The sequence below is a fragment of the Myxine glutinosa genome, chromosome 5, assembly GCF_964187855.1.
Source record: "Myxine glutinosa chromosome 5, kmMyxGlut1.1, whole genome shotgun sequence".
Classification (NCBI taxonomy): domain Eukaryota; kingdom Metazoa; phylum Chordata; class Myxini; order Myxiniformes; family Myxinidae; genus Myxine; species Myxine glutinosa.
Genome location: NC_136265.1, coordinates 31,211,463 through 31,283,551, shown reverse-complemented (window position 1 = coordinate 31,283,551; position 72,089 = coordinate 31,211,463). Strand labels below are relative to the sequence as shown.

General features: G+C 45.7%; 1 protein-coding gene across 1 annotated transcript; it reads left to right on the top strand.

Annotated features, from left to right (window-relative positions):
- The first annotated feature begins 13,131 nt into the window (after positions 1-13,131).
- LOC137428670 (uncharacterized) lies at positions 13,132-43,934 on the top strand. The gene is made up of 6 exons (XM_078777051.1): positions 13,132-13,220; positions 13,367-13,423; positions 13,535-13,591; positions 13,747-13,854; positions 27,814-28,401; positions 43,810-43,934. The coding sequence occupies exons 4-6, from the start codon at positions 13,797-13,799 to the stop codon at positions 43,932-43,934; spliced, it is 771 nt and encodes a 256-aa protein (XP_078633177.1). The 5' UTR covers positions 13,132-13,220; positions 13,367-13,423; positions 13,535-13,591; positions 13,747-13,796.
- The last annotated feature ends 28,155 nt before the right edge of the window (positions 43,935-72,089 follow it).

The following is a 72,089-nucleotide window of genomic DNA, read 5'->3' as shown; positions in this document are numbered from 1 at the left end:
TCTGACAAATCTCACACTCTCACTTTGTCTCTCCGAAAAGACCGTCTGGACAACCCTCCCAGAAAATCCTCTTGAAGAAGTTCTGTCACTCAAGCTTTTGGGTGTCACTATCTGCCATGATATTTCCTGGGAAAACCACATTTCCAAGCTGGCCTCTGTAGAAGCAGCTTGATGGAAGGATTAAGAGGCTTCACTTTGTTTAAAGATTTATTCAGTTATTGCAGAGAGAATCCAACTCAGATACACAGTACATTTACAAAAACAATACAACGTGTCGACTTGAAGGAAGTTTCTCTGCTCTAGCCTTGCGCAGCGTCTCCTTATATGAAACGAAGTCTCCTTTCATCTTCCCAGGGAGGAGCCTGAGGTCATTACGGGATTTGCCAGAGGTCAGATTTTGTGGCGCCTAGCCATCTGTTTTCTATCATAAACTTACCAACGTGGTTTGTAGAAGATTGTTATCCCAGAAGGAAAGGCAAAAGGTCAATGTTCAGGTCGAGGGGGGCAACATTCTCTGAGGCTTCAATCTCAGATAATGAGTTCTTGTACTGAAAGCAAGAGCTGAATCAGCACTCCCGTCCCAGCACACATCCACAGAGGCGAAAAAAGGTCATCCCACAAACGGCAGTCATTGTTATGGTCCATATGCACTTTCTTTAATATCTTATGCTAAAACTAAATGCTTTAAAAAACAATTTAGCTCTCAAATGAATGAATGGAGTTTGGGCAATGCAATTTGAATGCCTGTGATAACTCGCCTACTCCTGGCCTATAGAGATCTTTAAAATTCTACACCTCCAAAGCCAGTCGCCGACTGGGCATCCTCCATAGCGCGGTCATTTTTGGGCACTTCTGAGCTCCTCACCACATACAAGGCTTTCATCCTCAGCTCAATGGAATACTGCTCTTCCCTCTGGGCTGGTGCTCCTGCCTCACACCTAGCTCAGCTTCACGCAGTTGAAACCAAAGCATTCAGAATCATTGGAATCTCCCACGATGAAGCTGATTCTGAGGGCCTTTCTCTCTCTCTCAACACAGGCAGGGGGGTGGTCTTTCTGTCTTCTACCGACTCCTCTCCGGCCTTGCCCCCCCCCTGTTCTGTCTGTGCTCTGTCCCCCAAATATTCCTGCAGGATGCACAAGACCTGACAGCAACCCTCTCTGGTGAAACTGCCCAAATCAAGACTCTGCTCACCTTCACTCCTTCATTCCACTTTTCTCCCACCTCTGGAACAAACTCCCACACTCTCTTCAATCCCTCTCCTCCCTCCAGGTCTTTAAAACAGCTGTTCAACACCATCTCTTATCGTCCCCCGTCCAAAACAATTGATATTTTCTACCCCCGTTAAAACACCCCAAATCCGCCTCTTTAAATCCCCAACTTCTTTCCAGAAATTCCTATAAGCGTTAATTTGTTTTCCACCGTGTACCCCTCCCTCCTCACCCAGCCCTCCCCCTTCCACAGATCTAGCGACGTCCCTGTCCTCTTCTGTTGTTGTGCTTGTGTGCTTCCATCTCTCCCCCTCTTGTCTCCCGCTCCCTTCATTGCATGTTTTATGTGTCTGTGCATCTTTTAATGTTCAATGTGTTAGCTCTTACACGAGCCTCGATTCTGTATCCCCCCCAAAAAAAGTGTGGCCACGCCCCAAAGGACGATTGGTTGGGACGATTCGACGGCACTCTGTGATTGGAGCGCAGGTGATGTCAGAGAGAACGTTCGAGACAGTCGGAGCAAAAAGGGAAAGCACCGCCATTTTCTCTCTCTCCTGGTCCGGGCTCTGGGTACGAGCAGTCGCAATCTCTCTCTCTCTCTCTCTCTCTCTCTCTCCCTCTCTCTCTCTCTCTCTGTTCCTCGCACGGTAAAAGGTGGTCGCATTCGCATTCAATCTCTCTGTTCCGGGCGTTGGTGAAGACGGACGCATATCTCTCTCTCTCTCTCTCTCTCTCTCTCTCTCTCTCTCTCTTGGTGTTGGCTCATGACTGCTGCACTTCGTGTCGTGCACACCTGGGAAGTTCGGGACAGTCTTACCGCAGGGTTTACCGCAGGGACGCGGGACCTGTGACGGCCCCAAATTATCGTGGAGACCCGGGCTGAGTACCAGCCAACGCACCACACCACATTTATTTTTACTTTCGATTTCCCCTTTTGTTGTAATTGTGTCTGATTGGAGGATCCTCATTTAAGAATTAGATTTTACCGCACATTCCTTTTGTTATCCTGGCATTTATTTTCATTAAACCCATTACTTATTGCATTTCTTTGTCGTGTCTGTCTTGTGCGTTTCTATGTCTGTGGGGATTCGATCCCCCCCCCCGCCCCCCGCCTCCATGTCGCGTCCATCCATGCAAATAAGACCAGGGAACTCCGATTCCCTCGCGTGCTGAAGAGATAACACCGCCATAGTTTTGGGTAAATGCCTCGGAGTTAAAGCTCGTTTTGGTCATCTGTCACCCTGAGGTCTTCACTACAGGGTAGACATTAACAAAGTTAATGTTATTACAAAGCAAAATAAATACTAATAACATCCTACCCCCACCCCCAATGGGTGTTTCCTCCTTAAACAAACGCTGTGTTAATGTTTATAAATAGCTTATTATGACGTTTGGTGGGAGCACCGGCCCCTAGCAGAAGTTAAAATATTACAAACCACAAACATGTTTGAGGTGGGGCATGGACTTTCTTTTCCTAGGAGGGGGGGGGGGGGGGGCGGAGAGTAGGGTCCTAGAACCAACAAAAACCCACCTACTCATGGGGACAGCTCGAATTGTGTGGTGTTGTGTGTGAAATGGTTTGAGTCCAGAGTGTAGAGAGGAAAAGAAGGGATATTCCATAGCTTCTAGGAAATGCCAAACAATGGAAAAGAAGGGACATTCAAAAAAAAAATCCGTGTGCATGCTGGACTACCCGTGTGTTCTTAGGAAGAAGCAAGTAATGCTCTAGAATAGTTCATATAAAGGGGTGCCTTACATCCAGCATGCACACGAGATTTTTTGAATGTCCCTTGTTTTCTGCAGTTTGCCACATGACACATACCATATAAGGGAGCCTTTTCTTTGTCCCTGGCACATTTTTCCCAAGAATTACGAAAGTTTTTCTCTGTCCAAACTTTTTGGGGATCGCCTCCATGAGCCAAGCAAAATAGGAGCGTGGATTTTAAAGCTCACCTGGATCAGGAGCAACAGTCACTCAAATCCCCCACAGACCTCCTCAGACCCTGATATTTTTAATGCAATGAACAAACTTTGGTACATCATGGGCGATGAAGGTTGTAATACAAGTTTCATTGAAATTGGGTGTGCAGTTTCGGAGAAGAGAGCAAATACCTATTTGGGGGGGGAGGGGGGGTGGGGTGGGTCAACCCCTCTCCCCCTCCCCCAATCCCTCCGCCCCTCTCTCTCTCCTGCAAACCCCTTCATGGCGCTAAGATTTTGATGCGGTTAATACGCCTTCGTTAGAAGTGTCAATACATGTCAAACTACAAGTCACTGCACATACTGCACAATCATGTGTTCGCCAGACAACGAGAACAGAGAACGTGTAGGAGTTGCGGATGACGCGAGGGCGAGACACTTTCAGCTTGTTCAAAGCTCCTTTATTCCAACAGAACTAACTCGCGACCGGAACTCATGCATCTTTTACAACACAAAAACACTCTTAAGGGGGCGTGGCTCCAACAACCGAGCGCACGCCACGCCCATACCATCAATAGCCCCTCTGGTCCTGTAGTCGAGTAGGAAGACTAGGTCCCCCTGCACCCCCCGGAGATATACTTCTAATCAGTGTTTCTAGATTGGAAAAAATGTGTAGAAAATGACTAGCTATGGCCCCAAGCTGAAAAAATGTCCCACATACAATTTTTATGCAAATTACTGCTGCCATTATCAAAAAAACGATTTTTGACATATCTCAGCCAATATTGCAGATAATTGAAAAATGAAGGTGTCTAGACCCATGTTTTGAAGGGCATAGATCATGATAGAACTATTCATAACATGATTACATGTGTACATGATTACATGTCTCTCCGTTACACTTGTGAAACAGCTTGAGGTTGTTGGTCTTCACAGAGTGGAGGAGCATGAAGACAAGATGGCAGTGGGTAATGAACGACATCCAGAAGGCAGCTGTCTTCCCCAGGTGGCCCTTGCGCACCTTTTCCTCAAAGGCATGGTACTTTTTGATGAGGAGTAGAGTTGAGGGGTCTTTGAGGGCTTCATCGAGGTGCTCTCGGTTGCAAGACTGGGTCATTCTGAGAAGCACAGCAGGGTCAGAGATCATGATGTTCTCCTCCTCAGTGAATCTCTCCATCAACAGCCTCTCCATTGCCTCACACACTGTTTTGAGGCAAAAGAGGGACTTTGCGTAGGCCTTTCCACTGAGAACACCTTTGAGAGATCCACTTGTTACTAGTTGTGCCTCAAAGAGAATCTCTGCATATCCAGAACCACGCATCTTGTGTCCAGTGAGCATCCCGATGTAGTTCATGGATGTGTGGAAGGGTCCAATCGTTACTACATGACTAGCAAATTCATTTGGCCAGCGCCAGATGATGGGAAGGGCTTTCATGCAGACACCCAGATCAAATGTATTCAGGACCCATCTCTGACCCACCTCAGCAGTTGCTGCCTCGGAACGCTTCAGTAGCTCACGAACAACTGCGTTGTCTGTGATCGGTTGGTGGATAGGCGTGCAGTAGTCGACTGTTGATTTGCTGGGTGGGGGAGAACCAGTTGCAGAGGTGAAACCCCCTAGCCCAGGCACAGGCTGCAGGCCACAGCTTCCGATGTATCTGATGAAGAGCCAGATGTAGTACTCTTGCATCGTAGTGGCATAGACTGTGTCATTCTCTGCTGGCGGTGTGAATGATGAGCCTTCAGGGAACTTCGGGCCAACGCGAGTAAAGTGCAAGGGTGGGAGAGTTTTTGGTGTGTCGACCTTCAGGCTACGCTGTTGTGACCTATTGATGGTAGGTAGCATTCGGTCCTTGCTGCTCTCGAACCCGGGCTTGACCTCCTGCACCATGATTCCTCCAGCACTGTTTACAATGTTGCTGCCGTGCACACTGGTAGTGGTTTTATTCAAGTTGTCCCACTCACAGTGGAATACAAGGTTGCCCTCTCCTGTCACAATTTGTGGTGTACGATAAGTTGAGACTTCATCCAGGACCTTGGCGAGAGCAGTTTCCAACTCCAAGGCGAAATCGTAGCTCTCAGAGTGTCCAAGCCTGTGTAGTATTGTGGTGAGCTGTTTGCTTCGGAACAGGTGCCTTACAGTCACACAGAGGAGAATGTGCTTTGGTAACTTCCATTTTCCATCTGACACTGCACGGCACAGATCTTGTCCAATGGAGAAGACCAGACGCTTCACCTTTTCTGTCTCGATGCCCTCCTTGCCAGTCATTAGCACGCTGAGAAAGCGGACAAGGTCTGGAGGTAGGATGTCTTCAGGATTGAGCTCCATGTCTTCAGCTGTTGGTGGCCATGGTTGGTCTTTACACTCTCTGAAAGCCTGTAGAATACCCTGGCGAAGTTGGAGGGCAACATTTTGGTTCTTGTTTGTGCTTCCGAGTGTGAATGCTCGTGCGAGAGCATTGGAAACTGTTATGTTTGAGCTGTGCACAAGCCAGAAAGAAATGACATCACATTTGTCATGATCAACCTTCGTGAAGTGGATATGCTCCTTGATTGGGTCATTCTGTAGGCGTTTCAGTAGTTTCTCTGACCGATAATTTGAGTTCTCATATCCATTCAGTTTCAGTTCCTCGACATAGAGCAAGCGCAAGGAAGAAAGCTGTAGAACTTTATTCTGCTGGATGACCTGGGTTTGAATGTGTTCCAGTACTGAGTTGAATGCCTTTTCATGGGCGGCTGACATGCAAGCCTGCTCCTTTGGTGCTTCGGCTCTGTGAATCGCACGCTCATAGTTGTAGAATGCTGTGCGGAAAGCTTTAAAACATGACGGATGGTGTTTGGCCTCACATGCAAAGAGGTCTTTGTTTTTCACCTTTCGATGGAGTCGATAGAGACCCATTTTCTCAGCCCGTGTTTCGATTTGCTCCCATGCATTTTCTTTGTTTTTAAAGGATGGGAAGGTTGTAGGCCTCTCAGTATTGCGATGAGCATCTTTGGTCTCAACTTTCTCACAAAATATACACTCTGGCGGGAAGATGGGTTCAGCAGAACCTCCTGGTTTACGAGGAGAGTGATGCCATGATGAGGTTGATGGCCCTGGTTCTGTATCATCTCCCAGACGATGAAAGTGGCGGACAAAGTGCTTATAACACTTGCTGTGATATCCTACTCTTTCTAGGTCATCAGGAAGAGTTGCCGGGATCTGATCACATACTGATTGCATACGACATGGGGAGTCATGCGGTTGGTTGAGACGTCTATCCCGGATCTTTTGAAGCAGTTGCAGTTTTTCTGAAGCAGATCCTTTAATTTTACGGAGGGGCGTGAAATCCCCATGATCAGACATGGATGGTACATGAAGGATGCATGTAGGAGGAGAGCTTTGGGCTGCAGGTTCTACACTCCGTTTTCTTTTGGGCATGCTTGCTGTCGATGTCTACCATCACTGTTAAATGACAAATAAGAAATCACGAATGATGTTAAAAGTGCCTGTGAAAGGAGGCTCTGAGTTTTCAGTGAGGTAACAGAGGTTCTGAGTCATGTTCTACACTAGGGTACTTTTTAGCTGACTAAACCATGTTTAGTGGCATCAAAAGTGCTAATAGCTAAAACATCTAAATTCTTCCACACTAACGTTAGCTATCTAGGCCAATGAAACATTGTGCTAAGTTACTGTAGCTAGCTCAGCTGTCGTGCCTCTTTCTGGTTCAATTCATATACAGAAGTCAACAGATATGTCTCATGTTTGGCATTAACAAAAGTTTAAGTTACACCGACATTAGGAACATACTGTACATAGATGAGGCTAGCTTTAACGTTAGCTAACATGGTGCTAGCTGGCTCAGCTGTTATTCTGCCTGTTTATGATTTCATGCAGAAACTGAAGTCAAGAGTGTGAGTAACATTATAGTTAGCATCTTACCTGGCTAGATTGGAGGATGAATACCAAGAACAACACACAGATGGAATGGAAGACTGAACTTTCAACTGAGGTATTCAATAACATCAACGTTACCAATTGATACGAGCGCGCGACATTACCAATTGATACGAGCGCGCGAGCGCGCATGTTACATGGATGGAAATGTAAAATGGCAGCTATAGCAGCACTAATTTGGATCTCTAGTCTGTCATTTCTGCACTGTGATTGGATAACATAAAAAAATATGTTTGGGAGTTAACAGCAGGAGTTGGTAGATTTTACGTGGGCTGGGTGAGAAACCTTTAAATAAGCAAGTGAAAATCTCTCGCAATACAAAGTCAATGGTGGGAAGAAAAGTTGAGTGGTACCAATGTTACTGCCAATGTCCCGCCCCTATGCAAGACTCAGGAGCATCTTGTTGACATTTAACCTTGAAAATACCTGGGTTTAGACCCCTTATGTACCATGTTAAGTTATCTGCAGTATTAACGTATCCTTATCATTTGTAAAACTGATTATTTTGTAATTACAGCATTAATATGCATACTAGTATACCATAGACACATGTAATCATGTTATGAATAGTTCTATCATGATCTATGCCCTTCAAAACATGGGTCTAGACACCTTCATTTTTCAATTATCTGCAATATTGGCTGAGATATGTCAAAAATCGTTTTTTTGATAATGGCAGCAGTAATTTGCATAAAAATGGTATGTGGGACATTTTTTCAGCTTGGGGCCATAGCTAGTCATTTTCTACACATTTTTTCCAATCTAGAAACACTGATTAGAAGTATATCTCCGGGGGGTGCAGGGGGACCTAGTCTTCCTACTAGACTACTGTGCCTGTGGATTATGTCCCAATGGGGTAACCCCCACAAACATATACTTATTACGTACGTACGAGAGTTGTTTTCAGGAAAAGAGGAGGAAGAAGTATCGCAAGGGGCACTGGAGGGAAATTAATTCATGAGAAATAATGGAGGGAGAAGGGAAAATGATTTCTACTCTCGAGAAGAAGGGAAGAGCAGTCATAATATTGTGGCGGACACGAAAGCTCACTGGCGTGAGGGCATCATTCCACGTACCAAGTGGGTGGCGGCCACGCCCGAGGGGTAGACGTGGCCGTGGGATATACACCGGGCGCGCAGCCCGGAGCGCTCCAGTGCGGATGAGTGAGCAATGAATAAAGACCTCGATGATAACCAAAGCGTTGTGGCCTACCTTTGTTCAACGTGTGTGCTCCCGCACCACATTGGTGACCTCCGACTGGTTCAACCGTAGTTTAACCCCCGAACGCGCAATGGCCATCAACGCGATCAAGCTGCTGGAGTTCTGGGAAGCGCAGGCCGACACCTGGTTTCTTCAAGCCGAGGCCCAATTCCAGCTCCGGGGCGTCACGGCGGACAACACGAGGTACGCCTACGTGGTCACTGCCGATTGGCTCCGGCACGGCCACGTGCGTCGTGTCCTTCCTCCGGCACCCGCCGGACGAGGGCAAGTACGCGGCGTTCAAGCAGCTGCTCCTCGATACGTTTGGCCTCCCAGAGGCTGACCGCGCCGACCGTCTTTTGCACCTTCCCGCCCTCGGCGACACACGCCCGTCCGCCCGCATGGATTACATGCTAGCCCTGCTCGGCGACGGCCGCGCGGATTTCCTGTTCCGTGCTCTCTTCCTCCGCGTGCTGCCTGTACAGGTGCGGCTCGCGTTGGCCGGGTCGACCATTACGGAACCGCGGGCCCTGGCCAGGGAGGCGGACAAGTACTTCGCAGCCCACGACGCGCGGCCGGCATATAGCACGGCCATCGTGGGTCCCGGCGCCACGCACGTCGTGGGTGGTTCGGGTCCTTCCGAGCACGGCGTAGGTTTGGCGGATCGCCGCGTGGCATGGCGTTCGGATCCTCCCGAATACGGCGTAGGTTTGGTGGATCGCCGCGTGGCATGGCGTTCGGTTCCTTCCGAGCGCGGCGTAGGTTTGGCGGATCCGTGCGTGGCCGCCGCCACGCCCCGCCCACCACCGTCGTCGCAACCGGTGCGGTGACCACCACCGGGCCAGACCTGGTGCCATTTCCATGCCAGGTTCGGCCACAAGGCCAGGTCCTGTCGCCCGCCTTGTACTTTTGGCAGGTCGGGAAACGACCAGGCAGGCGCTCGCTTCCTGCCATGAGCGTCGGCCATACTGGCAGCCTGTTGTTCATCACGGACACCTTATCCGGGCGCCGTTACCTGTGCGACACGGGAGCGCAGGTGAGTGTCATTCCCGCCGGTACGTCCGACAAGCAGTCCGCGGGCCGGGGCCCGCACTGCTTGCCGCAAACGGTACGTCCATTCGCACGTACGGAAAACGCTGCCTTTCTCTGCGGTTCGGAGGGCAGGTTTTCCGATGGTCGTTCGTCACTGCCGGCGTGCCTATGGCATTGCTCGGCGCGGACTTCCTGTGTGCCAATGGTCTACTGGTGGACGTCAAGCACAGAAGGCTTGTCCAGGCTGAGACGTTCAGCTCGCTTGCGCGCTGCCCGCCTCGTTGAGCAGCTCCCGGAGTGGCTCATCGAGCGGCTCGCCGAGCGGCTTGCTGAGCGGTTCGGTTCCGGCCAGGTTCATCTGTACGCTTCAGGCAGCGAACGAATTCACCTGCCTCCTCGCGGGTTTCCCGGCCCTCACGCGGCCCACCTTCTCGGCGGGGGCCATCAAGCACGGGGTGGAACACCACATCCCCACCGCCGGGCCACCGGTCTACGCCCGGGCACGCCGCCTCGAGGCAACGAAGCTCGCCGTAGCTAAAGCGGAGTTCGCTACGCTGGAGCGGCTCGGCATCATGCGGCGCTCCGAGAGTGCTTGGGCGTCGCCGCTTCACATCGTGCCAAAGCCCGGCGGGGGATGGCGACCATGCGGGAACTACCGGCGCCTCAACGACGCCACCACCCCCGACCGCTACCCCGTCCCCCACATCCAGGACTTCTCCGCCCGGTTGGCGGGCATGTCCTTCTTTTCGAAGGTGGACCTCATACGCGGCTACCATCAGGTCCCTGTCAGGCTGGAGGACATCCCGAAGACGGCGGTCATCACGCCATTCGGCCTTTTCGAATTTCTTCGGATGCCTTTCGGTTTGAAGAATGCGGCTCAGGCGTTCCAGCGCCTAATGGACAGCGTCTTGCGCGACTTGGATTTCGTCTACGTGTACCTGGACGACATCCTCGTCGCCAGCGCGTCCCGCGAAGAGCACCTACACCATCTCCGCACGCTCTTCGAACGTCTGGGCCAGCATGGCCTCATCGTGAACCCCGCCAAGTGCCGGTTCGGCGTCGCCGACATCGACTTTTTGGGGCACCGCGTCACCAGGCACGGGGCCATCCCCCTACCGGCCAAGGTGGAGGCGGTGAAGGGGTTTCCACGCCCCCGCACGATCAAGGGGCTCCAGGAGTTCCTGGGCATGGTAAACTTTTACCATCGGTTCCTGCCCCGCATCGCCCAGCTCCTGCGCCCCTTGCACGAGGCCCTCCGGGGCAAGCCGGGCAAAGGTGACGTTACCTGGACCGAGCAGATGGACGCGGCGTTCGCGGGCGCGAAGCTCGCCTTGGCTAATGCCACCATGCTCGTGCACCCGGCGCCCGATGCACCGATCGCCCTCACCACCGACGCCTCGGACTACGCGGTGGGCGCGGTGCACGAGCAATGGGTGCGTGGTGCCTGGCAACCATTGGCGTTCTTCAGCCGGCAGCTTCGCCCGCCCGAACGCCGCTATAGTACCTTCGACCGCGAGTTGCTCGGACTTCCCCTTCGTCGACCACAAGCCACTGGTTTTTGCGATGGGCAAGGTCGCCGAGCCGTGGTCGGCCCGGCAGCAGCGTCACCTCTCGGCCGTGTCCGAGTACACGACGGACATCCGGCACGTCGCGGGGAAGGACAACCCGGTGGCGGATTGCCTTTCCCGGTCCGTCGCCCACGCAGTCCACCTTGGCATCGACTATGCCCGGATGGCGGCGGATCAGGCCGCCGACCCCGGCGTCCAGGCCTTGCGGACCGCCGTCATGGGCCTCCGCGTCACCGAGGTGCCGTTCGACGGCGTGGCCCTCTTGTGCGACGTCTCCCTCGGGCGGCCTCGCCCCATCGTGCCCGCGGGCTGGCAGCGCCAGGTTTTTGACGCCATCCACGGCCTGTCCCACCCGGGCAAGAAGGCCTCCCAGAGGTTGGTCGCCGACAAGTTTGTCTGGCATGGCCTCCGGAAGGCCGTCCGCGGCTGGACCAGGACGTGCCTCGCGTGCCAGTGCGCGAAGGTGCACCGGCACACCCAGGCCCCATTGGCCCCGTCTACGGTGCCGGCACGTAGGTTCGACCACGTGCACGGGGACCTGGTGGGACCTGTGCCCCCCTCGCGGGGCTTCATCCACATCCTCACCATGGTGGACCGCACCACCCGGTGGCCGGAGGCCGTGCCTTTGGCGGCGACGACGGCGGCGGACATCGCACAGGCGTTCATCGCCACCTGGGTCGCCCAGTTCGGCACCCCCTCGGACATCTCGTCCGACCGCGGCCCCCAGTTCACCTCGGAGCTCTGGGGGGCGGTCGCGCGGTGGCTCGGGGTCCAGCTGCACCGAACCACGGCCTACCATCACCAGGCCAATGGCCTGTGTGAGCGGTTCCACTGCTCGTTGAAGGCCGCGCTCCGGGCCACCCTCCGCGACGGCGGCTGGGTCGACAGGCTCCCCTGGGTCCTGCTGGGCCTCCGGACGGCGCCCAACGACGACCTGCGCGCATCCGCGGCGGAGTTGGTCTTCGGACAGCCGTTGCGGGTGTCGGGCGAGTTCCTCTCCGACCCCACGGCACCATGGCCCGCGGCGCAGGAGCGCTCCGCGCTGCAGAAGACCGCCCGGAGGTTCGCCCCGGTGCCGACGGCGCACCACGGGCACCCGCCTATGCACGTCGCCCCGGAGCTTCGCACCGCGGAGTACGTCTTCGTCCGGCACGACGCCCACCGGACACCACTGGGGCCCCCGTACGATGGGCCTTTCCGCGTGCTGGAGACCGGGGTGAAACATTTCACCTTGGACATCGGCGGCGCTCCCGACCGCGTCTCGGTGGATCGCCTCAAGCCGGCCCACCTCGACGTGGACCACCCACCGCCGGTGGCTCGGCCCCCGCGTCGGGGCCGCCCCCCTGCGGGCGGACCCCCGGCACCGCCAATGCCCGCCGGCATGCCGCCCCCCGGTCCTGCACCCATCCCGGGTGCAACCGGAGGCATCCCTGCACCCCGGACGCCGCCAGTCGCCAGAGGGCGCTTCGGCCGGGTCATCCGGTTGCCCCGCAAACTGGCCCTCCAGGTGCGCGGGAATTCTAGGGGGGGCGCGTGTGGCAGACACGAAAGCTCACTGGCGTGAGGGCATCATTCCACGTACCAAGTGGGTGGCGGCCACGCCCGAGGGGTAGGCGTGGCCGCGGGATATGCACCGGGCGCGCAGCCCGGAGCGCTCCAGTGCGGATGAGTGAGCAATGAATAAAGAGCTCGATGATAACCAAAGCGTTGTGGCCTACCTTTGTTCATCGTGTGTGCTCCCGCACCACAATATCCCAAATTTGCGTACATAATAATTAAATGTCCCCAACGAATCTGCTGTGATGGTGTTTTGGTTTCTTTGTTGGTGCCATTTAATTATCTATTACACTTATGAATTTCCTTTATCAACTGTTTTGTCCACAAAGAAATAAATGAGATGTCGGTGCAGGATCTCATTGTCGGTGTATATTTAAGCTGGGCTTGTACATCCTCCCGCCTTCCTTTTCACCTCTTGCTCTGTGAAAGTAAAACAAGAATTGTTGATATCGGATGTGTTCATTTTGGGAATAACATGTGTGTAACAATAACAACAATAGTTCACCTGAATTATTTTCATATCCACTGGTAATTTAATTTATTTTTGTGGTTGTGAAGAGAAGAGACGAAGATCAACCGACGTCCGACGGGATCAGTTGTGTAACCCTGTGGTGATTGATGGTCATGGATCGAGATCCCCCGATCTGCACCCACGATCCCAACTCCTCGGACTCCAAGTCGGTCTCTGATGGAGGGAACACGGGGGGTCCTGGAGGGGTCCATGGATCTGCGGGTTCAGGATCCTCGACGTTCAGAAGCTTCGTGATGGAGGGGACGGGACGGACCAGGAACCAGGTACGGGGTTCTCTCATGATGGAGAAACCACGTGGATAAATATGGAGGAGAGAAAATAAAGGAAGAGTTTAAAACTACAGTAGTTTGTCTTAAATTAACAACTCCGAGGTTGATGTTTGTTTAAAACAGGTTTTGTTTCTCTGCAGATCCTATAGTGGTGGTGAAGGTGGAACCTGAACCTGCAGGTGGTTTCCCCTCATCAGGTAAGAATACATAATAACATTGTACAAGTTGAAGATGACGATACTGGATGATGGGAATGGCGGGATCGGGTGTGTTGAGTTTGGTTTCAGACTCGATTTATCTTGTTGTAGATTTAAATGAGGAGGTGAAGGTGAAACTTGAACTTGGGGAGAATTGTTCTTCACAAGGCGAGTCCATAACGACATTTAAACATTTATTCGTCGAATTTAAACTACGTTTTCAATTTATTATTTTATCAATGAGAAAACTATTTGAATTCCCACAAGATGTACTCGGTATTTAAAATCCTCCACGGCCGTGACGTCATTCCATTTCCCCTCAGATGAAACGGGTCGAGTGATACCCCGAGGGTTCCATGGTAACGTTCCACAGATGTTGAACATCACTCATGTGAAGGAAGAACCGTGTGAAGATTCCTTCATAACAGAAGGTGAGAAATTAATGAAACTCTCACTCATTCCCGAGTGTTTTTAACCAAATGAATGTTTTATAACACACGCTCCGCGTTCCTCACCACACTTCGTTTCAGAGGGATAGGCATCTTTGATGATTTTGGTGTCTTTTGGGTCTTCATGGTGTTTTGAGTCTTCAGGACCATTTGGGTCTTCAGGGTCTTTTGTTGTGCACCACACCTTTCCTATTCCATCTCCAGGCGCTGTATGACGTCATCGCCGGGCACCGAGCTTAGTTTTTGCTCGGTTTATTTGTTTTCTTGCTTGTTTGTTACTTGCGAAAATCGTAGATGTTTCAAGTATGTTGGTCGGTTTTGTGCGTTATGCTCTGTCTGTCGCCGACAGGTCACAATTTTTAACCGATCTCATAAACTTCACCAAAAGGTAGAGTTCGTCATATGCAAGAAGCATTTTGCTTTTGGTGTCAAAAGGTCAACATAGGTCAAAGGTCACCAACTTTGTGAAATTTCTAAAGATCCTCAATTTTCATCCAATTTACTTGAAATTTGAAGAGGATTTGCATATCTGGTCAGTAAATCTTGGATTAAACGCAAATAATTTAAAAAGTATTTATCGGAAACCGCTGAATGGAAAAATTTGAAACTGAAACTTGCATATCAAATTAAAAATGGAATTTTTTTTGGAAAAAAAACAAACAAACATCGTCATGTACTCCCAATGGGGAACAAAAGCATGATAATGATGACATCATAGGTGAAGTGGTATTCCAGCCAAAAATGTTTTCATCGAATTCCTCATCCTTAAAATCTGAAATTGCATGCACATGATCGATGGCCCATTTGTATTGAAATATTAAATTTACAAGTGTGACTCGTCTTGCTCCGCGTTCCTCACCACACTTCGTTTCCGAGGGATAGGCAGCTCTGATGATTTTGGTGTCTTTTGGGTCTTCATGGTCTTTTGGGTCTTCATGGTGTTTTGAGTCTTCAGGACCATTTGGGTCTTCAGGGTATTTTGGATCCTCTGGGCCTTTAAGGGTATTTGGGTTTTTTGGGTCTTCAGGGACTTTTTTTTTTCTTCTTTTTTTTTTGTATACTGAATCGAGGCTCGTGAAAGAGCTAACATTTATTTCACAAACAAATCAACCAGACAAACAAAATATATAAAAAGAGGGAGCGGAAGACAAAATGGGGAGAAAAGGGGAAGCACACAAACACAACATTTGAGAGCAGGGAGATGTGTGGGAGGGAGAGGGCTTGGGGGGAGGAGGCGTGGGAAGGGGGGGGGGGGTGAGGGGGTGGGGGGTGGGAGAAGTAGAATCCCTTTATACAGAGAGTTACGACATGACGATCTGGAAAAATACGGTCACGTGACTCAGGGAGCCATTTTGGGGCCAAATTCGCGTTCGCTTAACTTCTCGCGCTCGCGTGTTATGCAAGTACAAGTTATGCAAGTTATGTTATGCAAGTAAGTGTTATGCAAGTACGTGCTAAGACTTTAGGGTCTTAAGGGTCTTTTGGTTCCTCTGGGTCTTTAAGGGTCTTTGGGGTGTTTTGGGTCTTCAGGGTATTTAAGGGTCTTTTGGGTCGAAAGGGTCTTTGGGGTCTTCAGGGTGTTTTGGGTCTTTGGGGTGTTTTGGGTCTTTGGGGTATTTTGGGTCTTTGGGGTATTTTGGGTCTTCGGGGTCTTTTTGGGTCTTCCGGGTATTTTGGTCTTTGGGGTGTTTTGGGTCTTTTGGGTCTTTGGGGTGTTTTGGGTCTTTGGGTTATTTTGGGTCTAATAGGATCTTTGTGGTCTTCGGGCTCTTCGGGGTGTTTTGGGTCTTTTTGGTGTTTTGGGTCTTCGGGTGTTTTGGGTCTTCGGGTTATTTTGGGTCTTCGGGGTGTTTTGGGTCTTCGGAGTGTTTTGGGTCTTCGGGTTGTTTTGGGTCTTCGGGTGTTTTGGGTCTTCAGGGTGTTTTGGGTCTTCGGGGGGTGTTTTGGGTCTTCGGGGTGTTTTGGGTCTTCGGGGTGTTTTGGGTCTTCGGGGTGTTTTGGGTCTTCGGGGTGTTTTGGTCCTACAGGGTGTTTTGGGTCTTTGGGGTCTTCAGGGGGTTTTTGGGGTCTTTTGGATCTTCAGGGGTCTTGGTGGTCTTAAGGGTATTGGGGGACTTAAAGGGTCGTCAAAGGTCTGAGGGGGCTCAGCAGTCTAAACGTAATTAAGAGTTCATGGACTGTTTTGTGTGGGTTTTTTTATTAGAAGAAGAAGACGTTTTGGTGGCATATAAACATACATAACCATTTACGTTTGCTCTATTATCATAAGATGACATCATAGGTCACATGGCTTGGCAGTCATATTGGTTTTAACCTAAAACCTTAAAAAATAATCTTCTCCCAAACCACCAAATTGATTACTCAAAACCTTATGTGCGCCATTGACTAGGCATGGCGTTTAAAAGATGATCACAAAAACCTCATTGGTCACATGTGTGGTCGCCATATTGGATTGAAGGGAAATATTAAATCACTAGCCGAAACCCGTGGAACATCCACGGAAGGGAGGATGTGGTGTATGGATAGAGTGTACCATTATGGATGGCATAGGGGATTTGCTTGTCCGAGTAAGATTTAGGAAGAAAGATGAGAATGAAGAGTGCGTATATGAACAACGATCGCCGAGACCGGCACAAATGCATGCTCTGGATTGTCCACTCAGTGGACGGCTTGCTTTCGCCTTCGCCCAGCAGACGCCAATACGATGGCGTCATAAGATGGCGTCGTATCGGCAGTTAACCGGATGCTTTTGGCCCCCAACGTCGGCTAATTCAGATTTTTCGAGTATGGCTGTATGTGATAAACAAAGAGCGCGGTTTGTAGATCGTAAATCCATTAGTGCCGTGGGCATCGGGTCACTGCGTGTGGCGTAAAAGGGATAACAAAGTCGAGTCCTTACGCTATTATTATGTAGATTATTTCTTTGAAACCGCTTGCCCTATTGATGCGAAATTTTCCAAATATCATCGAGCACCATTATTGCATATAGTTTGAAAATGATGATGTTGTCGGTCACATGGTTTGGCAGCCATTTTGGATAGAAAAACGAACCTCATCCGATCAACATGAAACTTCACAAACGTGATCTCCGACCCATACTACATTTATGAAGGTCATATGTCATGTGGTATGGCAGCCATATTAGCTTGAAAGCCGATATTTAAAAAATCCCTTCTCTGAAACCGCTTCACCTATCAATGTGAAACCTGTCATGGCTGGTGAAAATGTGACATTTGAAAACAGCTGAAGGGATTTCAATTGAAATTGCTTATTTTTAGGGCAGTAAACGAGGGCATCTACCTGTTGTGGGGACTATGCAGAGGCATATTGGCGACACAGTCGCATTGCTCTAGTTATTTTTGAATTAATCAAGAATTTGATTCCTTAATTATTATCGATTTATTAATCACTTATTTAGTTACTTTCTCATCAGGGCAATATCTCAGGCACCTTTTGAGCTAGGAAGATGATATTTGGACATGACAATAATCAAGTGATTTGGCTGTAAAGGGTAGTTTTTGATTTCCTGATTAATCGAATAATTATTGAATTATTCAATCATCACTCCTTCATTCCTCTTTTCTCCCACCTCTGGAACAAACTCCCTCACTCTCTTCAATCCCACTCCTCCCTCCAGGTCTTTAAAACGGCTGTTCACCACCATCTCTTATCTTCCCCAATCCAAAACCTTGATCTTTTCTACCCCTGCTAATTTCACCCCAAATCCACTTTTTTGAGGTGACTTTTGTCTTCTTTCCTGGAAGTCCTTGGTGTCCTTGCGTTTTATACCTATCCTGCCTCCCCCTAGGCCCTCTCCCTCCCACACATCTCCCGATGTCCCTGCTCTCAAATGTTGTGTTTGTGTGCTTCCTCCCCTTCTCTCCCCATCTTGTCAACTGCTCCCCTTTTTATATACTTTGTTTGCTTGTTTGTTTGATTTGTTTGTTTGATAAATGTTAGCTCTTTCACGAGCCTCGACTCTGTATACAAAAAAAACAAAAAAAACTGCTTCATTAATTTTCAAAAAGTTACAGGTTTGGATGAAACGGTGGTGTTTTTTGTTTATTTGTTTGTTTTGTATGCAAGATCGAGGCTTGTGTAAGAGATAACATTGATCAATAAAAAAGACAAACTGACACATAAAAGATATGATAAAGAGAGCGGGAGACAAGATGGAGAGCAGGGAGATCTGTGGGAGAGAGAGGGCTTGGGGGGAGGAGGCATGGGAATGGGGGAGGGGGAGGTGGGAGAGGTAAAAAAAAAAACACATGGACACTGCGAGGACTTCAAAGAAAGAAGTCGGTATTTCAAAAAAGTGGATCTGGGACGAATTAACAGGGGTAGAAAAGATCAAGGTTTTGGATGGGGGAAGATAAGAGATGGTGGTGAACAGCTGTTTTAAAGACCTGGAGGGAGGAGTGGGATTGAAGAGAGTGGGGGAGTTTATTCCAGAGGCGGGAGAAAAGAGGAATGAAAGAGTGAAGGTGAGCAGAGACTCTTGATTTTGGCAGTTTAACCATAAGAGGGTTGCTGGCAGATCTTGTACGACCTGCAGGAATATTTGGGGGACAGAGCACAGAGAGAGCTGGGGGAGCAAGGCCGGAGAGGAGTCGGTAGAAGACAGAAAGACCACCAACCTGCCTGCGATGAGTGAGTGAAAGGCCCTCGGAGTTAGCTTCATCGCGGGAGATTCCAATGATTCTGAAAGCTTTGGTTTCAACAGCGTTAAGGCGAGCTAGGTGTGAGGCAGGAGCACCGACCCAGAGGGGAGTACAGTATTCCATTGAGCTGTGGATGAAAGCCTTGTATGTGGTGAGGAGCTCAGGTGTGCCAAGGAAGGACTTCGCACGACGCAGGATGCCCAGTCGGCGACTGGCTTTGGAGGCCAGCTTGGAAATGTGGTTTTCCCAGGAAAGAGAATGGCAGGTAGTGAGACCCAAAAGCTTGAGCGACAGAACTTCTTGGAGAGGATTGTTGAGAAAGTAGATGTGAGGGTTTTCCAGTCGGTCTTTTCGGAGAGACATCGTGAGAGTGTGAGATTTGTCAATATTGAAAGACATGTTCCACTGGTTTGACCAGACTGTGATTTTGTCCAGGTCTGCAGAGAGTGAGGAGGCTGCAGACTGCTGATCTGAGGGATGATGTATGGAGCGGCAGAGAGTGGAGTAATCAGCAAAGAGATAGACAGGATTTTCCAGAGAATCGGAGAGATCATTGATGAAGACCAAAAAAAGCACAGGGCCCAGAACACTGCCTTGTGGAACTCCAGCCTGAACAGGAAGGGGAGATGAGAGAAATCCATTCAGGGTCACACGTTGACTACGTCCAGAGAGGAAGTCCGCAAGCCATGCGTGGAGATTTCCATGGATACCATTGGAGGAGAGTTTGGTGAGCAGAGCTGGGTGCCGGACCATATCAAAGGCACGTGATATGTCAAGGGAGACAGCTCTGATTTCCGGTTTTGCATTGAGGACCTCCATCCATTGTTGAGACAGCAGAAGCAGCATGTCCAGGGTAGAATGACCTGGTCTGAATCCAAATTGATGATCGAAGATCAAGCCATTGGAGAAGAGGAAGGATTTGATATCCGATGCAATGATGGATTCCATGACTTTGCTGATAATTGAGAGCAGGCTGATGGGTCTGTAGTTGCAAGGGTCTGTTTTTGCACCTTTTTGTGTAAAGCGGTAATGTTTGCTGATTTCCAAGATGATGGCAGATGACCTTGAGCAAAAGAGAGGGTGAAGAGAACAGAGAGAGGGTGAGATAGAGCGGCAGAGCAGGATTTTAGGACCCGTGGGCTGCCGGCTGCCGTATTAGGACCCGGCAGAGCCGTCTGGTCCAGTTGCAGAATCAGAGTCGAGGTTTGACAAAGACTTCTCCACCTTGTCAGGAGAGAAGGACACAGAGTCCATGAGCAGTTGGGTTCGACTGAGTAATGTGGGAACAGAGAGAGATGGGTTTGGGACACAAGATTTTGAGGCAAACACAGAGTTGAGGCCTTCGGCTTTGTCACGTGCGGTGTCAACTGTGTAGCCATTTGGGGTAAGGGGGAGGATGGAGGGGGAACAAACCCCAGAAACGGATTTGACCAGACGCCACCAGGATTTGGAGGAAGGAGACAGGTTTGAGAGTTAATTCTTGAGTGTGGAGAGATAGTGCTTCCTGGCTCTCCTGATGGGAGACACACACTTGTTCCGAGCTTGGTGGAAGGAACTGAGATTGCCTTCAGTTGGATTAGCCTTCCACGAGGCAAAGGCAAGTTGTTTCAGGGCAACTGCCTCGCCACAAGATTCAGTGTACCATGGACGGGAAGAGGGGTAAGACAACTGAAGACGAGATGGGATAAATCTGTGCATGAGAGAGAGCAGTTTGCTTTGGAAAAATTCCCAGGAAGAATTGATGGCAGAGGCAGTAGAGATGGGAGACCAGTCCAGATGATTGATGACTGCTTGAAGACCGTGCCAGTCGGCCTGAGTGAAATGCCAGACTCGTCAATGTTGAGGACGCTCTCTGAGAATGACCAGAGAGATGTCCACTTTAACAAGCACATGATCAGAAGAACCGAGTGGAGCAGAAGAATAGCAGCAGATATTTGCAGGGAAATCAACCAGACAAACAAAACATACAAAAAGAGGGAGCGGAAGACAAGATGGGGAGAGGAGGGGAAGCACACAAACACAACACCTGAGAGCAGGGAGAAGTGCGGGAGGGAGAGGGCCTGGGGGGAGGCAGGATAGGTATAAAACGCAAGGATACCAAGGACTTCCAGGAAAGAAGACAAAAGTCACCTCAAAAAAGTGGATTTGGGGTGAAATTAGCGGGGGTAGAAAATATCAAGGTTTTGGATGGGGGAAGATAAGAGATGGTGGTGAACAGCTGTTTTAAAGACCTGGAGGGTGGAGTGGGATTGAAGAGAGTGCAGGAGTTTGTTCCAGAGGCGGGAGAAAAGCGGAATTGAAGGAGTGAAGGTGAGCAGAAAGTCTTAATTTTGGCAGTTTAACCATTTTGGCATTTAAACAACTTACAATCAAACAAAAACAAAAAACAATCTTATACAGTATTCACAAAATACCGATGGGGAGAGGAAGCCTAGAGGGACATAGACGAGTCACCTGAACAGGGCAAAAGGTGGAAGGCAAGGCGATAATGGGGGCGGGGCGAGACAGCACACGTGGACAGAAGCACACGAAACAGCACACGTGGAGACAAGGCAATAAATGTTTTTTTTTTTTTTTTTTTTTTTTTTCAGGGGGGGGGCGGATTTAAAACGTTAGACAAAGAGTAGATGTTCGGGGAAGTTTTGGGGAGAAGGGAAAAATCTAAGAACCAAGCAAAAACAGCGAAGTGAGGAACTTAAGTTAACAAACTTCGACGAGGAAAGCCTCAGGCTACAAGGCTACAAGGCCGCGCACGCGGAGTGAACAGAAAACAATTAATTAATGACGAGTTACAGGAAATTCAAACCAAAACTAACTCGAAACAAACAATAACGCATCGACGATAAAATAACGAGTGGAAATTTGACAAACACACGAATGGAAAAATAACTTCACTTTTGATGCCCTGAGAGAACAAAAGTCGCCACCTCGATCGAGAAACCGGAAGCGGAAAGCCAATTATTTGGCTTTAACTTGATTAATTAATTCTTTATTGATTATTAATTATTTAACTTTAACTTTTGATTTGATTTGATTGAGTTGATTAATTGTTTAACTTTTTTCCGATTAATTAATTTTCAAAAACTTACGGATTCAGATGAAGCAGTGGTGGTTTCGGTATGCTATTTGTCAATTGATCAAGAAATTAATTATTTTATGATTACTATTGATTTATTTTAATTATGCAATTAATCAATCAATTATTGTACACCACTCCCTCCCAATTCCGTGTCAATATGCTGCAATGCGGCATACCGTGCTCAGAAGGCCTACTTTTTGCCGACTTTTCTTTCCTATTTTGGATTATTGTCCTCTTTTGATCCGTTGTTGCATGAATGTCAATTTAATAATCCCGAACCGCTCTTTCATTCAACCTCAAATATATTCTTGAATATTAATCAATTTTCAGTAAAGATTGGATAAATAAATAAAAAACCATTCAGATATGAATGGATGTTTGTTTCTTTGTTTTGTTATTAACTTACTTCCTTAAATATATATAAAAATAACCACCTTTAGAGGCCATTTTTCCCCGCAAAGCGGGGGTTGGCCTTTTTCGGGAACCGTGGTTGTTGTTGTTTTTTTGGTCCCCTTTTTGAAGCAATGTTTTACGGCCGGATGCCCTTCCTGACGTGAACCCTTTTTGCCGCCTTTTAACGACAAACAGGGAATAACCAGTGAACTGGTACTCAATTAGCCGACCTCGGAAGGATGACAGGCTGAGTCAACCCCCCTGGCGTTAATTCAGCGATCGACCGGGATTCGAACCCAGGATGCTTGGTTTATCCTAAGCTGGCACCCTAGCCGCTAGCCCAACACCAGGGCTAAATTACTTCCTTATTTAATGAAAAAACAAAAGGTAGTTTAGACTTTAGATGACACAAACATGATAATGTTCTGAAATGAAGGAGAGATGCCTTCTCATCAACAAAGATGATTGAAGTTTTTAATTTATTTGTTCAGCCTGTCTCTCAACAGGCCTCAGTGAATCGTTTCCTGCAGCATTGGCATAAAAGAACAGCAATAAGCACTCTTTGTGAACATTGAAGAAAGATGCACTTCTCTCAATCATCTTTGATCAAATAATTTTGATTTTATCGACCTCGTGGGAAAAACTTTTGGGTGATTCTTTACCTTAAAACCCCAATACAGGAAAAGAAAATCTAAAATTAAACATGAATGGATAAATCGAAGAATCTAGCGACTGCTTCTAACACAAGAAATGTAACAGTATCTATCACTTAATATGCCAATATTCTTTTTGAAGATGTCTGTTTTAACTTTTCGATTGTTACCCCATGATTGCAAAGTGAAAAAAGTGGGGGATAAGCAACTGGTTCACTTCTGTATGTCTACAAACGTCAGTTTGGATGAATTGATCGGTGTCGTGTGATTCGGACAAATTGATTTGATTATGGTGAAGATTTGAATCCAGCCGGATACGTGAAGGTATTAAATTTTTAAGTGATTATTCATCATTGAAAGATGCTGCCAAAAACTATATATAGCACAATATTTAAATAAATAGCACCGCAATGCGGGCGTAACCCCTCGGCCAATGCATGCTGGAAGCTAATTTCAAGATGGCTGCCATGGCGGCCACATTGAAAATCGCAGCGCGCCCATTTTCGAAGGGAACCTTCCTCGACTCAACCCCAACAAACACTGCAAAAATGGATTTAATCGGACAAGCCGTTCTGCTCAAAATTGACGGAAACCAATTTCAAGATGGCTGCCGTGGCGGCCATATTGAAAATCCCAGCGCGCCCATTTTCGAAAAGCAGCTTCCTCTACTCAACCCCAACACACACTGCAAACATGGATTTAATCGGACAAGCCGTTCTGCTCAAAATTGACGGAAACCAATTTCAAGATGGCTACCGTGGCGGCCATATTGAAAATCGCAGTATGCCCATTTTCGAAAGGAACCTCCCTCTACTCAACCCCAACACACACTGCAAAAATAAATTTAATCGCACAAGCCATTCTGCTCGAAATTGACAGAAACCAATTTCAAGATGGCTGCCGTGGCGGCCATATTGAAAATCCCAGGGCGCCCATTTTCGAAAGGAACCTTTCTCTACTCAACCCCAACACACACTGCCAAAATAGATTTAATCGGACAAGCCGTTCTCCTTGAAATTGATGGAAACCAAAAGTTGACGGACGCCCAGGCGACGCCTGTGACGACAATACCCCTTCGCCCAATTTCGGCTGAGGAGTGAAAAGTTGTGAATGAGTTATGACAAAACTAGGTGAATGAGCTGGTTAGGTGACAAGAAAAAGCCAATTTATGGCCATTACACGCAAACTCATTTCTCTCAAAATGAATGGGTTTCTCTCATCTCCCCTTCCTGTTCAGGCTGGAGTTCCCCAAGATAGTGTTCTGGGCCCTGTGCTTTTTCTGGTCTTCATCAATGATCTCTCCGACTCTCTGGAAAACCCTCTCTATCTCTTTGCTGATGACTCCACTCTCTGCCGCTCCATTCCTCATCCACCAGATTGGCAGTCTGCAGCATCTTCACTCTCTGCAGACCTGGACAAAATCACAGACTGGTCAAACTCGTGGAACATGTCTTTCAATCCTGACAAATCTCACACTCTCACGATATCTCTCCGAAAAGACCGTCTGGACAACCCTCCCATCTACTTTCTGAACAATCCTCTCCAAGAAGTTCTGTCACTCAAGCTCTTGGGTCTCACAATCTGCCATGATCTTTCCTGGGAAAACCACATTTCCAAGCTGGCCTCCAAAGCCAGTCGCCGACTGGGCATCCTTCATCGTGTGAAGTCCTTCCTTGGCACACCTGAGCTCCTCACCACATACAAGGCTTTCATCCGCAGCTCAATGGAATACTGTTCTCCCCTCTGGGCTGGTGCTCCTGCCTCACACCTACCTCGTCTTAACGCTGTTGAAACCAAAGCTTTCAGAATCAGTGAAATCTCCTACGATGAAGCTAACTCCGAGGGCCTTTCACTCACTCACTCACCACAGGCAGGTAGGTGGTCTTTCTGTCTTCTACAGACTCCTATCTGGCATAGCTCCCCCAGGTCTATCTGTGCTCTGTCCCCCAAATATTCCTACAGGTCACACAAGATCTGCCAGTAACCCTCTTCTGGTGAAATTGCCAAAATCAAGACTCTCTGTTCACCTGCACTCTTTCATTCCTCTTTTCTCCTGCCTCTGGAACAAACTCCCTCACTCTCTTCAATCCCACTCCTCCCTTCAGGTCTTTAAAACAGCTGTTCACCACCATCTCTTGTCTTCCCCCATCCAAAACCTCGATCTCTTCGACACCTGTTAATTCACCCAAGATCCACTTTTTTTTGAAATCCCGACTTCTTTCCTTCCTGGAAGTTCTAGCGGTGTCCATGTGTTTTATACCTTTCCCACCCCTCCCCACCCCTCCCCTGCCTTCTCATGCCTCCTCCCCCCAAGCCCTCTCCCTCCCATGGATCTTCCGTTGTCCCTGTTCTCTGCTGTTGTACTTGTGTGCTTCCCTCTCTCTCCCCATCTTGTCTCCCGCTCCCTTTATTGTATGTTTTTGTGTCCGGTTTTCCTTTTTTTGTGATTTATGTTAGCTCTTACACGAGCCTCGATCTTGTATACACACACACACACACACACACACACACACACACACACACACACACACACACACACACACACACACACACACACACACAAAAAAACTTATCCCAGCATGCAACATATATTTTTGCTCTTATTGGTATGAAAGATGCTTTTTATTTCTTCAACAAAGCTCAATTTTCATGAGGTAATCCAAAACTTTTCAAACCGGAATACCTTCCCCTTTCCATGAAATACCACTTGAAAACACAACACGGTGAAGCGATAAAACCGTAAAACAAAAAAAACTTGCTTCTGTAGCCTTAAAATCACAGAGTTGTTTCACACAGAAAGTCAAGTACAGTGTACAAATGCTAGACACGAGATAAATTATGATTACAACTCTTGTTACAGTATTTATATCGTGCAAATCTTCTAATTTTCGAGATATGAAGTCATCCTTTTCATGGAACACATGAAACCAAATATAGTCTGCTAAAGCTTCATATTGTTATGAATTTGGGTAGTGATATGTATTTCTGTGTTGTTATGTAGCCTGGTGTTGGCTAAGCGGTTAGGGTGCCGGCTTGGGATCCTTGGATCCTGTTTTCGAATCCGGGTCAATCGCTGAATTAACGCCAGGGGGGTTGACTCAGCCTGTCATCCTTCCGAGGTCGGCAAATTGAGTACCAGCTTGCTGGGATGAATGATCACGGTGTGTACCCCAATTTAGAATAGGTACACCGTATCCCTGCGCATCGTAAGAGCATGACCAAGGGTTGGCGTCAGGAAGGGCATCCGGCCATAAAAACATTGCCTCGAACAGGGAACCATGATTGTCATGGGGCCCGCAAGGCTAACCCCCGCTCTAGCGGGGAAAATGGCCTTAAAACGATCATTCATTCATTCATATGTAGAGCAGAGTAGAACTGAGTAGGTAACATGCTTCGAGATGTCGCGGTAAGGAACACTTCCTGTAATAAGTCGTGTGTAGGCGTTTTGTCGGCTAAGATGTATAATTGTGAATCTATCAGGAGATTCGAGTGATAGGTAGTGTAGGGATTAAGAATAAGCCCCTGTGTGTCCTCACCTGGTTAGCCAAACCTCTGTCCTTTCGTACGAATCCCTTCGTACAACACTAAAGAACGCCCTCCCCCCTGACATGACCTAGGAAGAAATCAGGCCAGAACACCGCCACATGGCCGCCACCATTTACTCCTCCGACAGGCCTATCCACCTCGCATAGCAACGTGTGCTATAACACAAGGAACAGAGAAGGAGAGTGAGAGTGGCGTAGTGGGCATACACCAGGCAAGCCGGCGAGTCGGGGGAGGCTCTGATTGGTTGGCAGTGCGCCAATGCTGACGTCACCGGCCGGGGATATTAACGAGGGCGGAGTGCCATTTTCGGACAGTGGAGAGTTGAGCAGTTCGAGTTCAGAACGAGAGGTGCGCACGAGGAGAGTTGGCAGATCCCGAGTGCAGAGAGAGAGAGCCCGAGTTGCGTTGGCAGTTCGCAGTGCGCAGTTCGCAGAGTTGGCAGTTGTGCCATAGGGAGTTGCTGAACGCCAGTTGCCGAACGCCATTGGGCAGTCGAGTCGATATGAGGAGTTGTCTTCAGCAGCCCAGTCGAGTCGTTCAGAGATCCCGACCCTGTGTTGGGCTGAGGTGTAGCCAGATTGGAGCTCGCTGTCCTGCTGTCGACCTCGTGGTGATCGGTGCTTGGTGCGTGGTGCTCGGGGCTTTGGAACTTGGAGCGAGGCGTGCCGCGGTACGAAAGGAGCCGCATGTTGGACGGCGGCCAAAGCCAACGACGAGACCAGATAAGGCCGAGCTCCGCATTCACAATAACATAACGAACGTCTTTATTTTGGTATTCATATCCCCTCGTCTTGTCTCTGATATCTGTGTGTGTGGGATCCCAAATTAGGCACTAGATTACCGGCCCGTGCTTTTCCTGTCCTTGCTTTTCCTGAATAAACCCTTGTATTATTTTTATATATATTCCTGAACGCAGTTTTCCAGGTGGTTGATTTTAACAGTTAAGGCTGCGGTGGCTCTCGCCGCTTCCCTTCATCCCGTGCGCTTGGGGTAGCTTTTGGTTTTGGAATCCGCCATTGAGTTTTCACCTCGGGAGTAAAGCCTTCGTGATCGGCATCCGCAACTCTGGTGTTAATCAGAGTTGCGCGACAATATTATTGAATAATGGTGCCTGTATTTTCTGGAGGTTCAGTTTTGCAGACCATATACTGAGGCTTAGAGTCAAGAATGTCAGCTGGTACTGGCAACCTCCACAGACCATTATGCACTGATTCCATCACAGTAACTTCTGTGTCATCACCAATAATTTGGGTCACTTCCCCTGGAAAACTCTTGCCATCATATTTAGCACAATCACCCAATCCCTTACCTCAGTACTGATAGACTGTGGGTAAGCTGGCACATTGGATGCAGTTGTATCACTGGCACAAGCAGCTGCAATAGAGATATTGGATTGGAATATTCAATTCTTATTGAAAGTTCAACATGTTCAATATCACTGTTGGTCTTCCATAGCTTTAAGTGACGGCCATCATCACATTCATTGACATGCATTTTGCTTATCACATGCCCTTCCTTTGCACCATCCCATGCAAAAAATATTTTGAAGATGGGATAATTTTTGAAAACATAAACGTGTTTTTGTCTTCTCTTTTTTCTTATGTTGCAGAGACATCTGTGGAGCATCCTGTAAATTTGAGTTCAAGTCCTGCTGGGTCGTTTTCATGCAATGCAGTATTGAAAAGAAACATGGATAAGACGAGGAGAACCTCATTTGCTGTGAAGAAATGTGAAATTAATCACATTGGTGATAATGTACAGCAAGATGCTGTTTTTGAAAAAGCCTTCCCAATTTCTGCATCCACCTTAGGGACGTCTGAGAACATTCAAACTGACAAAAAGCTGTACAAGTGTTCACTTTGTGAAAAATCCTTTGGAACTTCTTCTTTTCTAAAGGTACATGAGATGATTCACGTGGGAAATAAGCCACACAGATGTTCTTTCTGCAATAGAACATTTCAAACTTCTACTCTGCAAAGCAAACATGAGATCATTCATAATGGTGAAAATCCACACAAGTGTACCATTTGTGGTGAAGCTTTCACTACTTCATTTGCATTAAAGAGGCATGGAATTATTCACTCGAAAGAAATGGCGCATGAATGTTCTGTTTGTCAAAAATCTTTTCTGTCCCCATCACACTTGAAGAAGCATGGGTTGACTCACATGGTGGAAAAGCCACACAAATGTTCTGTTTGTAAAAAATCCTTCTTATACAGATCTAAACTGAAGACACATTATTTGATTCACAGTGGAGAAAAGCCACACAAATGTTCTGTTTGTGAAAAATCCTTCATATACAGATCTCAACTGAAGAGGCATTATTTGATTCACAGTGGAGAAAAGCCACACAAATGTTCTGTTTGTAAAAAATCCTTCATATGCAGATCTAAACTGAAGACACATTATTTGATTCACAGTGGGGAAAAGCCACACAAATGTTCTGTTTGTGAAAAATCCTTCATATACAGATCTAAACTGAAGACACATTATTTGATTCACAGTGGAGAAAAGCCACACAAATGTTCTGTTTGTAAAAAATCCTTCATGTTGTCATATGACCTGAAGAGGCATGGGTTGACTCACAAGGCAGAAAATCCACACAAATGTTTTGTTTGTAAAAAATCATTCATATCGTCATATCACCTAAAGAGACATGATTTGATTCACAGGAAAGAAAAGCCACACAAATGTTCTGTTTATGAAAAATCCTTCATGTGCAGATCTAAACTGGAGAGACATTATTTGATTCACAGTGGGGAAAAGCCGCACAAATGCTCCATTTGTGAGAAATCCTTCAGAACTTCATCCTCCCTTAATACACACGAGAAGATTCACAGGGGAGAAAAGCCACACAAATGTTCTGTTTGTCAAAAATCCTTCATGAACAGATCTAAACTGAAGAAACATGCTTTCATTCACAGAGGAGAAAAGCCACACAAATGTTCTGTTTGTCAAAAGTCCTTTTTATTCCCATGCCAGCTCAAGACACATGAGATGAAACATTGGGTGGAAAAGCCACACAAATGTTCCATTTGTGAGAAATCATTCACATCCTCTTCCTACCTCAAGATACATGAGTTGATTCACAGTGGGGAAAAGCCGCACAAATGTTCTGTTTGTCAAAAATCCTTCCTACTCAGATCTAAACTGAAAATACATAATTTCATTCACAGTGGAGAAATGCCATACAAATGCTCTGTTTGTCAAAAGTCCTTTTTATTCCCATGCCACCTCAAGATACATGAGATGAACCACAGTGGAGAAAAGCCCCACAAATGCTCCATTTGTGAGAAATCCTTTACATCTTCTTCCTACCTCAACATACACGAGATGATTCACAGGGGAGAAAAGCCACACAAATGTCATGTTTGTCAAAAATCCTTTATATCCTCATCCAATCTAAACAGACATGATTTCATTCACAGTGGGGAAAAGCCACACAAATGTTCCTTTTGTCAAAAATCCTTTATAAGGAGATCCGACCTAAAGCGGCATGTTTTCATTCACAAAGTAGAAAAGCCGCACAAATGTACTTTTTGTCACAAATCCTTCATACGCAGATCCGAACTAAAGCGGCATGTTTTCATTCACAAAGTAGAAACGCCGCACAAATGTTCTTTTTGTCTAAAATCCTTCATATGGAAATCTCAACTCAAGAACCATCAGTTCATTCACAGGGGAGAATAGCCACACAAATGTTATTTTTGTGAAAAATTATTTGTAAGCAGATCCGAGCTAAATAAACATAGTTTTGTTCACAAAGTAGAAAAGCCACACAATTGTTATTTTTGTCAAAAATCCTTTATATGCAGATATAAATTCAAGAGCCATGATTTGATTCACAGGGGAGAAAAGCCGCACAAATGTTCTGTTTGTGAAAAATCCTTTATATTTACATCCGCACTGAAGACACATTATTTTGTTCACAGTGGGGAAAAGCCCAACAAATGTTCTTTTTGTGAAAAATCTTTGTATTCCCATCCCACCTCAAGCAACATGACATTATTCACATTGGGGAAACACAAACCAAACTCGATCCTTGAAAATTAACATATAGTGCTCATGCATGACAAGATGATCCTATCAATTGTGGACATTCCAGGCAGAGCATTGTCAGGACGTAGTGCTCAAACACACAAAAAAGGAAAAGATGGCACTGTTGATTGAGGGTTCGGTTCCCAATGACTTTGGACCAAATACCTCATAGACCAAGAAAATACTCAAATATCAGGATCTGAAAAATGAGGCCAAGAGGATTTGGAAATTGAAGAAAGCTGAAATTGTACCAGTGATAGTTGGAGCAACAGAGATGATCAAGAAACCCCTTACTGAGTATTTAAAAAGCATTCCGGGGAATATCATGACAAACGAGATACAAGTGGAGACTGTCAGAGGTTTAGTGAGGATTCTAAAATGAGCCCTTGGAACAAAGCTATGAGAATGAAGTTTCACAATCTGGTTCATGAATATTGATCCTTTACCGAACTAGAAAGGCACTCTTTGACATCACCACATATGTCTCCGCCCACATTATTACATCATTATAATACTTGTATCAAGTTTGCTTTAAATCCATTCAGCTGTTCTCAAGTTATTACATTTTTACTTGGCATGCCCTCAGACCTTTGACCTCTTGACCCCAAGATCTACTCAATTAATCTTTACATGATTATACATATCTGTACCAAGTTTGAATTAGTTCCCTTTTGCCATCTCAACTTAAAGACCTATTACAGACTTTGACCTCTTGACCCCAAAATGTAGTCAGTTAATCTTTACATCATTGTACACATGTGTACCAAGTTTTAATTTAAACCCTTTCAGCTGTTCACAAATATCACATTTTTACCTGACATGACCTTTGACCTCTTGACCCCAAAATCTAATCATTTCATCTTAACATCATTATCAATATCTGTGCCAAATTTGAATTGGATCCCTTTTGCCGTTCTCAAGTTATAGACCTATTACAGACTTTGACCATTGACCTCTTGACCCCAAAGTCTAATGAGTTAATATTTACATTATTATACATACCTGTACCAAGATTGAACGACATCTCTTCAGCCGTACTCAAGTTATAGACCTATTATGACATTGACCTTTGAACTTTGCTCCAAAAACCTCATCACTTAATCTTTACATTGTTATACACTGGCGTGACTCAGCGCGCTCGGAGCGCCTCACCACATGTCGTTTCAGAGGGATAGGCATCTTTGACCATTTCGGTGTATTTTAGGTCTTCATGGTGTTTTGGGTCTTCAGGGCCATTTGGGTCTTCAGGGACTTTTGGATCCTCTGGGCCTTTAAGGGTATTTGAGGTGTTTTGGGTCTTCAGGGTCTTTGGTGTCTTCAGAGGCTTTTGGGTCTTAAGGGTCTTTTGTTTTCACTGGGTCTTCAAGAGTCTTTGGGGTGTTTTGGTTTTTCAGGGTATTTAAGGGTCTTTGGGGTCTTCAGGGTGTTTTGGGTCTTTTGGGTCTTCGGTGTCTTCAGGGGCTTTTGGGTCTTAAGGGTAGTTTGTTTCCTCTGTGTCTTTAAGAGTCTTCGGGCGTATTTAAGTGTATTTTGGATCTTTTGGGTCTTCGGGGTGTGTTGGGTCTTCGGGGTGTTTTGGGTCTTCAGGGTCTTTGGTGTCTTCAGAGGCTTTTGGGTCTTAAGGGTCTTTTGTTTTCACTGGGTCTTCAAGAGTCTTTGGGGTGTTTTGGTTTTTCATGGTATTTAAGGGTCTTTGGGGTCTTCAGGGTGTTTTGGGTCTTTTGGGTCTTCGGTGTCTTCAGGGGCTTTTGGGTCTTAAGGGTAGTTTGTTTCCTCTGTGTCTTTAAGAGTCTTCGGGCGTATTTAAGTGTATTTTGGATCTTTTGGGTCTTCGGGGTGTGTTGGGTCTTCGGGGTGTTTTGGGTCTTTTGGGTCTTCGGGGTCGTTTGGGTCTTCGGGTCTTTTGGGTCTTTGGGGTCGTTTGGGTCTTCAGGGTATTTTGGGTCTTTGGGGTCTTCAGGGTATTTTGGGTCTTTTGGTCATTTTGGGGCCATTTGGGTCTTCGGGGCCATTTGGGTCTTTGGGGACATTTGGGTCTTCGGTGTGTTTTGGGTCTTCTGTGTGTTTTGGGTTTTCGGTGTGTTTTGGGTCTTTGGGGTCTTTTGGGTCTTTTGGATCTTTGGAGTATTTTGGGTGTTTTGGGTCTTCAGGGGCTTTTGGGTCTAAAGAGTCTTTTGGTTCCTCTGGGTCTTTAAGGGTATTTAAGGTTCTAAAGGATCCTTAAGGTTCTTTGGGGTCTTCAGGGTGTTTTGGGTCTTCGGGGTCTTTTGGGTCTTTGGAGCCATTTGGGTCTTTTGTATCCTCTGGGCCTGTGGGGTATTTGGGGTGTTTTGGGGTCTTTGTGGTCTTTAAGGGACTTCGTGGTCTTCAGGGTGTTTTGGGTCTTTTGGGTCTTCAGGGTGTTTTGGGTCTTCGAGTTATTTTGGGTCTTCAGTTTATTTTGGTCTTCGGTTTATTTTGGGTCTTCGGGTTATTTTGAGTCTTTGGGGTGTTTTGGGTCTTCGGGGTGTTTTTTTTTTTTTTTTTTTTTTTTTTTTTTTTGTATACAAGATCGAGGCTCGTGAAAGAGCGAACATTAATCACACAGAAAGACAAACCGACACATAAAACATATAACATAGGGAGCGGTTGACAAGATGGGGAGAGAGGGGGAAGGACACAAACACAACATTTGAGAGCAGGGACCGAGAGACATGGAGACATCGAGAGATCTGAGAGAGGGCGAGGGCTTTGGGGGGGGGGGGGGGGCATGGGAAGGGGGCAGTGGGAGAGGTATAAAACATATGTACACTGCCAGGACTTCCAGGAAAGAAGTTGGAATTTCAAACAAGGTGGATCTGGGGTGAATTAGCGGGGGTAGAAAAGATCAAGGTTTTGGATGGGGGAAGATAAGAGATGGTGGTGAACAGCTGTTTTAAAGACCTGGAGGGAGGAGTGGGATTGAAGGGAGTGAGGGAGTTTGTTCCAGAGGCGGGAGAAAAGAGGAATGAAAGAGTGAAGGTGAGCGGAGAGCCGAGATTTCGGCAGTTTAACCATCAGAGGGTTGCTGGCAGATCTTGTGCGACCTGTAGGAATATTTGGGGGACAGAGCACAGAGAGAGCTGGGGGTGCAAGGCCGGAGAGGAGTCGGTAGAAGACAGAAAGACCACCTACCTGCCTGCGGTGAGTGAGTGAAAGGCCCTCAGAGATAGCTTCATCGCGGGAGATTCCAATAATTCTGAAAGCTTTGGTTTCAACAGCGTGAAGCCGAGCTAGGTGTGAGGCAGGAGCACCGGCCCATAGGGGAGAACAGTATTCCATTGAGCTGCGGATGAAAGCCTTGTATGTGGTGAGGAGCTCAGGTGTGCCGAGGAAGGACTTCGCACGACGGAGGATGCCCAGTCGGCGACTGGCTTTGGAGGCCAGCTTGGAAATGTGGTTTTCCCAAGAAAGATCATGGCAGATAGTGAGACCCAAAATCTTGAGCGACAGAACTTCTTGGAGAGGATTGTTGAGAAAGTAGATGGGAGGGTTGTCCAGTCGATCTTTTCGGAGAGACATAGTAAGAGTGTGAGATTTGTCAGGATTGAAAGACATGTTCCACTTGTTTAACCAGTCTGTGATTTTGTCCAGGTCTTCAGAGAGTGAGGAGGCAGCAGACTGCCGATCTGAGGGAAGAGGAATGGAGCGGCAGAGAGTGGAGTCATCAGCAAAGAGATAGAGAGGATTTTCGAGAGAGTCAGAGAGATCATTGATGAAGACCAGAAAAAGCACGGGGCCCAGAACACTGCCTTGGGGAACTCCAGCCTGAACAGGAAGAGGAGATGAGAGAAACCCATTCAGGGCCACACGTTGACGACGACTAGAGAGGAAGTCCGCCAGCCATGCGTGGAGATTTCCATGGATACCAAAGGAGGAGAGTTTGGTGAGCAGAGCGGGGTGCCAGACCGTGTCGAAGGCACGTGATATGTCGAGGGAGACAGCTCTAATTTCCTGTTTGGCATTGAGGACCTCCATCCATTGTTGAGACAGCAGAAGCAGCATGTCCAGAGTAGAGTGACCTGGTCTGAAACCAAATTGATGATCAGAGATCAAGCCATTGGAGAAGAGGAAAGATTTCATATCAGAAGCAATGATGGATTCCATGACTTTGCTGATAATTGGGAGAAGGCTGATTGGTCTGTAGTTGCTAGGATCTGTTTTTGCACCTTTTTTGTGCAAAGCGGTGATGTTGGCTGATTTCCAAGCAGATGGCAGTTGACCTTGAGCAAAAGAGAGGGTGAAGAGAACAGAGAGAGGGTGAGATAGAGCAGCAGAGCAGGATTTTAGGACCCGTGGGCTGATGCCGTCGGGTCCAGTTGCAGAATCAGAGTCGAGGGTTGACAGAAACTTTTCCACCTTGTCAGGAGGAAAGGACACGGAGTCCAGGAGCAGCAGGGTACGACTGGGTATGGTGGGTACAGAGAGGGATGGGTTTGGGACACAAGATTTAGAGGCAAACACAGAGTTGAGGCATTCAGCTTTTTCACGTGCGGAGTCAGCTGTGTAGCCGTTTGAGGTAAGGGAGGGGATGGAGGGGGAACAAACACCAGAAACGGATTTGACCAGACGCCACCAGGATTTGGAAGAGGGAGACAGATAAGAGAGTTCGGTCTTGAGAACGGAGAGATATTGTTTCCTGGCTCTCCTGAGGGTGGACACACACTTGTTTCGGGCTTTGTGAAAGGAAATGAGATTTCCTTCCGTTGGATTTGCTTTCCAGGAGACGAAGACAAGTTGTTTCTGGGCAACAGCCTCACCACAAGATTCCATGTACCATGGACGGGAGGAAGGGTATGACAACTGAAGACGAGATGGGATAAATCTGTGCATGAGAGAGAGCAATTTACTTTGGAAGAATTCCCAGGATGAGTTGATGTCAGAGGTGGTAGAGATGGGAGACCAGTCCAGATGATTGATGGCTGCTTGAAGACCGTGCCAGTTGGCCTGAGTGAAATGCCAGACTCGTCGACGCTGAGCAGGCTCCCTGAGGATGGTCAGAGAGATGTCCACTTTAACAAGGACATGATCAGATGATCCGATCGGAGCAGAAGAAGAGCAGCAGACATTTTCAGGGAAGTTAGTCATAACCAAGTCCAGAAGAGAAGATGTTCCGTTGACTGAGATCCGGGTCGGGAAATTGACAGATTGTGTCAGTCCCAGTGAGTCGCAGAAGTCCTTTGCTGAGGAGCCATGGCTGGTGAGAGAGGTACCCACACCCAGCCAACTGGCATGATGACAGTTGAAATCACCACATATGAGGAAGAGAGAGTTGGGATGAGTAGATAGAAGTTGGTCCATATCATCAGACAGCGAGATGTAGATGGAGTCATCACTGTTTGGTGGACGGTACAACACACATATGAACAAGAGGTGGGAGCGAAGGGGAAGCCGTAGCCAGAGGTATTCCTGGGGGTGAGGTGGAGAGGGTGCAGTGCAGGGCGAGTGAGGAAGAGAGTTTTTGATAAAGATAGCAACCCCGCCTCCAGGACGAGGCTCAGGTCTATCATACCGGAGGAGGGAGTAGCCCGGGAGAGATACTATGGAATCAGAGACATCATAAAGGAGGAAAGTTTCTGTTAAGCAGATCACGTCTGGTTTGACAGAAGCAACCTGTATGGAGAGATCAGTTAAGTTTGAACGAAGGCCCCGGATGTTTGAGGTCCATACCGTTAATGAAGAGGAAGGGGGAGCATCAGATACAGAACAGGGGGGAGGAGGGGTAGGGTAAGATGTGGAAGAGGTGGAAGAGGTAGGGAGAGCTGTTGAAGGTGTGTCAGAGATTTCAGAATAGCTTGGAGAAAGGGAAGGATGGGGCGGACAAAAGGTTTGATGGTGATTGGGTGAGCCACAATGAGGTGTTATTTGAGGAGGGGGAAGAGCGAGGCAGAAGGTTGGGGGAGATGGAGGTGAGAGTTTGAAGGGGGAAGAAGCGGGGAGGACGCTTTGAGGAGGGGGAGTGAGCGGGGGGAAATTGAGAAGCAATGAGGGTGGGGAGATTTGAAGGGGAGGGGTGAGGGGGGAGTTTGGGAGGGAAGGGACAAGGGGAGGGATTTGAAAGGGATGGGATATGGGGGAGATTTGGAGGGGAGGGGTGAGGCAGGAGTCTAGGAGGGGAGGGGCGAGGGGCGTCTTGGCGGGGAGGGGTGAGGGGGTAGTTTAGGAGGGAGGGGGCAAGGGGGGAGATTTGAAAGGGATGGGTGATGGGGAAGATTTGGAGGGGAGGGGTGATGGGGAAGATTTGGAGGGGAGGGGTTATGGGGAAGATTTGGAGGGGAGGGGTGAGATTGGATTTTTGAAAGTGTACGATTTATGGGAAACGAACATTTATTGCAAAATGAGTTTCTTGTGACCTTCGAGTTAAAAATACGTTTAAGGATGCTGGATGGAGGATGGAGTGCAGGAGAGTTTAGGGAATGTAGAAAAAAGGCACTATAGGAGATGGATATTTTTTTTGGGATGAATTGATTTGGTGAGCAAGTCGAAAGCAGCCTTTTAAAGAAGAAGAAGAAAAAGGTGTTATAAAATATGACGGAATACATAACTTGAGGGGAAAGTGTAAACATTGAAGGTTAATGAGTGAAAACTATCTGGGGAAATGGGGGAGAAACACGTGGTCGAAGAACGAACGAACGAATAAGAATGAATAAACGAATGAGAACAGAGAAGGAAATGTTGTTTTTTTTTTGTTTTTTTTTTGAGTTGAGATTAACACAAGGAAGTAGGCTATGGGTGAAAAGACTGGGAATACAGAGAACGAAAGTTATTGGATCACAAACGACGGACCACTGAGAGAAAAACAAAGCCTCAAGGTTGTACAGTGCACACTGTACAAGGCCTTGCTCGTGACACGGCAAACAGACGATCAATTTATGAAAGATAAACACCGAGAAACAACCAAAGTTGCACACAATAACTTCACACACCGAAAGATAAATACAGTTTCGACAAAATACAATTGTGAACAGACTTAACTTCGAAAAACGTGGAGACCGTGTGGAGCTTCGAAAATCCCTGCCGCCGTCTCCAAGATCTCGCGAGATTGGGTCTTTGGGGTGTTTTGGGTCTTCGGGGTGTTTTTGGTCTTCGGGGTGTTTTGGGTCTTCGGGGTGTTTTGGGTCTTCGGGGTGTTTTGGGTCTTCGGTGTGTTTTGGGTCTTCGGTGTGTTTTGGGTCTTCGGTGTGTTTTTGGTCTTCTGTGTGTTTTGGGTCTTCAGTGTGTTTTGGGTCTAAGGTGAGTTTTGGGTCTTCGGGGTGTTTTGGATCTTCGGTGTGTTTTGGGTCTTCGGTGTGTTTTTGGTCTTCTGTGTGTTTTGGGTCTTCGGTGTGTTTTGGGTCTAAGGTGAGTTTTGGGTCTTCGGTGTGTTTTGGGTCTTCGGTGTGTTTTGGGTCTTCGGTGTGTTTTGGGTCTTCGGTGTGTTTTGGGTCTTCGGTGTGTTTTGGGTCTTCGGTGTGTTTTAGGTCTTCGGTGTGTCTTGGGTCTTCGGTGTGTTTTGGGTCTTCAGTGTGTTTTGGGTCTTCAGTGTGTTTTGGGTCTTCAGGGTATTTTGGGTCTTCAGGGGTCTTGGTGGTCTTAAGGGTCTTTGGGGGCTTAAAGGGTCGTGAAAGGTCTGAGGGGTCTCGGCGATCTAAACGTAATTAAGAGTTCACGGACTGTTTTGGGTGTTAATTTTGTTTGAAGAAGAAGAAGAAGACGTTTTGCTCGCATGTAAACATACATACCCATATATGTTTGCTCTATTATAAGATGACATCATAGGTCACATGGTTTGGCAGCCTTATTGGATTTAACCTAAAACCGGAAAAAAAACATCTTCTCCTAAACCACCAAATCGATTGACTCGAAACTTTATATGTGTCATTGACTAGGCATGGCGATTAAAAGATGATCACGAGAACAACATTGGTCATATGGTGTGGCATCCATATTGGATTGAAGGGAAATATTAAATAATTATATCTCTGAAACCACTTCCCCTATCATCTAACACCAATGTTGCATATAGTTTGAAAATGATTTCATTTCATTTCGGTTTATTGAAATTGAGCATTTCAGTCAAAAAAGGAATTGTTGAATTCTTGTATCTTTGAGTCTCACACCGAGGTAGGTCAAGATGTTGAGCATTCCTGAGTTGCATATCATATCGAGACACAGATTGTCGGGTAGGAGGAAGAATGTCACGGTGACTATCACATTTTAAAAGACCAAGACCAAAACGCAAGGGAAGCTCATTCCTGCGTTCGCTCAACAACTGTAAACCAAAACGACAAAGTTGTTGCGCAAATGACTGAATAGAAGGGTACGCAATAAAACGGAGCGCACGCTTCTGGAGTTGTTCAATCTCATCGCTCTGAGCCCTTGTAATGCCAGAACCCCACATGGGCACCGAACTCCAGCAAAGGGCGAATGTACACTTTGTATATTTCAACAAGATCAGCGGCACTCACATGGAATTTTTTTCAAGGTACAAAGAACGAGGAGTCGTCGAGCAGCACGAGATACCATCTGCTGGATTTGACTATTCCACTTCAGATCAGATTGGATTATAACACCAAGGAGAGTGAGCGATTGAACTCTTTGCAGAGCGATGTTGTCAATGACGATGTTTAATTGGGGTGGAACATTCTGAAGAAAATACATTTGCATAATCTTGCATTTCTCCGCTTCGGCCTAACATCGTTAAGGCAACACCAAACACCAAGTGCATCAACATGGGCTTGCATCGAACTATGCTCAGTTCTGTTCAACATTTCAACCTCAACCAGCCTCAAATCATCCACATATTTCTCACGATGTTCTGTTGTTACAGCTGCATCATTCGCCAGAACAAGGAGCAAAATTGGTCCTAGTTTCGTCCCTTGTGGAACTCCGCAGGAGAGACACAAATAATATGATGTCTTCCCTTGATAAAGAACCACCTGGGAACGATCAGAAAGGAAACTGCACTCTGTAGGTAGGATGGAAGCATCAACCCCAAGCTGAACGAGCTTTTCGATGACCTTGGAGTGATTGACCAGGTCCAAGGCCTTGGTAAATTCAAAAGTGCAAATATTCATATAATGACCTCGTTGGTCAAGATTTCGATGTATAACATCCAGCATATGGACTAACTAGTGGTTGATAGAACTTCCTTTCATGTTTCCAAACTGTGAAGGATCAATATGAGGTTTAAAATCGACCAAAATATATGATGATGTCGTAGGTCACGTGGTTTGGCAGCCATTTTGGATAGAAAAACGAACCTTATCCGATCAACACAAAACTTCACAAAAGTGATCTCCTACCCATACATAATTATCAGAGTGTACATTTTTAAGGTCATGTCACGTGGTGTGGCAACCAAAATAGCTTGAAAGCCGAGATTTAAAAAAATCCCTTCTCTGAAACTGTTTCACCGATCGATGCGAAACCTGTCATGGCTGGTGAAAATGTGATACTTGAAAACAGCTGAAAGGATTTAAATCAAACTTGTTTATTTTTAGGACAGTGAACGAGGGCATATACCCGTTGTGGGACTATGAGGAGGCATATTGGCCACACAGTTGCATTGCTCTAGTTTTTGTACACCGCTCCTTTCCTATGCCATCTCCAGGCATTGCAAATCGTCATTGCTGGGCACCGAAGGGGGCTCGGCAGTGACGCACGCTGAAAGAGAGTACTCAATTTTCACTCTGGTTGTTTGTTTTCTTGCTTTCTTGTTTTCTTGTTTGTTTTCTTGTTTGTTTGTCCGGACGATATCTCAGCCATCCTTTGAGCTAGGAAGCTGAAATTTCGGCACAGTAGTGAGAAAGTCCTTTGACAAAAACTGTATTTTTGTTTTTTGATTAATCAATTAATTGAGGAGTTATTTAATTATTAGCGTTTAATTAAGTACTTATTTAATTAATTAAATTTCATTTCTCTTCTGACCATTAACTCAGGCACCTCTTGAGTTAGGAAGCTGATATTTGGACATGCCAAAGACCAGGTGATTTGGCTGCAAAGGCTATTTTTGATTTATTAATTAATCAATTAATCGATTAATTATTTAATTATTCGATTAATGACCAAAAAAAATTTTTTTTTAAGTTACAGATTCTGATGAAATGGTGGTGGTTTATGTGTTCTCTGACCGAATTGATTAATAATTTAATTTTTTTATGATTATTGTTTATTTATTTTCATTATTAATCATTTATTTATTTTCTTTCTCATTTGGCCAATATCTCAGGCACCTTTTGAGCTCGGAAGCTAATATTTGGACATGAGTGACCAAGTGATGTGGCTATCAAGGATATTTGTGATTTATTGATTAATCAATTAATCGATTAATTATTTAATTATTCGATTAAGTACTAAAAAATTGTTTGTTTTTTCAGTTACAGATTCTGATGAAATGGTGGTGGTTTATGTGTTCTGTGACCGAATTGATTAATAATTTAATTTTTTAATGATTATTATTTATTTATTTTCTTTATTAATCATTCATTTATTTTCTTTGTCATTTGGCCAATATCTCAGGCACCTTTTGAGCTGGGAAGCTAATATTTGGACATGACAGTGACCGTGTTGTGGCTCTCAAGGATATTTTTGATTTATTGATTAATCATTTAATCGCTTAATTATTTATTGATTAATTGATTAATTACTTATTGATTAATCAATTAATTATTTAATTTTTTATTAATGACTTATTTAATTTAATTTCTAAAAGATAGGTCTTCGGATGAAGCACTACTGGTTTAGTTATGCTATTAGCCAATTGATTAAGAAAATATTTTGTGATAATCTTTTATTGCTTTTAATCATACAATTAATCAATCAATTAGCGAACACCTCTCCCTCCCAATGCAGCCTCTATGAGGTGCACTGCGGTATTGCCGGGCGCCCGAGGCGCCCCGGCAATGCCGCGCTGTAGGATATTTCATTATTTGGCATGGGGGCGGTGTACTTTGAATGTATCTTTACTTGTTTTTTTTATTAATCAATTTTTTCATTGATTACTTAATGATTATCAATTTATTAATCAGTTGTTTATTTTCTTTCTCATCTGGGCAATATCTCAGGCACCTTTTGAGTTCGGAAGCTGATATTTGGACATGACAATAACCAAGTGATTTGGCTGTATAAAGGGTATTTTTGATTTACTGATTAATCAATTCATTGAATAATTATTTAATTATTCTTATTTAACATTATATCTCATGCACCTTTTGAGCTTGGAAGCTGAAATTTGGACATGACAGTGACCAAGTGTTTTTGGCTATAAAGGATAATTTTGATTTGTTGATATAATCAATGAATCAATTAATATTTTTTTTCCCGATTAATTACTGCGTTAATTAATTTTCAAAAACTTATGGATTCAGATGAGGCAGTGGTGGTTTAGGTATGCTATTTTTCAATTGATTAAGAAATTAATTATTTTATGATTACTATTGATTTATTTTAATTATGCAATTAATCAATCAATTATTGTATACCACTTCCTCCCAATTCTGTCTCCATATGCTGCAATGGTCTTTCTGTCTTCTATGGACTCCTCTCCAGCCTAGCTCCCCCAGCTCTATCTGTGCTCTGTCCCCCAAATATTGCCACAGTTCGCACAAGATCTGTCAGCAACCATCTTCTGGTGAAATTGCGAAAATCAAGACTCTCTGCTCACCTTCACTCTTTCATTCCTCTTTACTCTCGCCTCTGGAACAAACTCCTTCCCTCTCTTCAATCCCACTCCTCCCTCCAGGTCTTTAAAACAGCTGTTCACCACCATCTCTTATCTTCCCCCATCCAAAACCTTGATATTTTCTACCCCCGTTAATTGATCCTCTTTTTTGAAATACCAACTTCTTTCCTGGAAGTCCGAGCAGTGTCCATGTGTTTTATACCTGTCCCAACCTCCGCCCCCCCCCCCCTTCCCATGCCCCCTCCCACCAAGCCCTCTCCCTCCCACAGATCTCCCGATGTCCCTGTTCTCCAATGTTGTACTTGTGTGCTTCCCTCTCTCTCTTCCCATCTTGTCTCCCGCTCCCTTTATTATATGTTTTATGTGTCCTTTTTTTTTTTTGTCATTAATGTTCGCTCTTACACGAGCCTCAATCTTGCATACAAAAAAACCCCAAAAAAACAAGAAGACGGGCTCCAAAAGTCTTCTTTTTGCCTACTTTTCTTTCCTATTTTGGATTATTGTCCTCTTTGGATCCGCTGTTGCATGAATGTCGATGTAATAATCCTGAACCGCTCTTTCATTAGACCTCAAATCTTGAATATTAATCAATTTTCAGTAAAGATTGGATTAATTTCAAAAACCATTCAGATATTAATGGATGTTCGTTTCTTTGTTTTGTTATTAACTTACTTCCTTACTTAATGAAAAATCAAAAGGTAGTTTAGATGACACAAACATGATAATGTTTTTAAATGTAGGAGAGATGCCTTCTCATCAACAAAGATGATTGAAGTTTTTTATTTATTTGTTTAGCCTGTTTCTCAACAGGTCTCAGTGAATCGTTTCCTGCAGCATTCGCATAAAAGAACAGCAATAAGCACTCTTTGTGAACATTGAAGAAAGATGCAGTTCTCTCAAAATCATCTTTCACTGAATAACTTTCAGGTGATTCTTTACCTTAAAAACCCAAGACAGGAAAAGAAGATCTAAAATTAAATCAAGCGATTGCTTCTAACACAAGAAATGTAACAGTATTTATCAATTAATATGCCAATATTCTTTTTGAAGATGTCTCTTTTAACTTTCCCATTGTTACCCCGTGTATGCAAAGTGAAAAAAGTGGGGGTTAAGCAAATGGTTCACTTCTGTATGTCTACAAACGTCAGTTTGGATGAACTGATCGGTGTCGTGTGATTAGGACAAATTGATTCATTATGGTGAAGATCCGAATCCAGCCGGATACGTGAAGGTATTAAAATTTTAAGTGATTATTTACCATTGAGAGATGCTGCCAAAACGATATATAGCACGATATTTTAAAAAGTTGTGAATGAGTTATGACAAAACTAGATGAATGAGCTGGTTAGGTGACAAAAAAAGCCGATTTTGGGCCATTCCACACAAACTCATCCCAGCATGCAAAATATATTTTTGGTCGTATTGAAATGAATGATGCTTTTTATTTCTTCCACAAAGCTCAATTTTCACAAGGTAATCCAAAACTTTTCAAACCGGAATACCTTTCCATGAAATACCACTTGAAAACAACACGGTGAAGCTATAAAACAGTAACAAAAAAAAAAAACTTGCTGCTGTAGCCTTAAATCACAGAGTTGTTTCACACAGAAAGTCAAGTACAGTGTACAAATGCTTGACACGAGATAAATTATATGATTACAACTCTTGTTACAGTATTTATATCGTGCAAATCTTCAAATTTTCGAGATATAAGTTTTTATCCTTGTCATGGAACACATGAAACCAAATATAGTCTGCTTAAGCTTTATGTTATAGAATGATGGTGCCTGTATTGTGTTTAACACACATAATGTCACACACCAACCATTGCATTTAACCAGGTGCACCATTTATTGCTGAATTTGAATGTTGGTGTTGAATTTATAGTGAACATGTTCATCTGCAGCAGCGATTACTGGAACTGGAGGTTCAGTTTTGCAGACCATAAACTGAGGCTTAGAGTCAAGAATGTCAGCTGGTACTGGCAACCTCCACAGACCATTCTGCACTGATTCCATCACAGTAACTTCAGTGTCATCACCAATAATTTGGGTCACTTCCCCTGGAAAATTCTTGCCATCATATTTAACACAATCACCCAATCACTTACCTCAGTACTGATAGACTGTGGGTAAGCTGGCACATTGGATACAGTTGTACCACTGTCACAAGCAGCTGCAATAGAGATATTGGAATATTAAATTCTTATTGAAAGTTCAACATGTTCAACATCACTGTTGGTCTTCCATAGTTTTAAGTGACAGCCATCATCACATTCAGTAACACGCATTTTGCTTATCACATGCCCTTCCTTTGCACCATCCCATGCAAAAAATATTATAAAGATGGGATAATTTTTGAAAACATAAACGTGTTTTTTGTCTTCTTCTTTTTTTCTTATGTTGCAGAGACATCTGTGGAGCATCCTGTAAATTTGAGTTCAGGTCCTGCTGGGTCGTTTTCATGCAATGCAATATTGAAAAGAAACATGGATAAGACAAGGACAACCTCATTTGCTGTGAAAAAATGTGAAATGAATCACATTGGTGATAATGTACAGCAAGATGCTGTTTTTGAAAAACCCTTCCCAATTTCTGCATCTACCTTAGGGACGTCTGAGACCATTCAAACTGACGAAAAGCTGTGCAAGTGTTCACTTTGTGAAAAATCCTTTGCAACTTCTTCTTTTCTAAAGGTACATGAGATGACTCACGTGGGAAATAAACCACACAGATGTTCTTTCTGCAATAGAACATTTCAAACTTCTACTCTGCAAAGCAAACATGAGATCATTCATAATGGTGAAAATCCACACAAGTGTACCATTTGTAGTAAAGCTTTTGCTACTTCATTTGCATTAAAGAGGCATGGAATTATTCACATGAAAGAAATGGCGTATGAATGTTCTGTTTGTCAAAAATCCTTCATGTTGTCATATGACCTAAAGAGGCATGGGTTGACTCACAAGGCAGAAAAGCCACACAAATGTTCTGTTTGTCAAAAATCCTTCTTATACAGATCTAAACTGAAGACACATTGTTTGATTCACAGTGGAGAAAAGCCACACAAATGTTCTGTTTGTAAAAAATCCTTCATATACAGATCTAAACTGAAGACACATTATTTGATTCACAGTGGAGAAAAGCCACACAAATGTTCTGTTTGTGAAAAAGCCTTCATGTTGTCATATGACCTGAAGAGGCATGGGTTGACTCACAAGCCAGAAAAGCCACACAAATGTTCTCTTTGTGAAAAATCCTTCATGTTGTCATATTACCTGAAGAGGCATGGGTTGATTCACAAGGCAGAAAATCCACACAAATGTTTTGTTTGTAAAAAATCCTTCATATCGTCATGTCAACTAAAGAGACATGATTTGATTCACAGGAAAGAAAAGCCACACAAATGTTCTGTTTGTGAAAAATCCTTCATATGCAGATCTAGACTGGAGAGACATTATTTGATTCACAGTGGAGAAAAGCCACACAAATGTTCTGTTTGTGAAAAATCCTTCATATGCAGATCTAGACTGGAGAGACATTATTTGATTCACAGAGGAGAAAAGCCACACAAATGTTCTGTTTGTCAAAAGTCCTTTTTATTCCCATGCCAGCTCAAGACACATGAGATGAAACATTGCGTGGAAAAGCCACACAAATGTTCCATTTGTGAGAAATCCTTCACATCCTCTTCCTACCTCAAGATACATGAGTTGATTCACAGTGAGGAAAAGCCACACAAATGTTCTGTTTGTCAAAAATCCTTCCTGTACAGATCTAAACTGAAGAGACATCATTTCATTCACAGTGGAGAAATGCCATACAAATGCTCTCTTTGTCAAAAGTCCTTTTTATACCCATGCCACCTCAAGATGCACGAGATGATTCACAGGGGAGAAAAGCCACACAAATGTAATGTTTGTCAAAAATCCTTTATAACCTCATCCAATCTAAACAGACATGATTTAATTCACAGTGGGGAAAGGCCATACAAATGTTCCTTTTGTCAAAAATCCTTTACAAGGAGATACGACCTAAGGCGGCATGTTCTCAATCACAAAATAGAAATGCCGCACAAATGTTCTTTTTGTCTAAAATCCTTCATATGGAAATCTCAACTCAAGAACCATCAGTTCATTCACAGGCGAGAATAGCCACACAAATGTTCTTTTTGTGAAAAATTATTTGTTAGCAGATCCGAGCTAAATAAACATAGTTTTGTTCACAAAGTAGAAAAGCCACACAAATGTTCTTTTTGTCAAAAATCCTTTATATGCAGATATAAATTCAAGAGACATGATTTGATTCACAGGGGAGAAAAGCCGCACAAATGTTCTGTTTGTGAAAAATCCTTTATATTTACATCCGCACTGAAGACACATTATTTTGTTCACAGTGGGGAAAAGCCCAACAAATGTTCTTTTTGTGAAAAATCTTTGTATTCCCATCCCACCTCAAGCAACATGAGATTATTCACATTCGGGAAACACAAACCAAACTCGATCCTTGAAAATGAACATATAGTGCTCATGCATGACAAGATGATCCTATCAAGTGTGGACATTCCAGGCAGAGCATTGTCAGGACGTAGTGCTCAAACACACAAAAAAGGAAAAGATGGCACTGTTGATTGAGGGTTCGGTTCCCAATGACTTTGGACCAAATACCTCACAGACCAAGAAAATACTCAAATATCAGGATCTGAAAAATGAGGCCAAGAGGATTTGGAAATTGAAGAAAGCTGAAATTGTACCAGTGATAGTTGGAGCAACAGAGATGATCAAGAAACCCTTTACTGAGTATTTAAAAAGCATTCCGGGGAATATCACGACAGACGAGCTACAAGTGGAGGCTGTCAGAGGTTTAGTGAGGATTCTAAAATGAGCCCTTGGAACAAAGCTATGAGAATGAAGTTTCACAATCTGGTTCATGAATATTGATCCTTTACCGAACTAGAAAGGCACTCTTTGACATCACGACATATGGCTCCGCCCACATTATTACATCATTATAATACTTGTATCAAGTTTGCTTTAAATCCATTCAGCTGTTCTCAAGTTATTACATTTTTACTTGGCATGACCTCTGACCTTTGACCTCTTGACCCCAAAATCTACTCAGTTAATCTTTACATCATTATACATATCTGTACCAAGTTTGAATTAGATCCCATTTGCCATCTCAACTTAAAGACCTATTACAGATTTTGACCTCTTGACCCCAAGATGTCGTCAGTTAATCTTTACATTATTGTACATATGTGTACCAAGTTTTAATTTAAATCCTTTCAGCTGTTCACAAATATCACATTTTTACCTGACATGACCTTTGACCTCTTGACCCCAAAATCTAATCAGTTAGTCTTCACATCATTATCAATATCTGTGCCAAGTTTGAATTGGATCCCTTTTACCGTTCTCAAGTTATAGACCTATTACAGACTTTGACCATTGACCTCTTGACCCCAAAGTCTAATGAGTTAATCTTTACATTATTATACATACCTGTACCAAGTTTGAACTACATCTCTTCAGCCATACTCAAGTTATAGACCTATTAGAACATTGACCTATGAACTTTGCTCCAAAAACCTAATCACTTAATCTTTACATTATTATACACTGGCGTGACTCGGCGCGCCCTGCGCGCCTCACCACACGTCGTTTCAGAGGGATAGGCATATTTGACCATTTCGGTGTCTTTTTAGTCTTCATGGTGTTTTGGGTCTTCAGGGCCATTTGGGTCTTCAGGGTCTTTTGGATCCTCTGGGCCTTTAAGGGTATTTGAGGTGTTTTGGGTCTTCAGGGTCTTTGGTGTCTTCAGAGGCTTTTGGGTCTTAAAGGTCTTTTCTTTCCTCTGTGCCTTTAAGAGTCTTCGGGGGTATTTAAGCATATTTTGGATCTTTTGGGTCTTTGGGGTGTTTTGGGTCTTGGGGGTGTTTTGGGTCTTCAGGGTCGTTTGGGTCTTCAGGGCCGTTTGGGTCTTCATGGTATTTTGGGTCGTTGGGGCCTTCAGGGCCTTTTGGGGCCATTTGGGTCTTCATGGCCATTAGGGGCCATTTGGGTCTTCGGCGCCATTTGGGTCTTTGGGGCCATTTGGGTCTTTGGGGCCATTTGGGTCTTTGGGGCCATTTGGGTCTTTGGGGCCATTTGGGTCTTTGGGGCCATTTGGGTCTTTGGGGCCATTTGGGTCTTCGGGGCCATTTGGGTCTTCGGGGCCATTTGGCTCTTTGGGGCCATTTGGGTCTTTGGGGCCATTTGGGTCTTCGGGGCCATTTGGAATTTTGGGGTCTTTTTGAGCCTACGGGCCTTGAAGGGTATTTTTGGGTCTTTGGGGTGTTTTGGGTCTTCGGGATCTTTGGTGTCTTCGGAGTCTTTTGGGTCTTCAAGGTCTTTGTGGTCTTCAGGGTCTTTGTCGTCTTTGGGGTGTTTTGGGTCTTTTGAGTGTTTTGGGTCTTTGGGGTGTTTTGGGTCTTTGGGGTGTTTTGGGTCTTTGGGGTGTTTTGGGTCTTTGGGGTGCTTTGGGTCTTTGGGTGTTTTGGGTCTTTGGGGTGTTTTGGGTCTTTCGGGTGTTTTGGGTATTTGGGGTGTTTTGGATCTTTGGGGTGTTTTGGGTCTTTGGGGTGTTTTGGGTCTTTGGGGTGTTTTGGGTCTTTGGGGTGTTTTGGGTCTTTGGGGTGTTTGGGGTGTTTTGGGTATTTGGGGTGTTTTGGGTCTTTCGGGTGTTTTGGGTATTTGGGGTGTTTTGGGTCTTTGGGGTGTTTTGGATCTTTGGGGTGTTTTGGGTCTTTGGGGTTCTTTGGGTCTTTGGGGTGTTTTGGGTCTTTGGGGTGTTTTGGGTCTTTGGGGTGTTTTGGGTCTTTGGGGTGTGTTGGGTCTTTGGGGTGTTTTGGGTCTTTGGGTTGTTTTGGGTCTTTGGGGTGTTTTGGGTCTTTGGGGTGTTTTGGGTTATTTGGGGTGTTTTGTGTCTTTGGGGTGTTTTGTGTCTTTGGGGTGTTTTGGGTCTTTGGGATGTTTTGGGTCTTTGGGGGTGTTTTGGGTCTTTGGGGGTGTTTTGGGTCTTTGGGGTGTTTTGGGTCTTTGGGGGTGTTTTGGGTCTTTGGGGTGTTTTGGGTCTTTGGGGTGTTTTGGGTCTTTGAGGTGTTTTGGGTCTTTGGGGTGTTTTGGGTCTTTGGGGTGTTTTGGGTCTTTGGGGTGTTTTGGGTCTTTGGGGTGTTTTGGGTCTTTGTGGTGTTTTTTTGTGGTGTATTTTGGGTCTTCAGGGCCATTTGGGTCTTCAGGGTCCTTTTGAGCCTCTGGGCCTTCAAGGGTATTTTGGGTCTTTGGGGTGTTTTGGGTCTTCAGGGTCTTGAAGGGTATTTTGGGTCTTCAGGGGTTTTGGTGGTCTTGAGGGAATTAAAGGGTCATCAAAGGTCTGAGGGGTCTCAGCAGTCTAAACGTAATCAAGAGGGTTAGTTAATAAGGTGTTCATTTTTTTTGAAGAAGATGTTTTCGTCGCATATAAACACAATGACAAATACGTTTGCTCTATTATAATAAGATACCTGCACCAAGTTTGAATTAGATCACTGAAGCAGTTCTCAAGTTATAGACATATTACAGACTTTGACCTTTGACTTATTGACCCCAAAATTTAATCAGTTCATCTTTACATCATTCTACATAATTGTACCAAATTTGGTCAGGATCCCATCACTGGTTCACAAGTTATCGCTGTGATAGGATTTTTCCCTGACATGACCTCTGACCTTTGGCCTTTGACCATGTGACCCCAAAATCTAATCGGTTCATCTTTACCTCAATATACATACCTGCACCAAATTTGACTAAGATCCCTTCAGCCGTTCTCAAGTGATCGCGGTAACGAAAACCTATCACCAACGAATGGACAGCCGGACGGACAACCTGAAAACAATATGAAAGGAAGGGAGGCTTTAGTTTAGCATGCTCATTTCGATGTACATAAGTAGGGCAAATGTTGAGCTAAGGAGTGTTTACATGTCTCCACACGGAGGGTAGTTTTGTGTTAATTAGTTCTAGGTAGGGTGTAAGATTACTATTTCCCAGCATGTAATTGCCTTCTGTGATTTTCCCGATGTTTTAATTTCAACTAAAAAGGGCCACCATTACGAACGACAAGAACAACGAAAAGCTCCAGTCCCCCACAACACCGTCATGCTGACAGAGACCCGAACATTTGCCAATCAGCAAGTAAACCCTGCCGCCCCAACATTCTTGATGGGCGTCAAGAAGGCCGTGAGGCTCCGGGCTCATCCCATGAAGGGGATGATTGGTCGGGGAGATGGTATGAGTCGACGGGATGTCAGGATTGGTCGTTTGACGTCAGAGAGCTGGGAATGTTCGACAAGTGGAAGAATCCGTTATCTTTCTCTCTCTCTGTCCTGGGCTTCGTGGCTCGCGGTCGCATTTCATTTCTCTCTCTCTCTAACGGTTGTGCTTCGTGTCGGGTGCACCTGAGAGACCAATCGGAGCCTTGTGGAACGACCGGAGGAGGGCGGTATTCCTGAGCGGTGGTGCTCTACGGACACATTTTGCTGCCGCTTCACGGCTAAGGTGCCGTGTAGCGATTCACGCCATCTTGTGCATTTCCCGAGCGGTGGTTCGACGCGACCCCACAACCAAGTGCTCGTCGAGACCAGAGCTGAGTGGCAACTAAAAGGGGGGACTTTTATTTTATTTTATTTCAATCTGTGTCGTGTTATTGTGTCTGAATGGAGGGTCCTTCACCTTAGCCTTATAGTTACCTCAACTTACAATTTCATATTTTTATTGCTTCACGTATATTTTCATTAAACCATTATTTGTTGCAGTTTACTTTTGTGTCGTGTTTGTTACTTGCAAAATCGAAGATTTTTCCAAGTATATTGGTCGGTTGCGTTTGTGGTTCTGTCTGTCTGTCTGTCTGTCTGTCTGTTTGTTACTTGCCGGAACAGCTTCCGGCAAGTATGTTGATCTGTTCGTTTGTTACTTGCCGAAAAAGATTCCGGCAAGTATGTTGATCGGTTGGTTTGTCTGTCTGGCTGTCTGTCTGTGCGCAGCACTACGTCTACATCGTTGCACGTAGAATCACCAAACTTTACACACATATTTGTCTGGCCCTGGAATAGACTGTGCACAATTGACGACGTCATCGGTCACGTGGTTCGGGCGCCATATTTGTCCTAAATGGCCGATAAAAAAGTAAATTCCGGCAAGGCCTCGGTCTCTGACCAATTTTTCATCTGTTTGTTACTTGCCGGAAAAGATTCCGGCAAGTATGTTGATCTGTTCGTTTGTTACTTGCCGGAAAAGATTCCGGCAAGTATGTTGATCTGTTCGTTTGTCTGTTTGTTACTAGTCTAGTAGGAAGACTAGGTCCCCCTGCACCCCCCGGAGATATACTTCTAATCAGTGTTTCTAGATTGGAAAAAATGTGTAGAAAATGACTAGCTATGGCCCCAAGCTGAAAAAATGTCCCACATACCATTTTTATGCAAATTACTGCTGCAAATTTTATGCAAAATTATGCAAATTTTATGCAAATTTTTGATGAGGAGTAGAGTTGAGGGGTCTTTGAGGGCTTCATCGAGGTGCTCTCGGTTGCAAGACTGGGTCATTCTGAGAAGCACAGCAGGGTCAGAGATCATGATGTTCTCCTCCTCAGTGAATCTCTCCATCAACAGCCTCTCCATTGCCTCACACACTGTTTTGAGGCAAAAGAGGGACTTTGCGTAGGCCTTTCCACTGAGAACACCTTTGAGAGATCCACTTGTTACTAGTTGTGCCTCAAAGAGAATCTCTGCATATCCAGAACCACGCATCTTGTGTCCAGTGAGCATCCCGATGTAGTTCATGGATGTGTGGAAGGGTCCAATCGTTACTACATGACTAGCAAATTCATTTGGCCAGCGCCAGATGATGGGAAGGGCTTTCATGCAGACACCCAGATCAAATGTATTCAGGACCCATCTCTGACCCACCTCAGCAGTTGCTGCCTCGGAACGCTTCAGTAGCTCACGAACAACTGCGTTGTCTGTGATCGGTTGGTGGATAGGCGTGCAGTAGTCGACTGTTGATTTGCTGGGTGGGGGAGAACCAGTTGCAGAGGTGAAACCCCCTAGCCCAGGCACAGGCTGCAGGCCATTGCCATGCCATGCAGGCACCAGGCACAGACCGATCACAGACAACGCAGTTGTTCGTGAGCTACTGAAGCGTTCCGAGGCAGCAACTGCTGAGGTGGGTCAGAGATGGGTCCTGAATACATTTGATCTGGGTGTCTGCATGAAAGCCCTTCCCATCATCTGGCGCTGGCCAAATGAATTTGCTAGTCATGTAGTAACGATTGGACCCTTCCACACATCCATGAACTACATCGGGATGCTCACTGGACACAAGATGCGTGGTTCTGGATATGCAGAGATTCTCTTTGAGGCACAACTAGTAACAAGTGGATCTCTCAAAGGTGTTCTCAGTGGAAAGGCCTACGCAAAGTCCCTCTTTTGCCTCAAAACAGTGTGTGAGGCAATGGAGAGGCTGTTGATGGAGAGATTCACTGAGGAGGAGAACATCATGATCTCTGACCCTGCTGTGCTTCTCAGAATGACCCAGTCTTGCAACCGAGAGCACCTCGATGAAGCCCTCAAAGACCCCTCAACTCTACTCCTCATCAAAAATTTGCATAAAATTTGCATAATTTTGCATAAAATTTGCAGCAGTAATTTGCATAAAAATGGTATGTGGGACATTTTTTCAGCTTGGGGCCATAGCTAGTCATTTTCTACACATTTTTTCCAATCTAGAAACACTGATTAGAAGTATATCTCCGGGGGGTGCAGGGGGACCTAGTCTTCCTACTAGACTATACTTGCCGGAAAAAATTCCGGCAAGTATGTTGATCTGTTCGTTACTTGCCGGAAAAGATTCCGGCAAGTATGTTGATCTGTTCGTTACTTGCCGGAAAAATTTCCGGCAAGTATGTATGTTGATCTGTTCGTTTGTTTGTCTGTTTGTCTGGCTGTCTGTTTGCAGCACTGCGTCTACACCGTTGCACGTAGAATCGCCAAACTTTGCACACATATTGGTCTTGCCCTGGAATAGACTGTGCCCAATTGATGACGTCATTGGTCACGTGGTTCGGCCGCCATCTTGGAAAAACCGAAAAAAAATTGCCGTGAAAAAAACAAAAATTGACACGGCTTCTGGTAAAGAACTCTCCATGGGGAATAAAATATGTTAATGTTGACGTCATAGGTCACGTGGTTCGGCCGCCATCTTGGAAAAACGGCAAAACTTTGCACCTCCATATCTCTGAAAGTACTGAATAGAAGAAATTGAGACATGGCTCATTGTAAAGAACTCTCCATGGGGAATAAAATATGTTAATGATGACGTCATCAGTCACGTGGTCGGCCGCCATCTTGCAAAAACGGCAAAACTTTGCACCTCTATATCTCCGAAAGTACTGAACAGAAAAAATTGAGACATGGCTCATTGCAAACAACTCTCCATGGGGAATAAAATGTGTTAATGACGACGTCATCAGTCACGTGGTCGGCCGCCATCTTGGAAAAACGGCAAAACTTTGCACCACTATATCTCCAAAAGTGCTGAACAGAAAAAATGGAGACATGGCTCATTGTAAAGAACTCTCCATGGGGAATAAAATATGTTAATGATGAGGTCATATGTCACGTGGTTCGGCCGCCATCTTGGAAAAACCGAAAATTTTTGCACCTCCATATCTCAAAGTGCTGAATAGAAAAAATTGAGACATGGCTCATTGTAAAGAACTCTCCATGGGGAATAAAATATGTTAATGATGACGTCATCAGTCACGTGGTCGGCCGCCATCTTGGGAAAACGGCAAAACTTTGCACCACTATATCTCCAAAAGTGCTGAACAGAAAAAATTGAGACATGGCTCATTGTAAAGAACTCTCCATGGGGAATAGAATATGTTAATGATGATGTCATATGTCACGTGGTCGGCCACCATCTTGGAAAAACGGCAAAACTTTGCACCTCTATATCTCCAAAAGTGCTGAGCAGAAAAAATTGAGACATGGCTCATTGCAAACAACTCTCCATGGGGAATAAAATATGTTAATGATGACGTCATCTATCACGTGGTTCAGCTGCCATATTTGTTCTAAATGGCCGATAAAAAAGTACATTCCGGCAAGTCCTGGGTCTCTGACCGATTTTTCATCTGTTTGTCTGTCTGTCTGTTTGCAGCACTACGTCTACACCGTTGCACGTAGAATCGCCAAACTTTGCACACGTATTTGTCTTGCCCTCTAATATATTGTGCCCAAATGATGACGTCATCAGTCACGTGGTTCGGCCGCCATCTTGGAAAAACCGAAAAACGTTGCACCTCCATATCTCCGAAAGTGCTCAATAGAAAAAATTGAGACATGGCCCATTGTAAAGAACTCTCCATGGGGAATGAAATATGTTAATGATAATGTCATCAGTCACGTGGTTCGGCCGCCATCTTGGAAAAACCGAAAAACCTCGCACCTCCATATCTCCGAAAGTGCTGAATAGAAAAAATTGAGACATGGCTCATTGTAAAGAACTCTCCATGTGGAATAAAATATGTTAATGATGACGTCATCTGTCACGTGGTTCGCCCGCCATCTTGGAAAAACCGAAAAACCTCGCACCTCCATATCTCCGAAAGTGCTGAATAGAAAAAATTGAGACATGGCTCATTGTAAACAACTCTCCACGTGGAATAAAATATGTTAATGATGACATCATCGGTCACCTGGTTCGGCCGCCATATTTGTCCTAAATGGCCGATAAAAAAGTACATCCCGGCAAGTCCTCGGTCTCTGACCGATTTTTCATCTGTCTGTTTGCAGCACTACGTCTACACCGTTGCACGTAGAATCGCCAAACTTTGCACACATATTGGTCTTGCCCGGGAATAGACTGTGCCCAATTGATGACGTCATCGGTTACGTGGTTCGGCCGCCATCCTGGAAAAACTTTGCACCTCCATATCTCTGAAAGTGCTGAACAGAAAAAATTGAGACATGGCTCATTGTAAAGAACTATCCATGGGGAATAAAATATGTTAATGATGACGTCATCAGTCACGTGGTTCGGCCGCCATTTTGGAAAAACCGAAAAATTTTGCACCTCCATATCTCCAAAAGTGCTCAATAGAAAAAATTGAGACATGGCTCATTGTAAAGAACTCTCCATGGGGAATAAAATATGTTAATGACGACGTCATCAGTCACGTGGTTCGGCCGCCATCTTGGAAAATGGCAAAACTTTGCACCACTATATCTCCAAAAGTGCTGAATAGAAAAAATTGAGACATGGCTCATTGGAAAGAACTCTCCATGGGGAATAAAATATGTTAATGATGACGTCATCGGTCACGTGGTTCGACCGCCATATTTGTCCGAAATGGCCGATAAAAAAGTAAATTCCGGCAAGTCCTCGGTCTCTGACCGATTTTTCATCTGTTTGTCTGTCTGTCTGTTTGTCTGTTTGCAGCACTACGTCTACACCGTTGCACGTAGAATCGCCAAACTTGGCACACATATTGGTCTTGCCCTCTAATATACTGTGCCCAAATGATGACGTCATCAGTCACGTGGTTCGGCCGCCATCTTGGAAAAACCGAAAAATTTTGCACCTCGATATCTCAAAGTACTGAACAGAAAAAATTGAGACATGGCTCATTGTGAAGAACTCTCCATGGGGAATAAAACATGTTAATGATGACGTCATCAGTCACGTGGTTCGGCCGCCATCTTGGAAAAACCGAAAAATTTTGCACCTCCATATCTCCGAAAGTACTGAACAGAAAAAATTGAGACATGGCTCATTGTAAAGAACTCTCCATGGGGAATAAAATATGTTAATGATGACGTCATATGTCACGTGGTTCGGCCGCCATCTTGGAAAAACCGAAAATTTTTGCACCACATCTCTGAAAGTGCTGAATAGAAAAAATTGAGACATGGCTCATTGTAAAGAACTCTCCATGCGGAATAAAACATGTTAATGATGACGTCATCGGTCACATGGTCCGGCCGTCATCTTGGAAAAACCGAAAAACTTTGCACCGCTATATTTCCGAAAGTACTGCACAGAAAAAATTGAGACATGGCTCATTGTGAAGAACTCTCCATGGGGAATAAAATGTGTTTATGATGACGTCATCAGTCACGTGGTCGGCCGCCATCTTGGAAAAACGGCAAAACTTTGCACCACGAAATCTCCGATAGTGCTGAACAGAAAAAATTGAGACATGGCTCATTGGAAAGAACTCTCCATGGGGAATAAAATATGTTAATGATGACGTCATCAGTCAAGTGGTTCGGCCGCCATCTTGGAAAAACCGAAACATTTTGCACCTCTATATCTCCGAAAGTACTGAACAGAAAAAATTGAGACATGGCTCATTGTAAAGAACTCTCCATGGGGAATAAAATATGTTAATGATGACGTCATCAGTTACGTGGTTCGGCCGCCATCTTGGAAAAACGGCAAAACGTTGCACCACTATATCTCCAAAAGTGCTGAACAGAAAAAATTGAGACGTTGCTCATTGTAAAGAACTCTCCATGGGGAATAAAATATGTTAATGATGATGTCATAGGTGCCTCCATTATGACGTCATAATACGCCAAGTACAAAACTTCATCCGATCAAGATGAAATTTCTTGAGCATCATCAAGGAATAAATTAGTTTAGAAAACAAATAATGATGACTTCAGCGGTCACGTGGTTCGGCCGCCATATTTGTCCTAAATGGCCGATAAAAAAGTACATTCCGGCAAGTCCTCGGTCTCTGACCGATTTTTCATCTGTCTGTCTGTTTGTTTGTTTGTCACCGGCCTACAGGTCACAATTCTAAACCGATCGTCACGAAACTTCACCAAGTTGTATAGGTCGTCCCAATTGAGAAGCCTATTGTTTTGGGGGTCAAAAGGTCAAAAGGTCAACATAGGCCAAAAGGTCAACATCGGCAAAATTTCTAAAATCCTCAATTTTCATCCGATTGACTTGAAATTTGAAGGGAACTTGCATATCTGGTCACTGAATTCAACCACCAAGTATCTTTGAGGTCAACATAGGCCAAAAGGTCAACATAGGCCAAATTTCTAAAATCCTCAATTTTCATCCAATTGACTTGAAATTTGAAGATGACTTGCATATCTGGTCACTGAATTCAACCACAAATTATATCTTTGGTGAACGTGGGCCAAAAGGTCAACATAGGCCAAATTTCTAAAATCACCAATTTTCATTTGATTGACTTGAATTTCTAAGAGGATTTACATATATGGTCACTGCATTCAACCACCAACTATTTTTGAGGTCAACACAGGCCAAGTTTTTAAAACCCTCAATTTTCATCCGATTGAATTGAAAAGTCAACAGCATTTGCACATTGAGTCACTAAATAGGGAAACTAACTATTTTTGAGGTCAAGAGGTCAAAGGTCAACTCAAGGTCAACCTTATAAAATCATCATTTTTCATCTGAAAAATCGTCACTTTTCTTCCTGTTGACCCGAGCTTTGATCAAGATTGTCAATTTTAATCTTGATGAAATGGACAATTTGCTGTATCAATGGAATTTTTTTACTTGGGGGTGGAGGGCGGATTTTGCAAGTATCGTGCTCCGCATGACGTCTTCTTGTTTACTCGTTTGTGGTTTCGAGGGAAAACCCCGTGGTGGCCGTCTGTTCAGCTAAGGCTTCGGGGGGCCTTTCCCGCGCGTGCAAAAAGATAATCCCGCCAAGTTTCGAAATACACCTCGGAGTTAACTGTTCGGCTATCTGTCCAAGGCTGGTCTTCATCGTCTACGGACTTGACAATATTCATGAGAATGGAAAGGTACACAACTGTTGTAATTGTAAGAAATGGTTTATATGAAAGACATGAAATGATTCACGAGGGAGTAAAGCCACTCAAATTGTTACGGATCCGTCACTTCTGCCTTTGTTGTCATTATATACTTGTAGGATTTTTAGTTTCAGGTAATATTGTTGTTAAGATTTTTGTGTGAAATGGAGATGACTTTAGTGAAAGCTAAAAATAAGTGTTTGTGAAGGAAAAAGGAAAACTCGGCAAAGAGACCGGAAGAAGAGCGATCGATATGGGCTGAGAGAGGAGGAGAGAGAGCTGTGAGTCAGGACGAGGCTGCGAGCGGACTTGTTTTTATATATTGGTTGCGAATGAGTTGAGGTTTCCCGTGAAAGGGATTGCGTGACATGGTCATATACTGTATTGCGAGTGCAATTAAACCTGCATCACAGGTTTTATCACCAAGTGTGAGTCATCGTTGGAGAAATCAAGCGCCTCCATTACGGGTCTTTACGCCATTTTGTCCTCGAAGAAGAAGAGGCTGTCTGCTTGGTGCATCATGTTTGGCCGTTGGGATTTCCGTATCGACCTCATCGTGTTGATTGCCCTTGGTTTACCTGTCGACACAATTCCCATATCGATCTCTCACCTCATAACTCCTTATCCACAGTCGCGCCAAAATCTGCCTGTTGTTTTGCCGTTCTGCACGACCTCGAACTTCACCCCGCGTGGAGATTCATACACCGACTTTGGGGAATGTTACATTCAACTCACTGTTAGCGTATTGTGAGTTCATTGCTTTGAGAACATTGGGGAATGATGTGTCCTGTGATTCCCCTCGGTGAAGACCGGGAAATCACGGATAGCAAATCGAGCGTTAATTGAGGTGGTGTTCAATAGCAGATTTTATATCTACACGCAGGAGGAAGAAAGAAGATGAAGAAGAAGAAACTGGAAGCTTTTACCTGTCGCGATCCCGCCGGGCAGTCTTCAAACCTGTGGAAATTAACTCAAACCGAGGCGGATTTAAAATGTACAAAAAAATTAACTGGTATATTTAAAGGAACCCGAGAACAAGGAAAACGCGACGCTCAAATAAATGTCCTAAATTGGGATCCCTCACACCAGATTTATAACACACACGAGGGGAGAATTCAAATGAAAATATAAGCGTCGTGTGTGTGTGTGTGTGTGTGTTTGTGTGTGTGTGTGTGTGTGTGTGTGTGTTCAGCTCAACCACTCGGGGTTTCGTTGGGGTTCGTCAGCTCGTCCGGTGCGTTGGCGGGAACCGCCCGGTCGTTGGTTCAGCATACGGTTAGCCATGGTTCAGCATACCATATCATTCACAACATGCTGGGGTTCCGCAAAGTGTGTGCAAGGTGGGTGCCGAGACAACTCGCATCCAAACTGAAAGAATGGCGAGTGGCCGCATGTGAAGAACGTCTGCGACGTTACGAAACAGAAAGCGATGCTTTCTTACATAGTGACTTACATAGTAACATAGTAACATAGTTACATAGTACACATAGTCTTACATAGTAAAACATAGTGACTGGGGATGAAAGCTGGGTCCACTACTGTCAGCCAGAAACAAAGAGGGCAAGCAAAGAGTGGTGCCATTCAACTTCATCGAAGCCCAAAAAAATTCCGCACACAGCCGTCCGCTCTAAAAATGATGCTGACGCTCTTCTGGGATAGCCGAGGCCCACTTGTAGAGCATTACATGCCCTGAGGGACCACAGTCACCAGTGCATCATACTGCGACCTTAAAAATCATCTGAAACCAGCAATCAGATCAAAACATCGTGGACTACTCGCTCCCGGTGTTTTGCTGCAACATGACAATGCTCGGCCCCATACTGCCCGTGCTATAGCTGCAACAATCGAGGACCGGCATTTTGAGTGTCTTCCTCATCCACCCTACTTGCCAGACCTCGGCCCTTCAGATTACCACATCTTTGGGCCACTTGAGGAGGAGTTTGGTGGAACCACTTTCCGATCCGACGAAGAGGTCTAGGAGGTGGTGCACGAATGGCTACACAAGCAGCCAAATTTATTTTTTTTATCGAGGAATCCAGGCCTTGGTAAAGCGCTGGAAAAAATGCATTGAATGCCATGGAGATTATGTTGAAAAATAACAGTTGTTACACACGTACAGTCGTACATGCAATAAACGAGTTCGGAAAAATATTTTAAAGTTACTTGTTGACTGCCCCTCGTATATACTTCTACCAAGTTTGGTCAAAATCCCATCACTGGTTCACAAGTTAGCGCAGTAACAGAATTTTTACCGAACAAGACCTCTGACCTTTGACCCCTCGATCACATAATCAAATCCGTTTATCTTTACATCATTATACATACTTGTACCAAGTTTGACTTGGTTCCCTTCAGCCGTTCTTAATTTATCATGGAAACGAAAACCGATCACGAACGGACAGCCGGACAGACGGACAACCCGAAAACATAATGCCTCCGGCGACTTTGTCGGCTGAGGCATAAAAAAAAACAGTGGTGTGTGTTTTTCCGGAGGAGGTGTTACGGACAATCTGCAAGAGCAGGTAGCTCTGCAAGTACTCGCCTGACTCACAGATGTCGGCTGTCCAATCTGGCTAATCTGATTGATCTGCCCTGGCTGGCCAAGAGGTGGTGTAGATCGCTGAGGCATTCCTGCTGCAAACACAAGTATAACCAGGGAAAGGAGGATCATTGCAAATCTATTTCAAAAGGACCATGTTTGCGACTCATTTTAAAAGACATTCCCAAACAAATAAATACCAACTTACGCTCACTTGAAAGTTTGAAAGTGGTTGGATGTCAATGAAAGATAGTCTGTTGGGAGCCGTTGGTGAGGTATGTGGATGGCCAAAAGGACCACCGTGGCACTGGGAAACATGGTGGTGGGATGATGAAGTTGGAAAGAGGATTGACGAGAAGAGGAAGAAGTTCAAGGAGTGGCAGAAGGCGAAGGGTACGGGGGCAGAAAAGGCAGAACATGAAAGTTATAAGGCAGCCAAGAAGGCTGCAAAGAAAGAGGTCGCAAAGGTGCAGGAGGCATGTAGGAAAATGTATGGAGAACGCTAAGATTCGGATGAGGGTCAGAGAGCGGTATTCAGGATTGCATAGCAGATAGCGAAAGAGAGGTGCGATGTGATGGGGGTGAGTTGCTTGAAGGATGAAGTTGGACAAATCGTTGTCGACCCAGATGAAATTGAAGGAAGATGGAAGAGATATATGGAAATGCTGTTGAATGCAGAGAATGAATGGGACGGCAACATCGAGAGTCACCCAGTTTTAGGACCGCCAGAGAAGATAACTGAGAAGGAAGTTGAGGAAGCGATAAAAGCAATGAAGAGTAGAAAAGCGGGAGGGCCGACGGGAGTTGTGGGAGATATGTTGAAGGCAGCAGGAAGTTGGGGTGTGAAGAGAATGACAGAGATCTGTAATCTGGTGCTGAAAGAAGGCCGCATTCCCGTGAATTGGGAACTGAGTACCCTCGTCCCTCTATACAAGGGAAAGGTTAACCCTCTGAACTGTGGCTCGTATCGAGCGATAAAGTTATTGGAGCATGGAATTAAGGTATTGGAAAGGGTGTTGGAGAGGACCATAAGGAAGAAAATGAAGATCGACGAAATGCAGTTTGGATTTATGCAAGGAAGAGGAATGACAGACGCGCTTTTCATTGTATGGCAGTGGCAGGAGAAATACATGGAGAAGAGGAGGAAGTTGTTTCTTGGGTTTGTTGATCTGGAGAAAGCATTTGATAGGGTTCCACGCGAAGTAGTGACATGGGCATTGAGGAAGTTAGGAGTGGAGGAATGGTTGATCAGAGTGGTGATGGGAATGTACGGAAGAGCGCGCTCAGCTGTGAGGACAAAGGATGGGAACAATGTGTGTCCGCATTCCCGTGGATTGGGAACTGAGTACCCTCATCCCTCTATACAAGGGAAAGGTGACCGTCTGAACTGTGGCTCGTATCGAGCGATAAAGTCTGCATGAAGTCATTCAGTGCACAGGTCTCCAGATACACATGTGAACACACACTGGTGAGAAGCCATTTAACTGCACCTTCTGCAGTAAGTCAATCAGTACACAGGTCGCCGGGCACCCATGAGGACTCATCCTGGGGAGAAGCCGTTTATGTGCACTATTTGCAACATATCATTTATTCATAATTCAAAGTACCAAGCACACATGAGGACCCACACAGTTTGAGACATGAGGACCCACACAGTTTGAGACATGATGACCCACACAGTTTGAGACATGAGGACCCACACAGTTTGAGACATGAGGACCCACACAGTTTGAGACATGATGACCCACACAGTTTGAGACATGAGGACACACACAGTTTGAGACATGAGGACCCACACAGTTTGAGACATGAGGACCCACACAGTTTGAGAGATGAGGACCCACACAGTGACGAAAGAGCAGGAAAAACTAAAAAAGAGCTTCCCGGAATAGGGATCAACAAGGAAAGCTTATTGGAATGGCTAAGAAGAGGTCAAATTAATTGGGATGGAGAACATGTCATCAAAAATGCTCAAGACCAAGAACACTACATTAATACCTCAAAGAAAATGGCGGAATTTAACCAATCGGACAAATACAGGTTTTGTGAGGTAGAAACAGAAAGTGCCGGTCACTTCCTTTTGGGATATAAAAAACTCGTGTCAGAACAATTGTACACAGAAAGACATGACGGCATCTGAAGAGTATAATCAACTGGTACATCTGTAAACATTTCAACATTCGGATTCCAGAACAATCAAGCACAAACCACATCTGATTCTTGAAAATGAGCATATAGTGCTCATGCAGAACAAGATGATCCGATCAAGCGTGGACATTGCAGGTGGAGTATTGCGTCCGAACATAGTGCTTAAACACAAAAAGGAAAAAAATCGGCATTGTTGACTGAGGCTTCAGTTCCCAATTACTTTGGACTAAATACAGCAGGAATCAGGAAAATGACCAAATGCAAGAATCTGAAAAATGAGGTGAAGAGGACTTGGAAATTGTAGAAAGCTGAAATTGTACCAGTGATGTTCGGAACAACATGAATGATGAAAAATCACTCATAGAGCGACACTTGGCAAAAGAGAACAAAGCAGAATGGCACTCAGGAGAGCATCCTTTTGACCTCAAAAACAATCGGTGGTTGAATTCAGTAACCTGATATGTAAATCGTCAATCGGTTGAATTCAGCAGACAGACAAACACACAAACACAAACCGATGTGATCAACATACTTGGTAAAAAAAAAAGAGCCAAGTAATAAAGAAAACGCTGAGTACTTAAAAATAATTCTGGGGAATATCACGACAACCGTGTCCTTGGAGCAAAATTATGAGAACGAAGTTTCACAATATGGTTCATAAATAATGATCCTTGACCGAAAAAGAAGGTGGAGATTTTGAGTTCTTGGAGAACTTCCTCCCACAAAACAACAAGTGCTCCATGTGCAGCAAGGCCTTTATTCACATCTAAAAATGCATACGGTTCAGTGACGATCCTGAAAATTTTTTGAAACAAGATATAAGAACAACAAAACTTAACAACTTGCTCCTTGAAACATGATCCTATACCGAAGTGAAGGCAGATATTTTGGAGTCCTGTGAGGACTCCGTTCCACCTGTGAATGGAGGTACAACCAATGAGAGAAACCGTGTCGGAGTGTGAGTAGTCCATCATTACCTTCGCAAAAGCGGAAGGTTATGTTTTGATCGCTGTGTATTTATTTGTATGTCTGTGTGTGTGTGTGTATGTTATTCGCATAACTCAAAAAGTATTCAACCGATTCGCATGAAATTTGGTGGGATGATAGGTTATTATCCGGGAACCATTTGATTAGATTTTGGAATCGATCGGGTCAAAGGTCAAGGTCAAGGTCATGAAAAGGTCAAAATCGTCTTTTTACCATAGCGCGGTCAATTTGTGTCCAATTTGTATGAAACTAATGCCAAAATGTTCAGAATTCAATGCCCAATCTTGTGATATGCGACATGACACTCTGACGTCATAACCCTTGTTTGTATGTCTGTGTGTGTGTGTGTGTGTATGTTATTCGCATAACTCAAAAAGTATTCAACCGATTCGCATGAAATTTGGTGGGATGATAGGTTATTATCCGGGAACCATTTGATTAGATTTTGGAATCGATCGGGTCAAAGGTCAAGGTCAAGGTCATGAAAAGGTCAAAATCGTCTTTTTACCATAGCGCGGTCAATTTGTGTCCAATTTGTATGAAACTAATGCCAAAATGCTTTGCTACACAGATCTTGTAGTCTTTTATTTTGGCAACAAAAGTAGCTGCGGCGAAGGTATGCGCTCTACCGAGTGCCCGTTCTAGTTTGCTTATAATTTAATCTTGGAAGGCACACCAAATATAATTATTTGGTGCATATTTGTTGAATTAACTCGAATTTGTAAGAGTTTTCATCTCAACAAATGTCCACATTGTTTATTTTTTTTTTTTTTTAATTTATTTATTATTATCATACTTGTTTACCAATTCCTTTATTTATTCACTGTCAGAGAATAAATTTCCTGTTTGGAAAACAAAATGCTGTGAACTTTACCTGTGCAAACAAGATAATAAAAACCTTTTACAACATTAAAAACCACCTTTAGAGGCCATTTTTCCCTGCAAAGCGGAGGTTGGCCTTTTTCGGGAACCGTGGCTTGTTGTTGTTTTTAGGTCCCCTATTTGAAGCAATGTTTTACGGCCGGATGCCCTTTCTGACGCCAACCCTTTTTGCTGCCTTTAACGACAAACAGGGAATTACCAGTGAACTGGTACTCAATTAGCCGACCTCGGAAGGAATGACAGGCTGAGTCAACCCCCCTGGTGTTAATTCAGCGATCGACCGGGATTTGAACCCAGGATCCTTGGTTATCCTAACCGGCACCCTAGCCGCTAGCCCAACACCAGGGATTACAACAACCTTTTACAACATTGATTTTCTTTAATTGTCGCTGTATTTCTTGAGCATTAATACTAACATTACTTACAGAACATTTAAGAGTTATAGTTGAAATGTTAAAAATAAGACGAATAATTTGCACCAAAACATCCTAATATTCAAAACTTGTGGAGATTGCAGTGAAGGATGGGTGATGAGAGGGAATGGCATTTGATTGGATGGGAAGGAAGAGAACAGCAACAATCATGACAGTCCCCAATAAATGGAGATGACAACAATTGAAAAATGTTTTTCCGATATGTGGCGGCGGCAGCTTTTCCAAACTTCTTCGAGTGATCTTCCAAAGTTAAGTAAACCATTTCGGATTTGTTTCTGTTCCCATAAATTGTTATGCACTTTGTTAGTACAGTATCGATTGTTGGTGGTGGTGTGTGCTCATTGGGCATTGAGGTGCTGTCTTTCCCTCACGGTCCCCCTGTGCTGTCTTTCCCTCGCGGTCCCCCTGTGCTGTCTTTCCCTCGCGGTCCCCCTGTGCTGTCTTTCCCTCGCGGCCCCCCTGTGCTGTCTTTCCCTCGCGGTCCCCCTGTGCTGTCTTTCCCTCGCGGTCCCCCTGTGCTGTCTTTCCCTCATGGTCCCCCTGTGCTGTCTTTCCCTCACGGTCCCCCTGTGCTGTCTTTCCCTCGTGGTCCCCCTGTGCTGTCTTTCCCTCGCGGTCCCCCTGTGCTGTCTTTCCCTCGCGGTCCCCCTGTGCTGTCTTTCCCTCGCGGTCCCCCTGTGCTGTCTTTCCCTCGCGGTCCCCCTGTGCTGTCTTTCCCTCGCGGTCCCCCTGTGCTGTCTTTCCCTCGCGGTCCCCCTGTGCTGTCTTTCCCTCGCGGTCCCCCTGTGCTGTCTTTCCCTCGCGGTCCCCCTGTGCTGTCTTTCCCTCACGGTCCCCCTGTGCTGTCTTTCCCTCGCGGTCCCCCTGTGCTGTCTTTCCCTCGCGGTCCCCCTGTGCTGTCTTTCCCTCGCGGTCCCCCTGTGCTGTCTTTCCCTCGCGGTCCCCCTGTGCTGTCTTTCCCTCGCGGTCCCCCTGTGCTGTCTTTCCCTCGCGGTCCCCCTGTGCTGTCTTTCCCTCACGGTCCCCCTGTGCTGTCTTTCCCTCGCGGTCCCCCTGTGCTGTCTTTCCCTCGCGGTCCCCCTGTGCTGTCTTTCCCTCGCGGTCCCCCTGTGCTGTCTTTCCCTCGCGGTCCCCCTGTGCTGTCTTTCCCTCCCGGTCCCCCTGTGCTGTCTTTCCCTCACGGTCCCCCTGTGCTGTCTTTCCCTCGCGGTCCCCCTGTGCTGTCTTTCCCTCACGGTCCCCCTGTGCTGTCTTTCCCTCATGGTCCCCCTGTACTGTCTTTCCCTCATGGTCCCCCTGTGCTGTCTTTCCCTCACGGTCCACCTGTGCTGTCTTTCCCTCACGGTCCCCCTGTGCTGTCTTTCCCTCACGGTCCCCCTGTGCTGTCTTTCCCTCACGGTCCCCCTGTGCTGTCTTTCCCGCGCGGTCCCCCTGTGCTGTCTTTCCCTCCCGGTCCCCCTGTGCTGTCTTTCCCTCACGGTCCCCCTGTGCTGTCTTTCCCTCGCGGTCCCCCTGTGCTGTCTTTCCCTCACGGTCCCCCTGTGCTGTCTTTCCCTCATGGTCCCCCTGTACTGTCTTTCCCTCATGGTCCCCCTGTGCTGTCTTTCCCTCACGGTCCACCTGTGCTGTCTTTCCCTCACGGTCCCCCTGTGCTGTCTTTCCCTCACGGTCCCCCTGTGCTGTCTTTCCCTCACGGTCCCCCTGTGCTGTCTTTCCCTCACGGTCCCCCTGTGCTGTCTTTCCCTCGCGGTCCCCCTGTGCTGTCTTTCCCTCACGGTCCCCCTGTGCTGTCTTTCCCTCGCGGTCCCCCTGTGCTGTCTTTCCCTCGTGGTCCCCCTGTGCTGTCTTCCCTCGCGGTCCCCCTGTGCTCTCTTTCCCTCGCGGTCCCCCTGTGCTGTCTTTCCCTCGCGGTCCCCCTGTGCTGTCTTTCCCTCACGTTCCCCCTGTGCTGTCTTTCCCTCGCGGTCCCCCTGTGCTGTCTTTCCCTCGCGGTCCCCCTGTGCTGTCTTTCCCTCACGGTCCCCCTGTGCTGTCTTTCCCTCACGGTCCCCCTGTGCTGTCTTTCCCTCACGGTCCCCCTGTGCTGTCTTTCCCTCGCGGTCCCCCTGTGCTGTCTTTACCTCACGGTCCCCCTGTGCTGTCTTTCCCTTGTGGTCCCCCTGTACTGTCTTTCCCTCACGGTCCCCCTGTGCTGTCTTTCCGTCGCGGTCCACCTGTGCTGTCTTTCCCTCATGGTCCCCCTGTGCTGTCTTTCCCTCACGGTCCCCTTGTGCTGTCTTTCCCTCGCGGTCCCCCTGTACTGTCTTTCCCTCACGGTCCCCCTGTGCTGTCTTTCCCTCGCGGTCCCCCTGTGCTGTCTTTCCCTCGCGGTCCGCCTGTGCTGTCTTTCCCTCACGGTCCCCCTGTACTGTCTTTCCCTCACGGTCCCCCTGTGCTGTCTTTCCCTCGCGGTCCCCCTGTGCTGTCTTTCCCTCGCGGTCCGCCTGTGCTGTCTTTCCCTCGCGGTCCCCCTGTGCTGTCTTTCCCTCACGGTCCCCCTGTGCTGTCTTTCCCTCGCGGTCCCCCTGTGCTGTCTTTCCCTCACGGTCCCCCTGTGCTGTCTTTCCCTCACGGACCCCCTGTGCTGTCTTTCCCTCGCGGTCCCCCTGTGCTGTCTTTCCCTCGCGGTCCCCCTGTGCTGTCTTTCCCTCGTGGTCCCCCTGTGCTGTCTTTCCCTCACGGACCCCCTGTGCTGTCTTTCCCTCGCGGTCCCCCTGTGCTGTCTTTCCCTCGCGGTCCCCCTGTGCTGTCTTTCCCTCACGGACCCCCTGTGCTGTCTTTCCCTCACGGACCCCCTGTGCTGTCTTTCCCTCGTGGTCCCCCTGTGCTGTCTTTCCCTCGTAGTCCCCCTGTGCTGTCTTTCCCTCACGGACCCCCTGTGCTGTCTTTCCCTCGCGGTCCCCCTGTGCTGTCTTTCCCTTGCGGTCCCCCTGTGCTGTCTTTCCCTCGCGGTCCCCCTGTGCTGTCTTTCCCTCGCGGTCCCCCTGTGCTGTCTTTCCCTCGCGGTCCCCCTGTGCTGTCTTTCCCTCGCGGGCCCCCTGTGCTGTCTTTCCCTCGCTTCGCGGTTGTCAGCTCTTTCACGAGCCTCGATTCAGTATATATATTTTTAAAAAATAAAAAATTGTCCTGTCTTTTCTCTACCCGTTTGGTTCTTTTGATCTTGTGTGTCTGACTCGGCTCTTTGCGTTGTCTTGTTTTTTTTGCCCAAGCTGGCAACATGCTCTCATAACTTGTTTTGCTTTCCTCTGATCGTCTCTGCATCCCATTTCCCACAATCACACCAATTCCTTCCTTATACCTTCAGTAAAATCAACAAAAGGGCCCCTGTCCTCATCTCTAGATTATCTGTCTTGTTCTATGTTGGCCATGTGTTTGCCATTTTCTCATTGCTGACCTTATATTTTGTCAAACTTGTCCTTTTCCACCCTACATCAAAACCTTTCCCTCGTTTCTTTCTTTCTTCTCAAAACGACCACAAAAATATAATGTAACGAGCGTGGGACTTCATTGACTGACGCGCTTGCCGGGGAAGAGGTCTCTGCATCCAACCGTTGGCATCTCAGACACACGACCGTTGTGAGTCAGCCTTTCAGAGATAGCCGAGCAAACCGTCACAGACGACTTGTTTTTTACTGCGCCGTATTTGGGCGGATCCCAAAGAGCCCAAATGAAAGGGTTTATCCCAATTTTTACGAGCTATTGAGCCAGTTTCCCGATGACCACACAAGTCTCATTTACAAACAGGGTTTAATGACCAAATTGGGTGGGGAAGAAGACAAACACAACCACACATGTGGTACAACCATTGGTAGGAAATGGATTATAAATAAATACACACGTGCCCACGGATCGTCACTGGAAACTAAAAATATAGGGGTAATACCCCTGGCGCTCACCTGGTAGAATAAACAGCATACTGCACTGACTGAAGGTATTTAAACCAATTTCAATGGTTGCGAGAAGAGAGGGCAGCATGTAGAATCATACAAACAATCATAATACTTCAAGCAAACAAACAAAAAAAACACCTATTTTGGGGGGCAATCCTCCCCTCCCCCGCCCCCTACCCACCCCGTGTACCTCCTCAGACCCCAATTTTTCCAATGCCTTGAACAAACATTGGTGCATCAAGGATGATGAAGGTTGTTGTTAAGTTTCATCGAAATTGCGTGTGTAGTTTCTGAGAAAAGAGCAAATACCTATTTTGGGGGGCAACCCCTCTGTAGATCCCCAAAGTGGCAGATTTGTTTAATGCCATCAACAAACTTTGGTACATCGCGGGTGGTGAAGGTTGTGGTTAAGTTTCATCGAAATTGTTTGTGCAGTTTCAGTGGAAAAAGCAAATTCCTATTTTGGGGGTCAAACCTGGATCCACTTTGACCCCGGGCAAAGCCCCTCAGACACCGATGTATATATTTTCAATGCCATGAACAAACTTTAGTCACAACACAACAAATATAATTTGCGCCAAATTTGGTCGCAATCCCATCAGCGGTTTCGGAGAAGTTTCAAGTGTTTACGGACGGACGACGCGCCATCGAATTAGCTCCCCTGAACTTCGTTCCAGATGAACTAAAAATAACACATTACTTATTCATATGGGATGGGGTGATGAGACAGACAGATTGAGAGAGGGCAAGACAGAATGAAAGGAACCCGTCCGCGAGGCGATATCGACCACGTGGTGAGGGGTCGTCACAGCAGCTGGGCGGCTTCCAGACCTTCACCACCGACGTTCTGTTGTGGCCTTTGCTCAACAGCCAGGGAGGGTGTATTCAAGGGAGTGGGTGTATTCAAGGGAGTGGGTGGATTCAAGGGAGTGGGTGGATTCAAGGGAGTGGGTGGATTCAAGGGAGTGGGTGGATTCAAGGGAGTGGGTGGGTTCAAGGGTATCGGTGAGTTCAAAGTTGTGGGCGGGTTTAAGGGTATCGGGTGTTCAAGGGTAAAAGGGTATCATCACCATGTTCAAGGGTGAAACTTTACAATGTTTGGTGTCGCTGATGTGACGTCCATGTGCCACATTTGACTGAACTCGATCATCATAATCATAAATATTTTTTATTTTCCTCCATCAGAGTCCAGAAAATAAACAGATTTAAGAAACCACACAGTTTGCGGTTATTGTGGTTCATTAAAAAGTACTTAGGGCCAATGTAGCAGATTGAAATGCCCGGTGAAATTGCTTGTTAATTTTTGGACACTGGTTGGGCTGTCTTTAGGGATGATATAAGTTCTAGAAAAAATATGTCTCCAATTGTTTCAAGTTCTTTATGGCGGCCATTTTGGATTTTCAAAATGGCGGATGTCGAAAACGTAAAATTCCATTATCTTGGCTTCTAAATGACCTAGAGTTTCGATTCTGGTGTCCAGTTGTACATTTTTGGGGATAGAGAATTGAATGAAACCTTCTTTAATAACCTACAAGGGATAAAAATAGGTTTTTATGGCACAGCCGAACCAGTGTCCAAAATCTAACTTAATGCACATCTATCTTAATTGTTATTTGTTATTTGTATGTTCCAGATTCGTGACCCTGAGCTATGATGGAGCCAAAAAGCAAGAAAACCAAGAAAGAAACTGATTTCACACTTTGCATTCAGTGCCAGGATCCCCAAGGTGCACTAGTGACTGAGCCAGCACTGGGCTCATATGCAAAGTTTCTCCAGTTCATCCAGGAGAGGGCACGATATGGTGATGCCGACTTCAAACAGATCAGCGAACGATTAAGCTGTTTCACTGCCACTGACTTGAGGAACAATAAAGCAAAGTGGCACCGGGCATGTTATGGATCTACATGCAACACTGCTCACCTGGAGCGTGCTAGAGTTCGCCACCAGAAAGCCTGCGAACATGGCGACACCCAGCATCTTCATAAGAGGTGTGGACGTCCTTCTTCTGCACCTGCCGCTGCAAGTACCTCAGGTTCTACGCAAGACGAGACTTCGCTTCACACGTTCATCATCAACTCCATTCAACAGAGACCTTTGTTTCTTCTGTCAAGAGGTCACTAAGGAAAGTGTACATGTTGTATGCACGTTCAACGCAGGTAAACAGCTGAAGAAAGCTGTTGAAGAAGGCAGCAACCACAAGTGGAAAGTTCAGCTGAGTGCTGCCATCAGTGCACATGATGCTCATGCGATCGACGTCAAGTATCATCTCCCATGCTGGGTGCAGAATGTCCAACGTGCTCCCAAGAGTGGGACATCAAGTGATGACAAAGAACACATACTGCAAGAAACTAATGTTATCAAAATAGCCGCAGACATTGAGTTTGTCAGCCTTGTTCGCTCTCTACTCCAAGCTGGTGAAATTCTCAACATGTCTGACCTGAAGTCGGTTTACTCCAGGATTCTTGACAATAATGGTGTGCACAATGTCCCATCACCTACTACCCAAGGCATGAAGGAGAAAATCAACTCTCACATTGATGACGTTCACTTCATGAAACCAAAACGTCGAAACGAGTCAGACTGTGTATTCTCCACTGCCGTGCGTGATGCAGCTGTCGAAGATGCAATGACGAAGACAAATGAAAAAAACATCGAACAACTGTTTGAGAGTGCCTCTGTTCTCCGCAGTGCCATTGCTTGTCAGAACAAGCACCCATGGCAATTTGAAGGAGAAATGAACACTGATGATGCTGAAAAGCATGTACCCAAAGTACTCTATGCTTTCCTCCGCTGGCTACTGGAAGGACCAGCCACGAGCATTGAGCCAGAGACTATGCGCTCAGCCACTATTCATCGAGATGTTATAACCATCAGTCAGAACATCATGTACGGCTACAAGTCAAAACGCCAAGTCACGTACAAGCCCAAAGAGCCAGATGCACCATTCCGCCATCGCTTAGAATGGCCACAGCAGCTTGCCGTTGCCATTGTAGTCCATCAGTCCACCAGAAACAAGAAGCTTCTGGATTTCCTGCATGGGTTCGGTCTGTCTGTTGATTATAGTCGGATCTTGCGGTTGGAGACACAGCTGGCCAACTCAGTCATAGAGTCTACGACAGAACAGGGTGTATACTTTCCAAGAACCATGCGCATAGGGACGTTTGTCTTCTTTGCAGTGGACAACAGTGACTTCAATGAAGACACACCTGATGGGAAGCGGACACTCCATGCTACAGCCTGGGCACTCTACCAACGACGGGAACATGCACCCTCCACAGATGAACATAGAACACTGACACTACATGACCGAAAGGCCAGACACCGCTCACTCAAGGTTCTGACTGCTCCAGACTTTGTTCCTTGCCAAGCACC

Bases quoted from the DNA above. Each gene is read 5' to 3' on its own strand.
- LOC137428670 (XM_078777051.1), top strand. From the start codon at position 13,797: ATGTTGAACATCACTCATGTGAAGGAAGAACCGTGTGAAGATTCCTTC. The intron at 13,855-27,813 runs GTGAGAAATTAA...CTTATGTTGCAG, and splicing joins AGATTCCTTCATAACAGAAG to AGACATCTGTGGAGCATCCT. The intron at 28,402-43,809 runs GTAAAAAATCCT...TTGAATTTATAG, and splicing joins GCCACACAAATGTTCTGTTT to TGAACATGTTCATCTGCAGC.